A 72089-nucleotide genomic window follows, 5' to 3' on the forward strand; every position below is an offset into this window, starting at 1 on the left:
TGGCACATACCCACGCGGGGGATTGGCCAAGAAGTTTTATGCCTAATGAGGATGTGACCTATATTATTTTAGATCCCAAAATTTAGAAAAGAAAATACCCAACAGAATTTTTTAAATATGTATAATATGAAAGTAGATTCAGGAAGAAAAATGAGGTATGTGTGAATGTTTAGCTGGCTAGCAGGAAAACCTGCCTGTCGCCACAACATAAGAATGGAGGGCAGACACAACATCCCTGTGGCAGACTCCTAGGGCGGAAGCGCCTAGTGACAGGACCTCGTAACTAGATAGCGGAAGGTTAAGGCGTCTAAAGGTTGACTCCAGATGCGTGCGTCGCATTGGGGAGAAGCTGCGGCAATTAAATAGAAAATGTTCTAAATTTTCCAGTTCGTCGCAGAAAGGACATTGCGGAGATGGAGCCAGACGAGATTTATAAAGATAAAAATTTAGTGGGGGAATTTTGCACCGAAGTTTAGTGATTGCTACCTCGCATATCCTTGTTTCACAAAACATTGGCTTCCATGCATGACGAAGGTGGCTATAATCTCTAGAGGATAGAAGGGCGTCTTGCTTATAAGCCTGGAGTAGCTGTAGACGTTTAAATCTCGCCCCCAATAGAAAACTGAATTTGACGTCAGTGTTTCTCCTAAGCTTTTCTTTCCTCCATGTGGTGGTAGGGCTGGTGCCCAGAGGAAGGACTCAAACTCACTCAAGGGGATCTGCGAGTAAAGGGGCGCTCAAAAGGCAAACTATGCTAACAGATAATGGAATGATATACAAAGAACTAATTTAAGGTAAACGTTTAGGGGAAACAGTGAGAATATAAACAGAAATCAAAATAGATTAACTCCCAGAAAATATGTTATTGCCCGAGAAAGTAGTAAAATAGCTATAAAATCGAAAAGGGGCCAGGTGCTTCATTTCACCCGACACATCTCCCAGAAGTCTGGTGGCGATCCCGTTCCAAATTGGCCCATCTATTGCTGCGGTCTGTACTTCAGCCTATATACTTTACAGGCTCAATTACAACGCCTGAACCAGGCGGAATGGACCCGGCGTGATGCAATTAACAGAGCAGCCATGTGTACCATTACCTGCCACCCTAGGATAACACCGATCCCTTCTCTTCAGGCTGAAGCTCAGGTTAACACCTTTCTTGACCATTCTTGAACAAACTGACCTTTGTTGCTGTTCATACCCACATCCCCAGACTGCGTCATTACCATGCAACCCTGGATATTCCATCAAGTGACAGACTTCACAATCGATCCAACAGAAATACTGGCAAGCTTTTCGCGGTCGCACAAGTCACGGCCGCTCGATGGAAACTATGCACAAGTACTGCCCGATGAGTCCAAACCCGTGGTGGTACAGGCATTTGTGGACGCTGTGGCGATGGACGGAGTGTTCACTGCAGTACTGCAATGTCCCGCCGGCCAATACGCCTGTCGAAGTTGCGGCTATCAAACAAGCCTTGCCCTGCAATTTAAGCTGGCTGAGCTTACAGACAGCTTTCTTAAATCCCTTGGATGTACTACTTTTCAACTATATAGAGGCCCCACGGCTGCCATACGTCATTTACGTCGCGTAAATGGCAAGACCTGGCGCAAGGGACATCCACGAGATACTTTGTAAACAAGCTAAGAAAGGGAGATCGTATTTGCATGTTTTTGCGGCCCCTGCATTACGCATCTGTGTAATATTTGGAACATGTTGTGAACATGAAATATAGCGATTTAGCGCTTGAAATCACGACCTTCGGAAGCCTGCTTGGGGTCTCTATAAACGAAGCGGCATTGCTTCTTCTTTTCTTTTTCCCGCCACTCGAATCACTGAAGACGGCACAATTATGCCCAAATTTAGATTGGGTAGAAATAGGCCACACCTTCTTTAATTGTCATTTTTTTATTCTTCGACACTTCGCTGCTTAGCAGAAGTCGCTTTGACAGTGGCCAATCCCCATTGTGGGTCCGCTGTACTTTTTGATGGCATCAGTGATACTGTCATCAGCTAGCAACCTTGCAGTCGCTGATAGAACACTGAACAGACCCGTTTCTTTGTGCTCCATTTCAGCGCAAAAGCACCGTCGCACTGCTCCGCAGACTGGCGCTCCTGCCAGACGCTCAGCTACGTCTCTCGCCTTACCCTGGAGCCTTTCGAAGAGCCCTCTCGCTTCGGTAAGGAGCTCTGATACTGGGGTCTTCTTCGGCGGGCCCAACGCTCGCCTTCGCCTTGGCGCTTCCACAGAGGTTCTTTGCCGGAGGAAGCAAGCCTTACAGCTCCTTCTTGAATGAATGCGCCCATGACAAACCGCTGCGCCACCCGCAGCCCTCGGGCACTTGAACACGAAGACTGCTACCAGCAACGTGCCGCGCGTTTCCGGAAGTGGGCTGAGCTGACGCTTACGAACACCGTGTGCGGCGCTGCGTGCAGTCGCCCAATGCATCGCTCACGAACCCAGAATGTTTCCCCGTGTCACCTGCATCTGCTTCTGCGAGCGCTCCTCAATTCAACTCGCCCGTACTGTGGCGCTCTTCAGTGAGCCGCAGCTTCTATTTGGACCATTTTCCATAAGAACGCGTACATGTTTAATGTGCCATCGTGAAGGAGAACGGATTGTCACTAAACCGCGTTTTCTGTAGGGTTCATTCGACCTCAAAATGGAAATTGAAAGCACTTACATTGTGGCCCGAATTAAGTAACGATTGTTCTTCATACAAGTTTATTCTCAGGCTTACAGTGTAATTCCGCATATATCCTGGCTTCCGCCTAGTTGTACACTTGAGCCTAAAATAAAAAAAACCATGCACTCAAGACAGAAGGTAAGGGAAGGAATGAGGATGGCGTACAGTGAAAGCGGGAGGGTGGGCCGTCTCATGCCGGGTAGCCTAATAGCCCCTGCCTCACTGCCTGCACTCTTTACATGAGCTTTTTATCGATACATGCGAAAAGGCGTACGGTGTGATTTCGTAGCTGGGTACTACATAGAAGGAATGTCACATAGGGGAATGGGGGTCGGGTTAAGGGCACGGTGTAAGAATATTTAGGTGTTGACATTCGCCGGCCGCCGCGGCGGAGAACGCGGCCAGATCGTGTTCGCCCTTAGTACATGCGCAGACCGCAGCGGCGCGGGGGCGCTGCGAATGAGGGGCCGGCTATCGCTTGTGGAGTAGCGGGCGCAGCTGCGATGGATGCGCGGCGTGCTTGACTTTCCGTATCATTCACGCTGCGCTTCGGTGTTTTCTGCTGCCAGAGTGAGGAGTAGACATTACGATTCAGCTTCCACGTTGTGTTCCTCACCGATCACAGCGGCACCAGCCGCAGTGAGCGTTGTGGAACTCACGCGGTACAGCAAGGCGACTCAGTGCGCGGATATCGCGGCCCATGTGCTTTTTCGATGGCAAATCTCTGCGAACGGCACTTGTAATGCATTGTGTTTTATCCAGCAAGAAAGACGACTTGTAGTTAAAAATGTGTGTTACACATAACGGCTATTTTGGCTTTCGGGGAACAAAAATAATTCTTTTAACCTTATGCTGAATGTATAGATAGGTAATCAGACAGAGCAATGCTATTAACACAGTGAATCGTTATATTAAAATTTAAAAACAAGGATAACAAGTATGTTGGTTTGTTCAGAAGTGTGGTCTTATACTCATCAGTATTTTTGTGCAGATATTACGTCGACGAAACAAATAACACAGACATTACTAAAGCAGAAAAACAAAAATTGTTTCGCAGCAAAATCTATTTTTTTATTTTTTTACCTGTGGCGTTTAGCAACCCCCGTAAATAATTTCTGGATACGCCACTGTGGGAAATAATAGACACCGCAATGCAAGGCTTCAAATTAAAACCAAATTGGATTATTCAAATCGTACAGAACACGGGCAACAGTTGCATTCTTTCGCTGATGCCGCAGTCAGTGTCACACTTATGTTGTTCGGTTGAGCTGCCTGATCAGTAAAATCTCACAATATCAAAACTCTGGAGGTCACAAGGTCCCCGGACGAAATAATTGAGGCTTCCGCAAATTTTTACAAGAAAAAACCGTGCATAGATAAGGACAATGAAAGGAAACAGAAACATGAGCTCTTATATTTTCCTTTATTCGCCCTTGTCTACCTGCAGTTTTTTGTCAAAATGTGCGAAAGAACCAGTTAGCCCAAGTTCCAAAGTTATTAGAAATAATTGACGCTACCGATGCCGGTATCTTCCATGTGTTTTCAAAGAAGCATTTACACATGCACACCATACGCCGTATGCCATGGCAGCGATGCGGTTAAGTTTATACTGCCATCGCGGGCCCAGTTTTTACTCGCTGCACATTTTGGTTTAACATAATACGTTTATAAAGCTGTATAATTTGCCCTGACCCTACTAAGTTCAGTGGAGAATTTTGTGGTCCACGAAGTCGCCTTACCACGAGGACTGCAATTATTCCAAAGTGACATCCGCCAATCCCAGTTTAGAGTCGCGTCAGTATTTTATATCTGGGCGTGCACGCCTGTGTTTCCGTGAGATAGACAACCGCTCAGCACCGTCGGTATCGTCATGAAAGCCGAGCTTGATAGAGAAACGCCTGGGGAATTTTCACTGACCATTTTCGCGTCGAGTAGGCAGCACTGCAGTGCCTTAGCCATTAAAATGTCGCATATGTATTGTCTTGGTTTAGCTTCGTTCCGGGCCCTCGCGCATACAACGGCGGAGGCGTCCCGCTACACAGCAAAACAGCGCGGGTTGTGTGCCTAGCTATGGAGGTAGGATTTCTGATACAGGCGAAATACGAAAGCGTCACTGACGCCTCTGGACACGTAAAGAACCACAGTTGGACGAATTTTACCATATTCTCTACACGGCGGGCATTACCACCTCACACCTTGGGCGATTTACACTGCTCAAGCAACCTTTTATGCTACGCGTAGGCTCTTCGGCCCAAAAGGGCGATCGTGTGCGTTTAGCACAACCTTTTGTTTTAAAATGCGGTAAAGTAACCACGCTCTCGGGAGTCGTGAGAAAAAAAAATATTCGCAATAGAAGCGTTTCGACAACGAGCTCGAAAGTGTCTCACGACCGCGTTCTCGCTGCTGTTCCGCGCACTGCTGCAGTTTCTGTGAGTAAAAATGAACGTAGCCCAAGATTATTTGGTGTCGACATCATTTTCAATCTGTTTGGGTTTATCTGCAATTAAAAATTGCCCCCACCTCCCCGAAGGGAATCGTGAGGAAGTGCGAATGCATTTCTTGCGCCGAGAGTACACGGCGTAGTAATTCTGCCATCGCCTTGAGAGGCGCAGTACCGGCGAGGGGGAGCTGTCAGGCGAGGGGAGAGGCGCGCGCCGAGGGTGAGTGCAAACCTAATGGGGGGAGAGGCGCGCCAGCTGCAGAGCATGTGACGTCACGGCGCGAGGAGAGGGGGAGCAGACGCAAAGGCGCCAGCGCGCGGTCACGTGGGAGTGTGACGTCACGGCGCGAGGAGCGGTGCGGGAGCCGGCGCGGGCGTGCGCAGCCACGGCGCGGGAGGCGGAGCGCGCGCGGGTCACGTGGGGTGTGACGTCGCTGCGCCGTTGCTACAGACGCTCCTCTCCGCTCCTCGCGCCGTTGCTAGGGGAGAGGAGGAGGAGCAATGCGGACGGCGGATTCAGGGTCGCTTATAAAGTGCATCGCACTTAAAAAAACTTCACGTACACGCTGCTCCACCGAACGATCCCACAGCACCTGCATTACGGCTGCCGTAGCTCGGCGAGAAGACAGGCCCTCGTGGCAGGGCGCACTCTGGCGGCGTTCCGGAGAAGCGCATGGAGCGGCGAACAAGATCTGGCCGCGGCGCCGCGCGCAGTGTTAACACCTAAATATTCTTACACCGTGGGTTAAGGGCAATTTCGGTGCACAGCCCTTGCGTCTCGACGTGATTAGCCAGTATACGTAACACTAATTAATTCTTGAGTAATAGCGGATTAAGTATGTCCGAACGCATGATGCGGTGACTGGACTGACGTTCCAAGTATATGATCCCGGGTCAGAGCGCTGGAACTTACTTTTACCTCCATAGACATGAGTAGTAGCGGCCAAAGGATGCGGCCGCACCGTGTGTGGTCTGCCCAATATCTTATGGTATCCGTGTTCCCAGGCTTCGATGAAAAACATTGACAGCCAATGGAGCGTCGGCGGTCAGCGGTAATAAAAATTTTTAGTAGCCACCCCGGCCCCCAGAAAGCTTATATCCAGAGAGTATTGAAAATCGCTAAACCACTGATGAGAGTGTGAAAGTATGAGATGAGAGAGCTTTTACTGCTTAAAATGTGATGGTCGTAAAAATCACTTTGTGATCGCACTGTCGCAGGCAGGCAGGCAGGCAGGAAGGCAGGCAGGCAAATAACTTTTATTTTTGGTCCTGAGGAACTACGTTGGGGTTGTAGTTGCGGGCCGCTCCCACGTAGGGACAGGAAGGCTGTGGCCCTCCGCCCTTTCGCAGGCCCTCTGGACGGCCAGGAGTTGGACAGAGAGGTCGCCGCTTTTGAGGGCTTCCTCCCGATTCTCTTGGCACCTAAACACAACGTCGCGTATTGCAGGGCATTGCCAGAGCATGTGATCTAATGAGCAATACGCCTCTCTGCAGTCCAGACAGTGCGGGTCAATGTTGGGCGCAAAATGACTAAACCTACCCCGCGAAGGGAAGGACCCCGTCTAGAGCATCCTCAAGACCGACGACTCAGACCGAGTAAGCGTTGGACGAGGGGGTGGGTAGATCCCCCGAGAGAAAAGATAGTGAGTTACGACCTCGTGAAATGTTAGAAGGGTATCTCTGAACCTCTCGGCATCCCCCCCCCCCCCCCCCCCTGCGCGAATCCGCCGGGATCACCGCGGTCAGATAATCCTTGCGCACGGCTGGAAACGTCGGGATGGACGTTGATTCCCATATGGGCCGGGAACCATTTGATTGTGTGATGTCCAGCGGCCCCCTCACGACAAATGATTGCTGCAGCCTCCCGCGAGATCGATCCCGAGACAAAAGCTCGAACCGCAGCCCACGAGTCCGTAAGGATATTCGGACGCAATACGTCCTTCAATGGCAAGGGGACGGCGTCCTGCTTGGCCACCGCCACGGAGACCTTCCTGACCGAGGCAGAGTTGAGAATCCCGCCCCAGTGGTCTACGGCGACCACCACAAAGGAATCCCAGTGGTTGTACTGAGCCGCGTCTACAAAAATCGCGAGCTCAGGACTACCCGCGACAAAGTTCAATAGAGATGGAGACCGAGCCATGCGGCGCCCTACATTGTATTGTGGATGTACATTTCTTGGAAAGGGGTCTACCTTAAATGCATCCCTTACGGACGGTAAAATCGACACTTTACGTTCATTTACCGTCATATTGGGCCACAGCCAATTGATTCCAGGATGCGCCTGCCGCCCCGTGGTGACTACGAGAGGCGCACCACCTGGGCCGTCTGTTGAGCGTTTATTACCTCCGAGAGGGTGTTGTGAATGCCCAGTTGCATGAGCTTTTCCGTGCTGGTGCTGACAGGCAAACCTAGCACACGCTTAATGCTCCTACGCATGAGTGTGTTGATTTTGTCCTCCTCAGATTTTGACCACTCGAGCGCCGAGGCGACATAATTGATGTGGCTCATGAGAAACGCATGGTAGAGCCGAGAGAGATTGCTCTCGCTCAACCCTACTGTCGCACAGTTACCGGTTACGACGACCCCGATTACATGCTTGCCCAAAACCAAATGCAACTCAATCTACAGCGTGCCGTGTCGTTTGTTGATTGCAATGGGTCGTCTTAATCGACAAAAATGTTCTCCCCGATAAAGGCCAAGGGGCAGTTGGCGCGCTTGTTGGCCTGGTTTGCCGATATCAACAACAAAGCCGCCTACGACAACCACTGGTGCGTCACCCAGACCTATACGGAGTGCTCTTGCATGAAGATTTCAACGTACGTTATGAAGCGTTATGTGGGTCACATTGTGTGAGTTACGTCACCCGCACAAAGAAGAAGGTTCGTAGCAAAGCGTTCGCCAATATCCGTCTAGTGGCATCCAGCACAGCGAGTAGTGGGACTAGCATGAAACTAAAAAATCTTGGGTGTAAGCGTGGGTCAATACGCCATTGCATGTATGCCGTCTGGCTCCTAATTTTGTTAAGCATACGTAGCTCTAACGCTGATCCTACTGTCATGCTAAGCACAGTCGAAATAATGTACGTTAAATCCATTGCTGGCACCTGGTAACGTGGTTAAACGTTAAGTACGCTAACCTCTGAAAAATCACGGCAAAGCGTCGGCAACCACATCTGGGCGGGTGTGGACTGCTGTTTGGTAGTGCAGCACTAGCTAGACGAGTTCTTGCGGCCAGATGGGTGGAGCGAGCAAATTGCACTGTAAAATCCTCACCGGCTGCAAACGCGGGTATGAGAAGGTCCAACGACCCCACTGGTGGCGATGCGTCATAAGGTAAAATTGAAACAATCTCATCGAAGGGGTCAGCCGAACAGCTAGGGGGGAGGGGGGGGGGGCAGCGGGACGGAGAGGCAGGGGCATGTGGCAACAGCTTCACTGCTGGCAGCGCAACGGAAGGTTGAGAGCGGTTTGATGTTATCCAGGCGAAGACCACCCACTGGAGTTTGAAGAACGCGTTTGGTACACTACAATAAAGCTTCATCGAGCTTCATCAACTGGTGGGGCCAAATCGCAAATGACCGTGTAATGACAGCACAGTACACGTGTGCTTTCACACATCCGCACACATAAGCAAACTCCTGCAAACTTTCTTTTTTACCGCCGAAGTATGGAATCGCAGACACTCAAGTGCGACAGAAAATATTCACCTTGTTTATGTTGTGCGTTTGCAGTGTCCTGCGCTACGGCATGCCGTTGTTTTTTATTGCATTCTGAAGGTGCGGAATACTCTCTTGGGGGATTAGTGAAGGTGTGAGGTGGATATTCTGCTTGAATACCGTTCACATTATGTGGCATTCAAGAATAAATTATTTAAAAAAAACCTGACGTTCATAAGCAGCAACAACAAAAAAATTCTCTCCTTATCATCGACACATTTAGGGTGGTTTCAAAGCTCTGTGCTTGTCGTCTCGTCCTCTGATTAGCCACGCGTTATTCTTCTCGTTCTTTTTCTCACCATCATTATCATCATCCACTTGTACGTGCTGGCATCGCACGTGACATGCCTCAGTTCTTTCAGGCTTGGTTCGTTTCCTGGAACGCCACATCATTGAAGAGTTGTTCCGGAGTGCACCGCGCTGTCGTCTGCGACCACCGCCAACCATCCACAAAACGGCAGCGGAACTTGCCAGGCACTATCAGGAGGCAGCGAGGAGGCACCGAATGAGTGAAGTAAGCGGGCGGGTGGCGCTTGCTGCCTAGTGCGCCCCCCCCCCCCCCCTTTTCCCCCGGGCCTCCCCACCGGAGCAGCTACGTGGACCCGCGGGGCCCTTCTGGCCTGGCCCATAAATAAGGTCGCTGTCTTCCACAAGCGTCCCACCGACGCCTGCCGACGGAGGGAACAGCGGCGCAGAGCGCAGCCGTGGGGGCAGTTCCTCGACCGTACCAGGCTTCCCCTCCGGAAGTCGGCCCAGGAGGTGACGCAGACGACCACGGCGAGGGTGGACCACTTCAGCCACAACTACACACTCATATTCATCGCCATCCTCGCCTGCAGCGTGCTTCAGCGTCCCCGCTCCTGTTTGGTGCCACCGCTAAGGCCGGAGTCGGTGCTGCCTTTAAGGTCGACGTGGACAGCGACAGCGTCGCTCCGTGGGACAGTGACTTGGCCTTCACCATTGACGGGCTGCGGTTGTTGAACGGTGGGTGTGGCGCTGCCCATCCTGTGCTCAACGGACATCTGCACCGCACTTGTGTGGCCCTTCGGGGCCGGTTTTGCTGTGGACATGGTCCACGCTGCCGAGACACCCGGAACGGGACGCATTAGTGCTGGCTCTTGACGAACGGACGATACATTTGAACTGGATTGCGTCGGGAACTTTTCCGTGGAGCGTATTCTCGCAATCGTTTTCGACAAAAATATCCTTTGATGATATTTATTGTGTCCATCCCTTAATTTGGTTCCCTTATAAAGCCTCCATATCAATTTTGTTCCTATCAATAGCGTCAAATATTGTTACGTAGCCCTCTGGAGCTACGCTCTGCACTGAAGGAGCTGAGTCATGCACCAAACGGCCTTGGTGCTAAGCCTAACCGCGTAGGGTAATCTCTCGCAACAATATATATTTAAGGTAGAGTCTATTATCACGGCAACCGCGAGAATTACGGTCAGAAATTTCTCAGGGCAGTCACCTCTGATTGGCTACGCACGCCACCTGGAGATTCTACGGGACAAATATTCCTTGAAAACTCATTCCTACAGCTGCTGCTCTGGCGCTGAGGTATTTCACTTGCTATTAAACGAAAAGACTAAGCATCGAGTCCTCCAGGAGAAGTTTTTTGTAGCGTGAGCTACGCTGGCCGAGGTTGAGCAGTTTCGCGTCGCTCCTGGAGAGCCGTGCTGCGCATGCGCGGGGAGCAGTGACGTATCACGGCGCACAGTTGGCGCGCCGGGGCCGCCGCCGCCGCCGCGGCTGGATTGGATTGAATTGAATTGGATTGGATTGGAAATCGTTTTAGCAGCAGTATGCATGATAACCAGCTAATCCTACACAACCAGGAAACCTAAGAATAACGAGCTGTACCTTAGCTCACGCTACGTATTTCCTCGCAAAGCCGAGCTATGAGCCGCTGCTAATTTTTTACCCTTCGGTATTTTCCTAGTTTCCGCTCACTGTGATGTTTTTGTTGCTTTTTTATTTTTGTTAGTACTATATCAACCCATCGACGCACAAGGCTTCAGTAATCGGTTGGATTAGGATTAATATAGGTTGTGTTCTGTTTCCTCGGGCTGGGTTATGTTAGGTTCGTTGCAGTTAAACTGGATTTGGGTAAGTTATGTTACTTTTGATAGGGTAGAATACTTTGTGTAGAGTAGGTTAGGTTACGTTACGTTGCCTTCGGTAGTTTATATTTGGAGGTGATATTTCTCAGCCACATTCTGGCCGGCCAGCTTCTATGGTGACTACCTAGAGAATTTGCATGACGTAATTGTCACGGCTGCCGTGAGATTAGACGCAGTCTATATTTAGAGGTGTTAAAATTAAAAAAAGAAACAATGTTTGTCATAGCCCACCCCCAGGGTTGCCAGGTGGGGAGGTTTGTCGCCAAACCGGCGACTTTCCGAAACTCGTGGCGATTCAATTTTTGGATGGTGACTTGGCTACTTTCTGGCTCCTTCGAGGATTGGTGATTTCACATACTTTTGGGCCCTTCCGATGACCACTTAACACAAAAGGTGCCGTATATGACATTTTCGTGCATGCCCTGCAGACGTCGAGACAAACAGAAGAGAACAAACTTTTAGGCAAATGGCGGCGGTCTGGCAAAGTCTAGACGAATCAGTCGCTCAAACACACTATGGTACAGTGCTACTTACAGGTACAAATCTAAATTTCCCTTGAAATTTTTACTATCGGGCACCCGATATCGTAAGAATAGCGTCATAGCACTTTTAAGCAGCGCCGCGTGGGTTCAAATGTGATGCTTCAGTACTTTACGAGAGCTTGAGATTTCATGCATAGTGGTGGAATAAGTTTGACAATGCATAACAGGCGGCACCGGGATTCGAACGACATTCCTCTTGACATTCCCGTGCCTGTTATCATGATGATGATAACAGGCACGGGAATTTATAGAGGCAGCGAAAATGGTAAAATGTGGTCTGTAGCGAACGCTCTTTTTAGATCATAATTCTTTGAATGCTTTACTTAAACTTTCGTATGTTAGTGTTTTTTTTTCTAGGCAGTAGTCAACCGATGTCGCTTTTTCACACGACAGCAAAGCAATAAAATTTGCCATACCCTGCATTTTACCAGCGAAGCTGTTCAGCAAATCGTAATTTTTTGTGTCCGCAGTTAAAAATACCAACACATTGCCGAGCGTACTCAGGTGAGCGCGAGCCTCGCGGCGACCGCACGGTAGTAACAAAACCAAAAAAAAAATGTCTAGCGCGCGTGTGTGCGTGCCTCGCGACAACCGCCCAGCATCACCTCCGGACGTTTGTGACGCCAAGAATACCCACTTAGGGAGATTGGCCAAGATTGCGGCGTGCGCCAGGCAGTTTACCAGAGCAGGCTGGAGCACACGGAAGGGTAAGTAATAAAGGCAAACGATGTGGTCAGTGCGCGCAAAATACAAGAAAAAAGAACGAGACCTCATAAAATGCTGCTTTCAGCTTCAGAAAATGGCACGTCAGAGCCTCATCCCATTGTTTCGGCAACCACCCCGAAATGATGGGTTGCCATTTCAGCGCTTGTTTTATCTGGCGGATTTAGCTTTCATATCGCATAAATTTTCAGGCAAAATCTGGCGATTTGAATCCGAATGTACGCCCGGCTCGTAATACTTTCGACAGACAGGTTAAGAAACGTTCGGCCAACACATATCTTCGTTGAAAAAGTGCAATATCGCCGGTGCAAGTCAGACTATCGGGGATCTAAACAGTCACTTCACTTCACTTCACTATCCGCCAGTGTTGTGGCTCTGCCCTTGCCTAGGCTTTGCCTGGCGGGCGCTTTTTTTCATGCTATGTCTAAAGGAGCGAGGGAGAGAAAGCGAGACAGACAGACGGGGAGAGAGAAAGAGAGCTTTTGTGAGATGCGCGCGAAATGTTCATCTTTATATGCGTGTTTTTACACGGCGAAACATTACTCAACAATGCTAATTGAAAGCTCTTAATCTACTATGCACAAAATGGCCGACGCGCAGCATACATAATTGCCTACAGATTAAACCTTTAATGAATGGTCGCAATCCCGCCACTTTTCGCGAAGGATCTCCAATAAACGAAGTAACTAATCGAGTTGAAGAGGATACTGAGGAAATTTTGCGCTGTGTGGCATTATAAAGGGTCAGCGGAGTGCGAGGCGACCATCTAACCGCTTTGCCACGACAATCTAGCCGATAATGCTGACTGACTAAATGCGGACATAGCGAACACGTTGTGGTTTCCCATTCAGAAACGCAGGAAAAAATCACAGCATAGTAATTACACAAGCAGTCATAAGGTTATTGGCAAACCACGTGACCGCTACCGGCGTCCATGTGGCGCTAAGAAGGGCGATCGGCCAAGTCTCTGAGCCACGGTAACCGGATGGGAAAGAAGATGCCGGAAAGGGAATAGGTTGATGATGATAATGGGAGGACACATGCGCACCAGTGGTCACGTGCCCAATTAGTGACCATGAGCGCGGTGCCTTCCATGCGACGCTCACGCGGGAATCTCGGGCAATGGCAAAGCCGACGTACTTGCGCAACAAGCCGCAAAAGACTCATCAGCTGGGCAAAGTTGCATCACCCGGGCTCACCCCACCTCGTCTGAGCATGGAAACCTCCGGTCACAGTGCCATCATCTGCATCTGAACCTTGAGATGACAGCGGAGGGAAGGAAGGAAGGAATAGTACAGGAAAGGCAGGGAGGCTAACCAAAAAAGGACGGCGGTACATATTAAAGGAGAAAATGAGAGAAAGAAAAGTAGAAAAACACAAGGCGTGACCAGGCAACTAGAAAGGCGGTACAAACAACGTCACACAACACGGAGGGACCTTCATCTACTTCGAGTTCGGAATTCTATGCCCGCCGCAAGCTGGAAAGGAAGTCGCCTATACGAGCTCCTCTATGTTGGAAGCGTCCAGCCATTCCTCAGCATTGGCCCAGGAAATGTCACACTATGATTCACAGGATTAGAACTGGGCCGGCAAGAACACCACACCTTTGCGTTACAAGATACGGCAGTCTAGATGACCCCGAGTGTTCACGGTGCTCAGCCAATAACGACACTGCACACATCCTGTGGAGCTGCCCTCGCTTTGCCGACTGTAGACATGCAACAAGCCTTGAAAAACAGAGGATTGGCAAGCCCAGCCAGCCTCAAATTCGCTTTATTCAAGTCGTCTCAATCAGAGCGAAGAACGGCGCCTGCTCACCGCTCTACGGAACTTCCTGGAGACACCCTGCCGCCACCATTTATTTCCTTTAGTGTCGTACTCCATTTGATGTGTCAATTTTTTTCCTTATTTTCCATTGCCTTATCCCTCTCCTCTAGACACCGAAATTCGCTAAAGCGTAACATGGCGTCTTTGTATCTCTTGTACACAAAATAAATGCGTGTTACCACCATCCACGCGACGCTTGTTTTACAATTATTAAGCGCATTTTATTTCGCATGCTCGAATATTCAACGCTGCAAATAACAGGGCAAAACTTGGCTACTCCGCACAAGATGTACATTTCCCGACTTTACCGTTCGGCACGCCTTTTAAATTTGCGCTCTCGCTTAACACTAAAGCTGTGCAAGGAAGGTTAACACGTGCAGGCCTTGCTCGAAACACGTGTATGCTGACGTAGCAGTATGTTAGGGGAAGTGGAACGCTATTTGCGTAAAATTTATTTGATCGAAAAACCTTCCCGTCAATATAATGGCGTGGATAAGGAACCAGAGTTATTACTTGTTGGCGATGCTTGCTGCAAGGTAGGTGGTGGGGATACAAACCACTGGCATCTCTCGCAAGAGACAATCAGTTAAAGAACAGCCCGTTCAAAAATCCGCATTTTTAAATAGAAATATATGCCTCATTTTTATTCCGCTGCTTTGCAGTCATTTTTTGTAGCATTTTCTGATCAAGTAATTCTGGATGAGAACTCACATGGTTTAAGCCCAGATGGTCTGATTGATCTTACTTTGTGGCTATTTTGTGGCCCACGGCTTTGTGGGATGAGAAAATGCCACCCACTTTTCTTTATCTTTTTTTCTCCTTATTATCGGCTCAAAGGAACGTTTTCCCATCCTTTTCCTCCTGCTCCCAGTTCTGGCTACATATACACACGCTAGGCAAATATAGTGGCATATGAACATATTTCGTTCGATTTGTTGTAAGGCTTTACGATTTATTGTAGTATTTTACTACTAACTTACTATTCAGTTTGTTTGACTATTCATTTCGTAACGTTATACCATTCATCACTATTCATAGCCCCAAAGTTGCAATTTCCACTCCTGTAGTGAAAGGTGATGGCATTAATTTTTTCATGGCTTCGCTAAAATCTTGTGCTTCGATATACGTGCCAACAATTTGTTTACGGACGGCTAGAATCGCCATCAGCTAACGCGCTAAAAGCTGTATTAACGCTTACAGCGTTTTTCGATCTGACTCACAACTCTTTCGCTCTCCTCATCCCATCGAGGCAACGCTCATGCGGTTAATTAATCTGAACTTGAGTGCTGATATTAGCTTTGAGTAGGCGTTTATTCCCTTCCATTAGGTGCGCGACCCGACCAAACTGCTATGAAGCAGATGGGACACGATGAAGGCAGTGTAGAATTCCCGGATTAAAGAGCTGCTATCGTCCCAACGGTGCAAGCCGCAAGAGACGGAACGGCACGAGACGAGTGCGTGTTTGATTGCGAACGTTTTATTGCTCAGGTGTGGACGTCGTGGAAATCGGCGGATGTTGCGTTCTTGAGGGGCGACTTATGGCGACGGGAGTGGGGCCACGTGGAGGATGTGGATGCAGTCTGTCACGGTCGAATGCTGGAGGGGCTTCAAGATGTGTGATGTCCGTTCGAATGGTTTCTGCGGAAACAAAATTGGCGGTGAGCTGCGTCTTTGTACCGAACAAGATAGTTTCAGATCACTCTTACGCGTCAAATTTGGCACACAGCAGCATGAACATTGGTAGTGTTTTAACCGTTCATTTGTCGCCACCCCTTCACGAAACTAGCGAGTTATCTACAAGACTGGGAGATTAAAGTCCTGTAAGTTACGCTGCAAAGCAATGATCCCTGAAAACACCCAGACGTACGAACAGAGGGTGCCACTACAATCTTCTGGATCGCCGTAGTATATTTTTTATTTGATAACTGATGTTTATTGAAACTACTAAAATCTGGAATCAGAACTCTGCTGAATTTTAGTGACACTATGCTATCTGATTTCAAATTAAGTAGCCAGGCTTTTGAACGGGCAAGACAAGAAAGGCTTCCATTTGCAACTACCGCCGTTGGGGTGTTTTCATGGCCCGGCCAGTTTTAACACGGTGGACTCGGGAAGCAAGGCACATGGTGCTGCAACCATGTGCTCAACATACAGCGTGGTGCCGTCGACTGCCTCGTTACTCCCATGCATGCAATAAACAACTGGAAAAACAAATCATCATGTCGGAAAGGGGTGAGAGAGAGAGAAAGAGATAGAGAGAGAGATAATTGCGCATCGAGGCTCAAATAAAATTTCAGATTTCTTTTGAACCTGTTCCGTATTTAGGATTTCTCTTTTGTTTTCGTGGTAGTTGATGCGCACAGTAGGTTACGCGAACCTCACGGGAAGATATATGGGATAGCGTAGGTAAGAAGTTATGGCGTGGGTATAGGCTGCGGCCGACATACTCGGATTTACGACTCCCTTATTCCAGAATTTTCGCTGTTCTTGCTAAGTGCACCCTGGGTTGAAATTAATCCTCATGGCCAGAGAGCAGATTAGGTGTGTTAAACTGCAAGTTTTAACAATTTTTTTAGAACTGGAGTACAGGTCATTAACCAAAGATTTCTGATGAATACGGGTAGTATAGGCACGGTTTAACAACCAATGAGGACGACCAAGATGCGAAAACTTGGGGGCTGTTATATGGCCTTGAGCTCTCGAATTCGTGCTTGCCACGTTAAAAAAACGCTGTTTCGAATGTTTATCTCGTCTACCCACCGACCAAGCCCAGGTTTTCTAGGTTGTCGAATCCTCAAATAACAGGCGATTTCAGCACGCATGCTAACTAATCGCCGCAATTCAACCAGATTTTTTTTTCGCCTGGTAGTCCAGGTATACAGCCCAATAGCATCGCAAAGCATTTACTAGCATGATGCGTAGCGTGCCATAGAAGGTTAAGCTATAGAAGGCTGCCAGTGAGCGCACTCACACTTCTTGAGGACTGGGAGGTAGTGGTAGCCTCCGAGGCCGTAGCCGTAGCTGTAGCCGTACGGGGACACTCCGTAGCCGTAGTAGGTGGGCACGTGGGTCACGGTCGGGAGGGTGTACGCGGAGACCACCTTGGTGGCGGTGGGGACGGTGTACGTGGTGGCCACCTTAGACACCCCGGTCACGGCCACCGGGTGGTGGACGGTGGACGCCACGTACTTGACGGGTGCACCGTGGTACACCACGGGCGCCCTGTACAGGCCGTACGGCGCAGCACCGTACGTGGTGTACGGGGCGTAGCCGTAGTTGTAGCCGAAGCCCACGTAGGGACTCACGTAGCCACCGTAGGCGGCGCAGGCCAGGGCCAAGAGGATGCAAGCACGGAGCTGTAGGAGAGAAATGGAGCTTACTGTGGCTTCGTCTTCTACGATTCGAGAACACAAGAAAGCGTACAGGCTGGCCACGAATCACGGTGGCCGACGGGTAAAATCGTCAAGTTGGAACTCCTGCTTATCTACGTATATATGTGTTGCGCTCTTGCGATTCATTCTCTTGTAATTCACCTCAAGTTATGACGAGCAAGACTTATATGTGATGTATAGGCGCGCGTCGAACTTGGCCGCGGGGCCGACGGTTCGCGGCCTCCGACTGCGACGCGTCTCGCATCCTAAGCAGCCGATGTACACGAATCAAGAGATGGCTCGAGCAGTGCAAGGTACCGACAAGAAAGCCCGTTCCGATTGGGAGTGTTAGCTGCAACCTCCGTGCAAGGCAATCGTCGTCTACGTCGCGAGTAAAGTTGGGACTGCCGCATTGAGCGCCTTTGTCTACTTTGTAGCTCACAAATGTTTTTGATATAAGGTCAAAATCGATATTTTTGCCCGCCAAATTCAATAAACATTCCTGGCGTTCAAGTCAGGGGTTACGGTTATACTCATTTGAAGCTCGTAACTCATTAAAAGTGCGGAGTATAGTTGCGGATTGTGAATTATTAGCTTTTTTTATATAGCAGAGCTCGAAAGCGCTGAATTCGCACTCGGCGCAACGCTGCGAGCAGTTCAGAATCAAGGTAATGCTTCAGCTTACAGCATCGACATAGTCGACTGAGAAGCCATACTAAGACTCACAGTAATGACAAGGGAGCCAAACTGCTTATACTGCGATGACACCCGCTCGATAAAGCTTGGAATATGCCGGGCAAAGCACCCTATGCACGCCTAATGTGGCGGATGTTTGCTATATACTCACTCCAGACATGGTCGGAGGGTCGTTCAGCTGATCTTGGATCGGAAGGAACTGCGGATGGTTGACTGGGAGACCCCTTATATACGCCTCGGCAGAGACGGTGAAGGGGTCCCCACAGAGCAGGTCGGGCCAACACCTTCTCTAGTCCGTCTGGCTTTGACAGCCTGTTTCGTGCATGCGCAAAGGCTGATCCGCGGCTTGAAATAACCGGGTCACGTACCCACGGAATGCCGGTTCCGTCGGGGGTCGGTAAATACATTAGTAAACAGCAGGGCTAGGGGAAGATGTAGCGATAAACTGCGCACAGCGGGCCGAAAAGTTGATGACCTTGCGATGGCACACATATAAAAGGCTTTTCCATTTTTAGGTCCGTATCCGATACTTTCACTTTCTGTTTAATAACCTGCTTTTAGTTCTGAGTTTTGTGTGGCGGGTCTGGCTCCTTTGATGAGAACTGGGTTCGCATTAATATTCAACGTTCTCGGACATTGTGAGGTCTTATCGAAAACCTAGCAGGAGCACTTGACATATTTGAAGTCGTTTACTGGTCACTGACCATAGTCCCAATATACAAATTTTAAAATATATAGGAGAGATAGGTCGACACGTGGAGGAGGCGACGCTGCCATTTTTAGCGCCCACGTAACCGTTACCCCTTTACAACAAATAGAAGACCACGAAAGTTTATGTCTGAAAATAAACATCTTTGGAAATTCCTTTATTTTAGTTGCCGTTTACCGCCCTCCTTCTGATGGCAATTTCCTGAGCAAACTGAACAACTTTTCTGTCAAATACTCTGACAGCCGTCTTATAATTGCTGGGGATTTTAATCTACCGAACATTAATTGGTCCAAATTAAGTTCCTCATCTTCAATTTATCAGATTATCTTTGATATGATGTTAGCGTGTGATCTGAACCAAGCAGTGAGCGTGCCAACACGCACACAGGAGCAGACAGCATCGATTCTTGACCTTGTGTTCCATAGCAAATGCCTTTCTGATGTACATGTATCTGTTGATGATGGTCTGTCTGACCACAAGCTGGTTCTTTTTACATGTCGTGTAGTCAATCAACCTGAACAAATGCCTGTAAAACAAAGAGTGTTTAAAAAATTTTGTAAAGCAAAATCTCGATTACCTTGATTTAGCCTTTGATCGCTTTACCGCTGTTGATGTTAACTGCCTTTGGAATACTTTCCGGTCACTCTGTTGCTATTGCCTCGAAACTTTCATCCCGAACAAACCTAAAAAGCAACCCTCCAAAAATCCCTGGATAACAAGAGAAATTATTCATATAGCATGGAAAATTAAGCGCATGAGAAAACGAAAGTCACAAGGTCTCTTTTTCCAAAAATTAAAAGGAACCCTTTCTGAAAAATACTGTCTAGCAAGCACACTTTATATTCAGTAAAATTACCGCAATTCCTTAAGAGCGATCCCGCCAAGTTTTGGCGCCACATAAAGACTAATAAACAAAAAAAAATGCAAACTGCATTTTGCTCGGCAATCAAATTTTTCGAGATGAGAAAGAAATAGCGACAGAATTCAACCGGTACTTTCACTCCGTCTTTTTAAACCCATGCGTGTTCGATAATGCCAGTGGAAGCTGCGCAGAAATCGATCCTGACTTCATAACATTCGATGGTATATTTTCTATGCTTCTGAACATTAAAACAAAATCTTCTTGCGGTCCGGACAACATACCAAATGTATTTTTACGCCGCTACGCAGAATCTCTTTCCCGCTTTCTTGTTCTCATATTTCGCTTATCCTTATCAGAAGGCATTGTACCCGCAGACTGGCGTATCGCTCGAGTAATCCCAGTACTTAAAAAAGGAAATAATCTCCTCATAACCAATTACAGACCGATATCCCTTACAAGCACGTGTTGTAAACTGCTGGAACACATCATCTCAAATTACATGATCAATTTTTTAGACGCGCAAAATGTTCTATCGCCATTCCAACATGGTTTCCGGAAAGGTCACTCTACAACTACGCAATTAATTTCTTGTGTCCATTGATTCTCCTCGGTTCTAGATAAATCAGGGCAAACCGATGTAATTTTCCTTGACTTCAGCAAGGCATTTGATTCGATACCGCACTCCAAACTAATTCACAAACTTAATTTGATTGGTTTTCCCTGTACTATTGTTAAATAGGTTGCATCGTATTTAAGTTCACTTACGCAGTTTATTGAAATAAACGGTGTTTATTCTAACCCTCTCTGTGTTAACTCCGGTGTTCCCCAGGAAAGTGTCCTTGGACCTCTACTTTTTCTTATTTTTATTAATGATATTACAACATGTGCTAAACAAGGTGTCGAAATCCGTTTATTTGCTGATGATTGTATTTTATTCCGTTCAATTAACTCTTTAAATGACCAGATAATGCTTGCCCAATCTGTCGAAGCCATAACTGCGTGGTGTGACCGCTGGGGAATGAATATAAACCCTGATAAAACTATGTTCATGCGCATCACTAACAGGAAAATGCCATTTATTTTCCCGTACAATATAAAAAGAACCCCCATTTTACTAACAGAAAGTTACAAATATCTTGGCGTAACAATCACTAGCAAACTAACTTGGTCTTCCCACATTGAAAAGATTTGTTCATCCGCACGTAGGAAATTAGGCATGCTAAGGCATAAACTCAAAAGTTCTCCCCCCAGTACTAAACTGCTCGCATACAATACAATAATCAGGTCTGGTTTGGAATATGCATGTGAGGTGTGGGATCCGCATGCTAAAAAAGATATTAACAATCTAGAGAAAATCCAAAGATTAGCCTTCCCCAACTGAACTAATGAATGATAACAAAATTCAAACCTTAGAATATCGCCGGAAAACAGCAAGACTAAAACTTCTTTTCTATCTATCCAGCAAAAAAATGTGTAGACCTATCAAACATTCTTGCTCCTTTATCTTCGCGTCCAACAAGACGCTATCATTCCCAAAACTTCACTCCTATCTTTGCTCGAACTAACAATTTCAAATACTCTTTCTTCCCTCGCACAATAACAGCATGGAACGAACTACCACATCACATTTTTGAATCTGGAAACGTGTTACGGTGTATTGAAAGTTTTTGTGAAGTGTGACTTAGATCTTGTACAATAATACGTTGCATATGTGCCTGTTAGTTTGTGCCTCCTCTGTATTGTTTCCTTTTTTTTTGGTCATGTTTCTTGTATTGTACCACCACTTCTTCCTGGGCCATTCTTGGCCTGCAGTATTTTCTAAATAAATAAATAAATAAATGAACAAATGACGTTTCCGGAGCGCTACGGCTCCCCTGTTCACACTCTTGGGAAAGAGTGCGAGCATTAGGTAAGCCTTAATTTGAATGCTTACTTACAACATACCTCGGCACATATTTCTGGCACTTTGGGGTCACTACACGCCAAACGTTGCGGCTTATAAAGCGTACTGCTAAACCTGTTGGATTCGGAATGCGCTATGTACTGTGTGGAATACACTAGACTACGTATGTGCTCGCTGGATCCGTATGCGAAGAATCTCACCGATAAGCTTAAAAAAACAGAATAGGGCAGTAAGATTTGTTTTCCGTAATTAATCTTGTAAACTTCGTATGACAGAGAGCAAAAATATATAAGCTGAAACGGGAATTCCTGAAAGAGCGTAGACGAAACCTCTGGTTGAAATCTTTTCATAATGTCTACCAGTCTAACACTGGAATTTAGAAATAAAATAAATCAAATCAAGTTTTATTTTTCAGCATTGCTGCAGTTTGAACAGTGTTGACGGTCACTCTGACAAAAATCTGTGGAGACAGCTTGATGGGGCCCAAGCGCCGATGCACCTGCGGTAACTTTAGGGGACAAAAATATTCATACAGAAAAAATATCACCATATACTGAACAGTATTTCACCATGAATAATTAATCACGTAAAGAATTAACTAAGGAAAAAAGTGAAAGCCGTTTCACTCAATGCGAAAGCTGTCGAAGTGCATGGGTGGTGGCGCCATTATCCGCTCACTGCAACCACCCATCACGCTTTTCGCCGCCCTGTGTCACTCTTTTCTTAATAAATATGCAATTCAAATTTCCCGCCTTCGCAGTGCTCGTGCGCCCCCTGCCTGAATCTGCGCCAGCGGGAGTTCTGTTCTTTTTGTGCTTGCCTTAATTTCGTAATCTGGAGCTGTTTTGCGTCATTTCGAACACGTAATTTTTTTCTTGCGTAGTTGGAGCCTTTCTGCGTCATTTCAAAAGCCCCATTTTTTTCATACGCGACCGCTTTTTTCGCTTGCTACTGCAAAAACCAATCCAACGAGCGTTTCTAACTACACTCAAACCCGATTGTAGCGAACTGCAATATGCGCCACGATTAGTTCGATTTATCCAATAGTTCGATATAGCCGAACCCGCCTATAACGAGTTTATTTTTACGAGATTGCAATACGCGGGAATCCCCTTGCCATCTCTGCATGAACAAACGAACAAAATAAAGTATGTCATTACCGTACACAAAACAATGGATTTATTGTAAATAATAAAGCTACTTTCCGCCTTAACGCCGTAACTGCCTACTTCCAAAAAAAGCGGTGATTTTTGTTTTCCCTGTCGTTTTGGCAGCGGTAACAAGCCCGGTATTCTTTACACGAGCATTGTTTGCACCAGTTCGAGTCCATGTCCTTCAATATCCCAAAAATATTTGGGGACGACCCTCGACTGCCGAAGGTTAAGCGTCGGACGGCTTTCACTCGCGACATCCTCTGCCTCCTCCGTGCTTTTCATCAGAATTACGACCGTGCTGCTAGCGGTTCCCGCGTCCGAGGGGCTTACAGTGACGGCAGCATCGTCGTTCACACTCAGCAAAATCTTCGAAAGCCACTCCTTTCGGCACAACATCGGGAAGGTTGGCGAGCTGCCGTCTTGGTCCGGACTCACTGACTGGGCGGGTTACGTCGCCAGTTCGGCGCGCCGAAAACAGTTACGGAAAGTGTCGGGGTCATGTCACTCTATACGAGGCGAAATGTCTCAGTCGCGGCCTTTGCTCAGTGGTCGCGGCCAATCAACATCTCAATCGCCGCTCCGAGACCATGCATTTAGGCGGCCATTCTAGGCACGCCGAGTTCGATATATCAGATGTGAAATTAGTTATAAGGAATATGTTTCCCGTGTATTTCCGTAACTGATTTATTTTTGTTCGATATATAGCATAATTCGCTCTATCCGGGTTCGTTATAGTCGGGTTTGACTGTAATTGAACGCGGGTGCTGCCGGTTATATACACAGATTTTGCCAGAAATGTGCCTGCAGTTTTCTTTGCGCTAAACAACGGGGAGATGTATGACAAGCGCCAGCGGTTCCCGAGGTTCGAAAGCTTATGTTTATTTAAACCACGTGGTTTTCGAAGCCTCAGCGTGACTCCCTGACGACGGTACAGAAGGCTCTACTTGGGTCCGCTATCTCGCTGCCCCGCCTGATTCGGGCAGCCGCTTGACATCGACTGCTAGCGCGATACGACGACAAGGCGAGCGCCTAAACTAATTTGCTCATAAAAAGCGAAGTATATCCAAGCTTCATCCTACGCATCCCAAAGAAAGGCACAATCTTGGGGAATCTTCCTTTGAAGGTGACGCTTTGCGCAGCTCATTTTTTTTTTTTTTGCTATATCGATACGAGACGGTAATTTTCTTCCGCTGAGTGCTCTATCCATTGATCCTAATGATGAGTTTAACAGCGGAGCTGTTGTTGCTGGCCGCGATGTGTGCGGTGTGCGGCGTCATCAAAAAACCCAGGAAATCGTTACTTCTGCCGTTTACCACCGTTTTTGCTGTTGATGATTTGGCACATATACACACATGCGTGATTGGCCAGGGATCGGGCGTGAAGAGGGCTAATGCGCCCGCTTAAAGTAACGCAAAATTTTAAACCCAGCGATTTATATGCAGAAAGAGCGCACAGATACAAAATCGAATTACTTGAGAATTGAAAGTAGAGTTTGGACTAGAAAAATGAGCTTTTTGTGCCGGAAAAGTTGCATGCAAGAATCAAAGCTAACAGCGCAGGCGCTTCGCCTCGGATACGTATGCATGAATGGCTGCTGCCACCCCTCGGTGACAATATCCCAGAAATGTGGCCCGAAGCGATAGTAGTACGGGCATAAAAATAGGCAGACCAATTCGTCGCAATGGCGTGGCAAGGTGAGGTTACCTCATCATAGAAGAACCGCGGCAATGCAAGACGAAGTGCTCTAAAGTCTCATGTTCACCGCAAAGAGCACATCGGGAGGCGGAGGATAGACCAGCCCAGTGCATATAAAAGTTGAGTTGGGGGACTCGACGTCTCAAGGTAGTTAATGTGACCTCGCATTGACGAGTTTCACAAAAAAAAAAACAGAAATTTTAATTCTGTTTTAAATGGACATAATCTTCAAAATTACTTACCACCCCTTCCTGCCTTCTTGGTAGGCGTAGATAGGTACGAAACCTTGCTCCTGCTGCAATAAAGGGAATAGGGCATAGGTAAACCGGAGGGCCATCCAACGCCGATCGCGCCTTGGAGTCAGCCTGTTCATTAAACAGTAACCCTTTGTGATCGTAAATCTAGATGAGGCAGATGTGACGCAAAAGGAAAGTCACAACGAAGTCGAATGCACGAATAAAAGCTGGATTTTTGGATTGTGACAAAGCAGAACAAACCGATAGGGAGTCGGTAATTATAGCTGCATTAAAGTTCTGCGGAGGTATTTCTTTTCAGGCCGGAATTATCGCTAGGAATTCGGCTAGAAATATCGGTGTGAAATCAGGTAAACGCAGCGAGACTGACCAGTTAAGGTGTGGACTAAAAATTCCCACACCTGCTCGCTCTTCACGTTGCGATGCATCTGTTGCCACTATTACATAATCATTCAAGCTTGCCAAATGGTCGTTCAGTTGTCCTGTAAAAAATCGCGACCTAAACATTTTAGCAATAATGGGGAATGATATACAAATATATTTTAAACTATGCAACGTGTCAATATCATGTGAACTTCACGTCCAGCTTGGGGTAAAGAAACTTTCTCGCTGGACAGACGAAGATGGTTTAAAACTGAATCCCGCGAAAGGTACCTGTATTGTATCCTCAAAGAGAAGTGAAAAAAGGCCCTATCCTAAAATAAATCTCAATGGTGACTGAATTCCTGTAAATAAGGAACACAAGTTCTTGGGTGTGGAGTTGGACGAAAAACTCACGTTCATCTCTCATATTAAACAACTCAAACAAAATTGTCTGAAAACAAGGAATATTCTGAAAGACATACGGTCATACCAAGTCATACCAATCATACGGTGCAGACAAACAAGTCCTGCTCCGCCTTTAAACCGCTTTGGTAGGGTCTCGTTTCGAGTAGGCAAGTGTTGTTTATGAGTCAGCCGCAAAAAGAGCGCTAAGAATGCTCGACCCAGTGCTGCACTCGGGGCTTCGCCTTTCGTGTGGTGCTGTCCGTACAAGCCCAGTCCAAAGCCTGTACGTGAACTTCGACAAGCGGTGCCTATAGCACCAGCGACTTATGTTGATTCGTGATATGCTTCTAAAATCTCATCAACCGATAACCATCCTCTTAAACCTATTTTTATGGATACAACCACATAACAGCTTTTTTTTTAGTAGGAATATGCACTCCTAACAACAGGAATGACCATAAACACATGTGGACCACCTGGGACGTTGTGCCATACACCTCACCTTGTGTGTGTAAGTCGAATTACCCTAAGGGGACAGTGGAGTGATTTGTAAACATGGTGGGATTACTTGCACAAAGTGTAGTCTGGAACCCCGAGGACAGGTTCCTACCCCTATGGGTGCGTTTACGGGGCTTTATGTATTAAAAAAATTCATTTGAAAGTGCTGTACTAATCTCTGCTTCCTTCTGCCGATTTTCTATGACGTTTCGAAGGACGCTTGCTCTTGTAGGCTTAGCTTGAATGCGCCTACTGCGCGGCTCGCTGACCCTCCGACGGTCAGTAGGCCGGTCGCCGCCAGGTCGTCGCAATTCATTGGCGGAGTTATAACTAAGCCACAACAAGATTTGCCATCAGTACAGCGTGGCTTTATTTTGTTAGTTTGTAAAAAGTCGAAGTTCATGTATCTCTACACTAACGCGCATGCAATACGTATATTGGCTTACGATGCTTAGCTTAGTTCGCTTCACTGGAGCTGTAGGCTGCATTTGCCGGTAAACTGGTACGCTAGTAGAAAATCTAAGGCTAATAAAAAGTGGGAGAAGATTCAGCAAATCTAATGTAGGCAATAATAAAAAAATCAACAAATACTTTTTTCCCAAAGCATAAAAATAAGGTACGGGAAACACTTTTCGCGCAGGATGAACTAGCGCAGAGGTCAGCAGCACAACCGCACCTTTGCGAACTCTTTCTTCCCGCCTAAAGAGCGCAGTCACTACTGATAAGATATCTGTGGCAATTTGTGGACGCAAAAAGATTTTCTTTAAGCTGCCTACATCAAAACTCTTAGTGAAAACATGCTTGCTCGAAAAAGGAACGTCTTTTTCTTGGTCGGACAATTGTCGCTCATATCAACTGGACACCATTAATTATTGCTTTTGTTTGTGCCGGGATGCGTTGTTTTTGCTGGAAGTTTTGGAACGTACTGCTAAGAGGGACATGGACATTACCCTTTAAACAACGCGATTCCTGCCTTTTCGAGATACTACAGGAGTGCTCTATGATATATTTTTGATGGGATTGTACAGCTTGTAGAAGTGCCGCATGACTGACCGTAATTCGGACCCCCCGCCGAACGAAGCCCGTTTTTGGGAACAGGCTGCGTTGGTGCAAAACATCTGTGCGACGGAAAGTGATCCACCAGAGTGGCTGCACCTGTCCGACGCGCGTGTATGCTTGCAGAAGTTTTTACGGGCGCCTTATTTCAGCTGCTGTGGTGTTGTTTTTCTTGAATAACTGCTAACTTTTGTATTGTATAATAACTGCCTGTCTTTCATGCAGTCAACAAAAAAAAATGTGGCATGGACGAGTGGTCTGAACCACTAGATGCAGCGCATCGTAGCAGCAGGTTAGAATCGGAGGTTGAATTTTTTTGGCAGTTGATTTCTTTTTATATAAGTGATGTTTTCTCTAATGCAATCACCATTTTCCGCTGCAATCATCACTGGATTATGAGCGAGTTTGGAGACTGCGTGCAGACAGACAACTACGCGCTGGCGAGTTCCCGTTGGCGTGGCGTTGACGTATCGCCGACAGCTTGCATGCACAGTGCCGAGTCAACCGACTGTCCGCCTCGTGCGAACGTTCCTCTTACGACCAAGAGACGAGCCAGGCAAGCTCCGAAGTCGAGGGAGAATCGCCTCGCAGTTGAGCGTCTCCGATGGCGTACGCCTCAGCTGGTGAACGTTACGATTCTAAGCGGGGCTGGCAGCATTATCTGAATTATCATGGAGCCGACAATGGCATCCAACCAGCGATAACGTTGGGCGCCAAGCATGTTGTTGTGGGGTACCAAAACCGAAACTGTTTGAACAACTCTGCAAAAATAGGCGACAACTACATTCCGATACATGTGCTTGTTGTCAACCGCATTAAACGTTTTTTTTTTAAAAATAACATTAAACAGAATCGTCTGTAAATGAAGTTAAAATCTTGGGCATCGCCCATTCCCATAGGAATACGTGTCAGTGCTGTAGTGGTTACTCCCGACGCTAATGCCACACGATTATGTTTTTCTTCTTTTATAAATTACACGCTCCTTTATCGACCGTATGGACGATGAGTCTATGGAATGCAAATACAAACATAAGTTTCAAGAATTCACTTCAAGGGCCCTTTAAAGGAACACTGAAGTGATTTGAAAACGTTGTGAGATTACATGTGCAGATTAAAGTCTGGAATCCTAAGGCCAGGTTTCGACTACTCTAAGTGCGTTTACGTGAACTTATTGAGTAGAAAAACGAATTCTAACGTGATGTTATTTCTGAACACTCCTTTCCATTTAAGCACTCCTTTCCAGTGACGTTTTTTATGAGGCGACCTTGTCTTGCAATACTATTGGACGATATGTAACGGTCTACATTTCATGCATACACCATTGCGTTTTTGTCAATGGTTTTGTTTTATTTACGAAAAACCTCTAGTGCTATTGGCATCAAGTGAAATTGTAACAATGGAGACTTGTGGTTTATTTTTCAGCAGTTCGTGCTAGTTTCGGTTTCGGTACCGCCGTGCAATTCGTCCACGGTTTTTGACGTATGCTGTGATTGCGCATTAGTCATACTTCAGAAATCATCATTACCCGCTAGTCCATGTTGTTGACTGCTGAATGGGGACGGATAAACTTCCTTGCACCTCTTCAGGCTAACAAGTATCGTTTCATGCAGTAAGGAAGGCGGATCCGAGGTGGACGTACGGCTGAACTCCGGTGCTCCCGTTCATCGGAGATGGTGAATCGCGGGGCCTCTCTCCCGCACCCTACGGATCTCATCTACATGTCTTTTCTCCGTATTATTAACCGCGGCGTCGGCGAGTCGGCCAATTAAACAGAGCCGGCCAATAAAAAAAACAGGCCTCTGCTCCCAGATTTGAACTCACACAGAATATGCCGTAGAACTAACAATTGGGCTAGTTGGTAGCTGTTCATCTTGAAGGTGGAAGCTCTCACACAACAATAACAGAGACGACATGGCGCTAACTCGCAACTATTTGTTGATTGAAAAGAAACACAAATATATACCTTCAACATCTCACGGGGCGCGTTCATCTCGCCCAAGATAAAACAATGAAAGTGGCTTGAGACTAAATGCATACCGGTGTACACGCGACAATCAAAGGGGGCATCAAAACACCAGAACCATAACATATCAAGAAACCACTACGGTCGCAATGAGTGGCGCAGATTGATTGATTGATTGATTGATTGATTGATTGATTGATTGATTGATTGATTGATTGATTGATTGATTGATTGATAGGCTTTAATGAGAAAGAGGCAAGAAGCCCTGGCGGGGAAAAGGGAATGAGCTGGGTTATCGAAAGGTGATAGTATTCAGTTCTTGTGTAGTGCCCTTGAGTAAAAAAAACACATTGAAGGGCAGTACAGTGAATCGGCAGAAACTGGGCAACAAGTTGCAGATCTTCCAGAGGGTGCACTGAAGAAGGGACCGGCGTTCACGTGGACTATTGAGTTTGTTAGAGAAAAAAAAACACACTGAAGGGCACTACTGTGAATGTGCAAAAACTGGACAAAAGTTCTTCCAAAGGGCACATTAAAGAAGGGATCGTCGTTCACGTATCAGACAACCTTATAGAGACCACTGTGTAGGGAAAAACGCACAATTCCTTCAAGTAGGGTGGTGTCACTCCGAACTCTTAGTAAGTGTTCTTGCACATCCTTTGGGAGGGCATGGGAGGCGAGGAGTTGTTCTCGACCTCCAACAAAGTGAGGGCATATCCATATTAAGTGGCACAGATAAAAATATTCTTTGTCTGCTATAAAAATTGACGGGGCACTAACACATCTATCTCCGGAACTTTTAATGTGGAATGCTTCTGTCAGCTCTCGTGTGGTTTTATCTCGATGCCGTGACAAAACTATGGTATCGCAAAAGATGGATGAACACCCATGCGTGGTGCAGTGTTCCCATAGTTAGGAGCCCTGCTTTGATTTTTCACTGTTTTTATCTTCTTGCAGACGTGTGCTTAAACATCCCACAGTTTGTCCTACAAAACACAAAACACAACCCAAAATAACACAAAAATTTTGAAACGTAAAATTTAAAAAGGATAGCATGATTAAGACACACTTCTCAGGGCATATATATATATATATATATATATATATATATATATATATATATATATATAGTAGCCGCCCCCTACATAACCTTCCGGTTGTTAATTTATCTTTGTGTTTAGGCAGTGGCATTGAAATTGCCTTATCGTGATGTATAAGGACAAAAAGAAAGAGGAATCAGAGAAAAGACAGAGGTTTTGGCAGTAGAAGATAGCTATGCCCAACGTTAGGACACTAAACGTTTTATTGTGTCTAAGTTGGTCGCCCGTAGAGAGTGCATGATCTCCTTAGTCGCCTTGTGGGCTGATGACAGAGTAGGCCAGTGACGTGAAATCTCCTCCTGAGAACATGCCCACCCACAGTCCAGGTTTTACAGCGCTGACGACAACTTCTTTCTTGGGCGCTGGGAACTCACATAAAACGCGACGTGTCGTCTCCGGCGTGCCGCAAGCTTCACACTCCTAACTCCCTGTCATACCCACGCCAAGAATGCTTATTGGGAATGCGGACATTCCTAGTAAGCGTTCTTGATATAGGAATGAAAGCAAGAGAAAAGTGGGAAACTTGCGGCTGCCACGCTAACTACAATTGTTTGTTAGGAATGCTGACATTTCTAGTAAGCATTTCTGGATGCCACCCCCACCAGAGATGGCAAAGAAGGGTTGCGTCAGACCATGGGAAGATTAGTGGAAAGGAATGTGGGTGTTGTTTCCCCCATCAGTATGTGGACCACCGTAGCTGTGTCCGTCCAAGATAATAGAGCGTGTGGGGTGGTCGCTCTTTGATGTACAAAACGGGCGGCAGCGTCCGCACAAGTGGGAACGAGGCGCTGCTTGGTTGTACACAGGGAGGAAAGTCAGCATTCAAGAAGGCCAAGTAAAAGAAAATGGGGCTATGCAGTCATTTAGAACCCCCTGGGTATTTTTAAACGACGCCGGCAAAGTGAAAAATATTCTCGTCACCCGGTACGACTTCGCCTGTTCCCCTTCTGATCTAGATCGGCGGTTGTCCACCATGGGGGTGCCGGACACACGTTTCGAGCTTGCAAAAGTGATGGGACGATTTATGTTGATGCGTGTCATAATGACAAACAATTTGAATTTACACCTAAAGACGTCCACCTACTTATTCATGCCCCCTTTTTGTGACGGACTTTTATGATGATGCGTGACACACTGTCAAACAATTTGCTTTTGTAGCTCTGAATGATTAATTGTAGGGTTTAATGCGCCGACGCTACGCAGGCGATGAGGCGCGCTGTAGTGGAGGGCTCCGGATTAATTTTGACCACATGGGGATCCTTATTGTGCGCGGAACCTCGAACACACGGGTGTTCATGCTTTTCGCCTCCACCGGAAAAGCGGCCGCCGCGGCCGGGAATCGAGCCCACGTCCTTGTGCTCAGCAGTACAACCGCGGTGGATGCTATTGCAAGCTCTAAGTTACCCAAAGTCCTGTCCACTGCCTTTTCTGTGTTTAGTTTTCCCCCGTAGCTTAAGGCTGTGCAAAAATCGACGTTCAAACTTGTGCTACGCGGAGAAGCACTAAGCCCACTGATTAATGCGGACTTCTGGGGAAGTTGGTACTGCATGATCGACGAGCGAAGCGCCAAAGTTACACAAAAGACGAAGGAGGACAACAAAGAGAAGCGCTTGTCTCGGTTGTCCTCCTTTGTCCATTGTGCAATTTCGGCGCTTCACTCGTCGATTAAACCTACATGCCATGCTGCGAAGCCGCCTCTATGCATTGCCAACAAGACTTGGCAAAACGGAGAAAAAAAAGGGGCGGAGGCGGGAGTGCATAGTTTTGGGTAGGGCTTCGCGGACCCCTGAAAATGTCCTCGCACACACTTATTTGACAACAACTGATTTAGATTAATTGTTTGAAGTTTACGTTTTAATTAGCGTCATTTTTCTTGTGACAAACCAGCCCTTGGAATTAACCCAACTCAGTATGTTGTTGATGGCCCCTTGAATGTGCGACGAAGTCAAGTCAGCAAGTAGTTTCCCGGAGCTGTTGTGGTGTTGGCAATGCGTGTTTGTCTCGCGTCACAGAGGCCCCGGTACAAATCATACCCTCGCCCAAACTTACCTAATTTTGTTTTTTCAACTGAATTAGGTTATGTTCATACTACCGACGCAAAAGACATATAGTGATCTATGGACGCAAAAAAACGGCGTGTCACGGAGTTATATGTTGGCTGAGACGTGAAATGACGTCATTATTTATTACGACAGTTGCGGCAACAGTTTGAACCAAGCCTCACTGCACTGTTTTACAGGGCAAGCTCCCCTGAGAAGTTTGGCGCTAATGTCGTCATCTTTCTTTTTTAAAAAAATTAATTTTTAAGCCGTCGGTCATTTTCTCTGCTGTCTATGTGCCATGGATGCCGGATTTTCGACCGGACATGTCAACTAATCCTTTAGCATAATTTATTACAATAAAACACTGAGAACACCATGTTTTTTTCGACCTCGGCATCTATCTCCCTGGCCTACGTAGGGAGGGGGGAAGGGTGCTGTTGGATTGCGACCCCTTCCGTCCCTGCTTACCGTCACCCAAGACGTTCGTGTTCAAGGCGTACGGAGAATGGGTAAGGCCACTGATCATGCTCATCATTACTTAAAGGCTACCGACAATTCTCGTTCTGTGGCGAGCAATCCACTAAATTCGCGCCCCTTCTCGTCTGTTGTCACCGCGACGACTACCCATTATGTTATGAACTTGAAGGCAAACAAACGGGAGCAAAACAATTGTAAGGTTATAGAGCACAGTCAATGCACCTCGAAGTTTTTGTTGCCAATTTGCAATTGGTGGTTTTCCGCTTCAAGTTAATTATCTCAACACACTTAAGTCGCTCGCGATGGTTGTTTCCCAGACAGTCGCGTGTATGATTGACAGATGCAGGGGAGAGCCAAAACGGCAATTGAGGCAACTTACGAGCTTCCACGGTCGATACGTAAGCGCAAACAGGAAACGGACAAGGATGGAAAACACGCCCACTTGTCTGTTGTCTGCTGTGCATTGGTACCGGATGAGACAGACACGCTAAAACATCGAATAAAAAAATTCATAGCTGTAACTTGAGCGCACAAAAAACGAGGACTGAACGAAGAGACGAAGACCAGCGCAGTCTTTGTGCGCTCAAGTTACAGCTAAGAATTGTCACCAATTAGCCCGCCTTTCGGTGTTATTGAAGAAAAAAAAACTGATTGAGGCGGAGGTGCAGTGCATAAAATGAGGAAGAGGATGCGACGAGTACGTGCTTGTCTGCGAAAGTTTTATTGCTTAAATCTTAACAGTGTGGCGATCCATGGCGGTTTCGTTTTTGAGTGAGGAACAATGGCAACGGGTGTAATGCCGCGTGGAGATGTTATGCAGTCGGTCTCGGTCGGGTGCTGGAGAGGCTTCAAGGCGCGTGGGGGCCGTTCGGATGATTTCTGCAGGAATGAAGCCAAACTGGTGGTTAGCAGTGTTTCTGTACTCGCGAGAAAATGGCATGGTTTCAGACACTTCAACAAAGTTAATTTAGCGTTTGTCGCCCGGAGATGGGTGTTCTTCCGACAAGCGATGATCGACTTCTCAGGATGCGAGCTACACTGTCGGGGCTAACAGACGACACAAAACCATGTTTTTTTTAAAACGCCAGGAAGTTGACCAACTCCATTCACCAGATTTTCAAGATGGCAACGTGGACAATAACATCTGGAGGGGCTGCCAATGTACGTCTAAACGGTATATTCAGGCTTTCACGCAATACAGTGAAACATTTTGCGTCGATTTGCGATTAAGGCCACTCATTACTTTTGTAAGCCCTCTGTTTTGTTTTACATTCAGTTTCCCAGTTTTAACTTAGTCTCACTGTTTTCCCATTGAAAAAATAGCACAACACGAAGAATATTTTTCTGGAAAAAAAGAACACCCGACTAGTCTTGCGCGATCACGTCCAACTAAGTTTTTTTGTTGCACGTTTTAAATGTGTCACGCAGGTTTGATGCGACTGTCTAATCGTACAGGTGTGAAAACTTATCCAATGCATTGTGCGAGCAAGTGACTGTGTTGATGGCGATAGCTAAACGGCAAACAGGGAGTTACATTTTAGAATGTGTCATCCACAAGCTCAGCTTTGGCACCATTTCAGCGCTGAGGCAAACTACGAATATGCGAGACTAAAGGGATGCTTTGAACGTCGGAAGCCGAAATTCCGCAGTTTATCATGTGAAAAATCTCCCTCTTATTTTTCTATCACGAACCAAGAGAAAACTAATCATACGGCAAATTCACGCATTGCCACTGATGTCGACAAGAACCCGCTAAATGTACATCAGCGCATGCATCGCATCTCAATAGAGTTATAATGGAAGAATGAACGCAAGCATCTAGAAGCACATTACGGTCGTGTGATGAAGCGCTAAAACTTAGACGGCTACCAGTGGGCACACTCACACTTCTTGAGGACTGGGACGTAGTGGTAGCCTCCGAGGCCGTAGCCGTAGCTGTAGCCGTACGGGGACACTCCGTAGCCGTAGTGGGTGGGCACGTGGGCCACGGTCGGGTGGGTGTACGTGGGGACCACCTTTGTGGCGGGGACGGTGTACGTGGTGGCCACCTTGGACAGTGGCGTCTCGACAGTGGACACGCCGGTCACGGACACCGGGTGGTGAACCCCGGACGCCACGTACTTGACGGGAGCGCCATGGTACACCACGGGCGCCCTGTACAGGCCGTAGGGCGCAGCACCGTACGTGGTGTACGGGGCGTAGCCGTAGTCGTAGCCGAAGCCAACGTAGGGGCTCACGTAGCCACCGTAGGCGGCGCAGGCCAGGGCCAGAAGGATGCAAGCACGGAGCTGCAAGAAAGACGTGCGCTCGCTTTGGTCTCACCTTCGATGACTGCGGTATAGAACGCGTAAAGAGTAGAGCGCTAGGGCACTAACAGTGCTGGTGACGATTCACTGCAGGTTTCTTGAAATTATGCGAAGAAACAAGTACACATCAGTAACGTATTTCGTTTGTATTTTAGTGTACTGTCCCGAACTTTGCGGGGAAAGGCAGTCGAAACGAACCTGTAGGGCGCATGCGCGCGCCGAACTCTGCTGCTGCAATGACAGTTCACGGCACCTTATATGTCGACACATTTCATCTATTAAGCAGAAAGCGTGCACTCATGACGCGATGGTGGAAGTAGAACACGAGAACGATGGGAAAGCGCACATCTCCGGGGGTTTGAGCTGCATTTAGAGCGCAATATCGTCGCCATACGAAGTTTGGTATATGCTGCACTCGGCGTCCGCGTCTATCATTTAGCTTATAAACTTTATGGCGACGTCAAAACATCCAGTTCGCACAAGAAATTCTATAAAGGTTCCTTGAGTTGGCACTCTGGGTGTCTTTATACGTCTTGAAAGCTTTCAAATCACTTAAAGGAGCCATGAAGACAAATAACAAGTTGTGTTTATTAGAAAGACTGCTTAGTCCCGATAACAATGATACCAATATCATCGCAATCTTCCAACAAATAACGGAGATATTGAAGAAAACGTGTGAAGCAGTCGCGACCCCCTAGCCAATTTCCCGCAACTTTTCTATGACGTCACGGAACTTTGTTTGGGCGACTGGCGGCCGCCTAACTGACCTGTCACGACGACACATGTCTGGACGTCTGTGATGGGGCCTCTAGTTCCATTTGACCACATCACTTGAATGCTAACGTGCCGTTAACGCACTGAAAATCATGTTTTATTGTCGGCCCGTATGACGTCGTTCTTGCTCATAACACGTCACTGTGGCGCGCAATTCGAAAGTTTGTAAATACTTCTTGCTTTTTTTCGTTAAAAAAACATCTTTTGTGGCTGTAATGGAGCTGAGTGAGATACTGAATCCTAGTTCTTTCAAATTAAACGAAGTTGTATTTTCTCTTCATGGCTCCTTTAAAGCGTAAAAAAGTCTCCCAAATGGTGCTTATAGGTATTGATGGTTTCTCAATGGCTCAAAAACGTTCCTATTCCACAGTACATGACGCTGTGCGCACTTTAGAATCAAAGCAAGCGTTTAATGTCGTAACTTGTCGAAACAACGGCAACGAGGACGCAGTAAGAAGAAGAAGACGAAGTAGACTACGACCGCAAGAGACTCGAGGGAAATCGCACTGATACGAAGCCAAAAGGGCCGGAGACACCCATCGTATACTCACTCCAGACATGGTGGGAAGTTCGTACAGCTGAGTGTCGATCGAAACTGTGGACCGTCGGATTCTGAGACTGTTTTTATACACGACGGTGGCGGGCCCAGCAGGGCGCGTCGGACATTTGAGAGCCTGTTCCGCGCATGCATACCGAGAACGGGGTTCATATTAACCGGGTCACGTACCCCGCAAAGTGCTTTTTCGGCCAGGGTAGGTAAACGCCTCAGTAAGGGGGAAGGGGGAGACGGTTGACCGAGATAAGAGATAGCCGACAGTGGACCGGAAGGGTTACGACCTTGGGACTGCATATAAATCACCTTTCTATTTATAGGCCTGCAGTGCCCACTTACTCTCAACTTACTCGCTGTCTTCTTAGCACCGACATTTAGGCGTTATGAGAGTCCCGGCGGAGCTTAAGACTGCGTCGACACGAAAATTGCGTGCTTCTTTTAAGGTACTAGAACTGTTCTGGTTCGAAGACATTTTGCACACAACACACGTCTGTTATGAATGCTAACTTAGCAACACAACTTTTCAAACATCTGTAGGGCTGCTGTATAATTATTAATAAAAATTTTCTCGCTATCACTTAACTCCTGATGGCTACGATGCTTCGGGAATTTTGCAGAACCACGTCAAAACGCGACATAGAGCAAAAAACGAAGGGTTTACTGTAATTGATTACTGCGCAAAAGAACTTTTCCTACGACGAAGTATCTTCAGAGGAGTTAGCGACACCTAAGGTAGCGTAATAACTTTTCATTACTAGAGTGTTTACCCAACACGTCATAGCCCACACTGAGCATTGCAAAGCATAAGCAATCGCTCAAGCATTACTTGCTCCACTTGTAGACGCAGCGCAAAAGTAGACACAGGACAAGAGGACGGAGGAACACGTGCGCTTCGGCCCTCACATCTTCACGCTCTTCGAAATAAACCTTGCTGGACGCGAGCGCTCGTCTTCGTACCTTCCCCGTCCTGTAACCATTCTTGCGCATTGTCCACCAGTATGGATCACCAACAAGCCCAACTTATTCTCAGCTCAATTGACAAAAACCAATTGGAAAAAAACCCCATATCCGCGCGCACAAACTTCCCATTGGCTGCGCACCCGGATATGTTCCTGCCGAACGTCCCCATTGGCTAGGATGCGTTGTGTGTGGCTGCGAACGGAAACACGATGGCCTGACGTTGGGTCCAACGCTGCACTTTGAGATCTAAAATCGTCGTACGGTAGCTACTGATTTGGCAGAGAGAAAGATGCCGATTGATTGATTGATTGATTGATTGATTGATTGATTGATTGATTGATTGATTGATTGATTGATTGATTGATTGATTGATTGATTGATTGATTGATTGATTGATTGATTGATTGATTGTATGGTTTATTGCGCCGACGCAACGCAGGCGATGAGGTGCGCCGTAGCGTCGGAGGGCTGCGGATTAATTTTGACCACCTGGACATTTTTATAGTGGGCCGAAATCTCGTACACACGGGTATTCTAGCTTTTCGCCCCAAAGAAAAGCGGCCGCCGCGGCCGGCAATCGAACCTGTGTCCTTGTGCCCAACAGCACAGCGCCTTAGCCACTTAGCTACCGCGAAGAATAGAAAGATAAGAGATAGAGATGTAGTCGGTCTGCATTGGCTCCAAGGTGGCCCCCGTGTTAAGTAGCCTTTTCCTGGAAAAGGTGGACAGGACGCTTGATGTTGAATTGAACGGTATTGTGCACAAAGTGTACAGGTACGTTGACGACTATTTGATTTTGGTTTCGTCCTCCACGTTTGATCAGACGCGTAAGGCTGTGCTCGAGGCGTTTTCTAAAAACGGGCTCGGGCTGTCCTTCAGGTGTGAAGTGCCACAAGAAAGCCAGCTGCAGTTCGTCGATTTGTGGTTATATTTCAAGCACAATCACGTATGTTGGATGTACTCCTCAAGAACCACTAAGCCGCTCCTGGATTATCGCTCAGGGCACTCCGGGCTGGTAAAGAATTGTATAGCTTGGGCCTGTTTGCGTTCAGCACTTGAAAAGTCATGCGTTCACTGCATTGGCGGCAGTTTTGATTCGCAGGTTAAGAGGCTAAAAGAAACGGGGTTTCCTGACAGTGCTATTTCCGCAACGTGCGAAAAAATCAAACAGGCCGTTAAACTATAGCGGATCAGAATGTTCCGTCTAGGTCAGAGGAAAGGAAGAAAGTAGCAAAAATCCCTTATGTGCATTGGCTGTCGCATGGCATAAAAAGGTTCTGTTCCCGATACGGCGTGAACGTCGTGTTTTCCGCCGAAAGATTGGCCAGATTTGCTCGGCGGTTGAAAATAAGATTAAGAAACCGAAGCAGGACAACGACACAGGCTGCAAGATGAAACATGGGGTGCAGTATGTACCTTGCGCACACTCGGTTGTCTATCGTCTTCCGCTGACTTGCGGGAAGGCCTACATCAGGCAGACCGGTCGGTGCCTCAACATCCGACTACGTGAGCACAACAGCTCTTTGAAGGGAACACCTTACACGCACTTAGCAGTGCATTGTAAGGAGTGCAAAAAGGATGGGTGTAGGCCTTTCTTTGATAAGACGACAGTCATGTACAGACACAAGGGAAGAACCCAAAGAGAGATGATTGAAGCGTACCATATCAGCCGGGAGGGCTCCGTGTGCGTTAGTCAGCCTTCACTGAGACTGCAAAATGCGGAACTGGAATTTCTGGAACCGCACGTGAAGTGACCATGTTGCATAACACGTTCTGTTTTTACAATATTTTTCTTTGTATATTTTTTGTTTCTATGTACTCGTGCGAGAATATTGATGAGGTTGCGCTTTTTCACGTCATAAATGTCTGTTCTTTCCAAATAAAAATCAGTTGCTAGTATTGCTAGTTGCTAGTAGTTGCTCTGTTCTTTTCTACGCGTAGCCGTTTTTCGCGCTTTTTCCCAAGATGTATCACCAACTCGCCCTACTTTCAATTGTGTTAAATTTCATCTTATCGCGAGTGGGTTTGCGGTTCCATAGTTGGAATAGTCATGCCGTATCGGACAATATGAGACAAGAGGCGCTGCCCAGACACGAGCTAGAGGGTAGCGTGTGACAACCTAGCCGATATCCGCAAATAATGCGGCTTACAATACAGGAACGCTGATTTTGCTGGGCGTCGCCCCCCCCCCCCCCCCCCCCCCCCCCACTCTCGGTAAGCACTGTTAACGCGCCATTAAAAAAAAGACGGGTGCGTTCGAATTGTACTGCGAAAATACATGTTTGCGCATTATTTTTGTACGCAGATAGAATCCAGCAATGAGTGGTCAGTAGTGCGGGTATTGTGTCGCAAAACGTTTTTCTCGCTCCATTTAGTTGGTGTGAACAGGTACGTGACAATTAATCGAACGCCGTTTCATCGAACACCGTTTCCTCAAAATGACATCGCCCGTTTGATCGAACGCTGTTGGTAAGCTCCGATCGCGATTAGTTCTGCTGCTAGAAAAGTTCACGTTTTCTTGACATAACGAGATGCATGAGGCATGAAGGCTTTATAATTTAGGGTCGCGTAAGAAAACCGCGCACTTCTCAAGCTCGAGTCTTTGTCACTGCCCCTTCCCGTAACGATTATAGGCAGAAGGTGCTTCGGGTAATTTGCCTTTTGTGAGGTGATTACTGAAGTTAGTTATTTCCTTTCTTTCGGTTTCCCGGAACTGTGTTTATACAAGGTAATTGGTCGCACAAATCGACAGAAGGCACACATTTTGAGTACGCACTAAAAATTTATCGACCGACGGGAAGAGATCAAAACGTTTCTTTTGCAAGGAGGATATGAGCTGTATATGCAACTGTAATATACAATGACATAAAAATATACGAAAACGCAGTAACTGTTTATTGATGAGCATTTGCCCTCAAACAAATCTTTTACTGGAATGTTTCTCCGGTGGTTCGCGATGCGCTCGAGGGACTCTTCTTGGCAAGTACAGCCTTCCTCTGCGTAGGCGGCTGCTGGCTACACAAAAGTGCTTTCAGACGGTCGTCCGTAGCTTTTTGTTCCTGATGCAGGCGGCTGAGAAACCACCCAAACCGGGATGTCAGATCTCAACAACTTTTGAAAATCTTCAGTGCCAATTTTCTACCGATATATTTTCTCATGGTAACTCTTGCTCTGCTAAGTGCTGAACGGACCAGAAGGCAGGCGGAAACCGGGGTGGCGCGCGGATCGCCATCCACCGGGCAGCTTGGGAAGCTGGCGTGGCTTTCCCACGATGTAATTTTTTTCGAACCAGCATATCATCTGCGAGACGGCTGACGGAAACTCCTTCAGCTTGTCAAACGCCTGCCAGCCAGCAAGATTTTAACAATACGCTCAATAACTGTAGTTTATTGCCGTTCAGTAAAATTCTATGGTGTGGCCGGGAGGTCAAACCGCAGAATCGTCAGAAGTAAACTGAAAAATTTGCATAGCTTGCTGAGGCTCATACACTTATGTAGATGCCAGTATCTAGCGAACTCGTGAAAGCTTAGCTATACATGCCGAAGCGCTTGGTCCCACGCTTCAACAAAATAAATCAGCGGTTTCTTACACATAAAATGGTAATACCAAAACAATCAGCATGAATCTAGAAGCACGCAAAAAAATAATTTATTGCTGTCTATGCGCTCTAAAGGTTCTTCTCGATTATGTACTACCAAATCCGATGAAATGTCCTCGATGAAACGCCCTACTACCAAACGGTGTTCGATGAAAGGGCTTCAATGAAGTGGCGTTCGGTGTAACAGCATTCGATGACTTGTCTGCCGCCTGGTGTGAACATGATTTCTCGGAAGTGTACGGAGGGTAATGGTCGGACGAACCCTTTCTTTCAGAGTTTGCGTTAACTGGCCCAGAAGGCAGGCCTTAAAGCATGCTTGTGCGTGCTTTCTTTTAATTTATAGGTTCTCAATTATTGTGTCTCTGAACTCAAACGAATTTTTTGAACGCCTAAAGAACATCCTGTCTCGAGGCGAGCCTAACTTTCAAGTTGTTTGCTGACCTCGCTGAAGCATGCGCGAAAAAAAAAATCTCTGTAGGGACTAGAACTTTCGAAGTTCTTTCGTAATCAATTATTGTGTACTATATGTGTGCTAAATCCGTGCTAAATGTGTATGTAGCACGGTTTTTTTTCTATTGTGCAATATTGTATGCCTAAATATAAAGATGTCATACTTTTGCTCAGTGCAGTAGTGTGTAGATAAAATGTATGTGCAATATGAGTGTAGTGTGTTTTCATGCCTTCGAATCAAAGACGTCCTCATAGTAATTTTGAATAAAAGAAAAGCAAAAAGAATGTATGTGTATCGCTGCAATGACTACCGCGGCAAATACAATTCAGCACCAGAAAAAAAAAAAACACTATTACCTGCATGTTTTCTTGGTTCAATTAACCAACACGTTACAGCACACACATACCAAACGATGGGCGGCGGCCATTCCGAAGATCGGCCGCCGCTCGCCCAACTTTCGCGCCTGATGCCATTCCCGAGCGGCCCGGGCGCGCGGCAGCCCCGTCCGGCTGTCGTGGAAAAATGACGCCAGCAGCGCCCGCGATGTCACCAACCTCCTTTCTCCCCTCGCCACTCGTTGCTATGACGATTAATGCAACGTTTTTCAGACGCCACGTGCCACTAGGGCAGGATTTGGCTCTGCTGGCGCCAATTACGCAGTACCATGGTGGATGATACAGAGGTCGTCCCGTGCTTTGGCTGCCGCAGCAAGTCACTGTAGAAAGACCGCGGTATAATTATCGCCGCAACGTGGTTTATTCGCGTAGTTTTAATCGTATCTATTTCGCGTTGCTGGGTATTGCGAAAAATGAAAACAGCTTGGTGTTGATCACTTTGGCACAATAGCGGCGCCACGGGACCGTTCAAGACGTGTCTCCACCATGTACGGCAATCACGGATATCGGCAATGCCGTTTTTTCGTCTTGGCTTTTTAGTATTATTCTTTTCGCTTGGCTTTGGCAGTTTCACGCTCGCCTTTTACCCTCTCAATTAGCTCGACCACGTTCGCCTTATCTCGCGCGCGCAAGGCGTGAGGCAGGCAGGCTATAAATAGCGCCGGGCGGCACGGGGGTTGCGTAGCGCGCGGCGCTTGGCTGGCGGGCTAAAGCCCGTTCTACATGGGGCGAATTTCGCCTGCGGATTCGCAGTTGCGGCGCCGCCCTTGCGGCAAAACAATTTATTTTCCTATTTTCACTGCTGCGACATATTGCCAAATGCTAAGCGGCGTCCACAAGAGAAGTTCGACTCCTCCAAACATTTAGAAATTCGCCACAGCAACGAGAATAGATCGTTTTGGTTCACGAGCGGCGCCGCAGCTGCGAATTCGCAAGCAAAATTCGCCCCATGTAGAACGGGCTTTACTGGGCGCCATGGAGGGCGGGGGGCACAACATGGGCGTTGCATTTTTTAAATTCGCGATTTCAGGTAAAGGCTCGCAAATCATGCGAGAACGCGCTAAATATAGTATTTTAAATAAGTTCTTAGCCAACCTGTCACGTGAGACCGTCTACTAGGCCGGAATTTACCCGCACCCCGGTCATACGACGCTTTCTCGTGGTCCCTTGAAAGTCGTATTATCGGTGTTCCGCTGTAGTTAAAACAAACTTCGATCTTATAAAAGATGCCACAGTGCGAAATAAAACACGGACACAGCACCCGGTTCGGCTTACTTTTTTCCCATGAGCGCGGAAACAGGGCCCCATGCTTCCTATCTAGGATGGAGCTTTCCATGACCTCGTTCTGTCCTCGTGAGCATTTTTCTCATCATTTAGTTCTGAACAGACATGAAAGTCGGGTTGTTAACTCAAAAAAAAGGAGTCTGCATACTTTATAGTTGAGTCATGGCCCGGAGTCCTTCATGAGAGTTTTAACAAATTCCATGACCAAAGCAGAGTTCCCGCGTGGCGAAGCAAAGGGGAGTGAACTGATCGATTCTGCCTTAGTGAAAAGAGGTAGGGGCCAGTCCACTGTGGACGGACCTTAAACATACTGCTTATGGGCTGGGGTCGGACGAGATCGTGATAAAGGCGCAAATGGTCCAATAGAGGCCTCAACTTCCCTCCCTGGACTTGCAGTGTCGGCAACAAAGGCGATATTTGCAAATTCTAATACAGAAACGACGCACTCGTAATGCATTTCGTTCGTAGTGTATAAAAGTATCGGTCTACAAGTGAAAACAGCACAGCACTCGTTCGAACATGAGAATTCAGACTTTAAGTCGAAGCGATCACATGACATCACAATCACGTGACAATGTATTTCAGTATTTGCAAGGTTCTTAACTCGTTACATCCCAAGAAGGTATATACGTACACTAGAAATACTACATTATACATTTTATATCAATATTTCCCTCCCCTGTTTTTTCAACATGGTGTTACGTATCTGGCGGACGGGCCACCGACGGCCCCAGGGAGCCCGCACACGCAGTGCCAGGAAGACAATAACCGTTTATCGATGAGCTTTTTGTACGCTGGATATCCAATCAGTGGCAAAAATAAAACAGGAGGATATAGAGGCAAGCGGGTAATCTTATCTAAAGCCCCAACGTATCTGAAAAGCACCGGGAACGTTACAATTCGGCCAAACCTACCCACTACGGAATGCGTTGATGAGGATGACGCTTCTTGAACTGGAGGTGGGAAGGGGTAGTCAGCATTGGAGGAACACAACGTCACGTTTGCATTGTCCTTGCGCTTTGCATGGATGAAGACGCTGAGCTGCATGGTGTCACGTGCGGACACGTTGATGCAGACAGTCGCAGAAGAGACAAAGATAGCCCTGTGCTTTTTGAGGCTCGAAGGACAAGCCCGCCGACCGTGGCAGCGACGCCCGGGGGCAGGCGAAGTACAGAACGGTCTCTTCTCGCCGAGTTGAGCTTGGCTGCAGGTAGTGGTAGGCAGACGCCTGGCGCAGGGTTCGCGCGTCAGCCGGGACGACACCCAGCTTAAAATCACAACAGGAGTACCGCAAGGACATAAGAATTTCTGTCGTACGACAAAAAACTTTGTGGTTACAACAGAAGCCCTGTTGTTACGACAAGCCATCTATTGCGAGACGCATTTCTATCGGAACAACAGTCAATTTTCTCAACGACAAACATTCCTGTAGTCACACCAGAACTGCCATTTACGCTACTCTTCACAATGGACAATAACACTCAAACCATGGGCAACTTCTGATGGAACATCAGGACCACGACAAGACAGGAATTAGGCACAAAGGAACACCAGAATCAGGATAGGAATACGACACGCGACAGAACATCAGAATCCCGGCACGACAAGAATACGACAGAACGATAGTAGGACACGCGAAAATACGACAAACTAAGGAATTTTTCTTGTCATTTTCGACTGGGCAGGATCTGAAAAGGCTTATTGAACTGGCGACAGGATTGCAGTAACTACGTCAGTAGCAACCTGGAGTCCAAGTTTAAGATGGCCGGACAGTCGAATTCACTGGGTACAAATCACATGAAAACTTAACGCGAGAATAGAAAAAAAGCAGCTTGAGCTGAGTTTTCAGTTTCTTTCTCTTGCAGCTTTCTGTTGAGTTCCTGGATGGTGAACTTCATGGCTGAATTTTCTCTTTTCATGGCTGCGTTTTCTTCCCGCAGCTCCTTGATTAGCTTATATATTTCAGGCACCAATAAAGTTTGTCCAATCCAGTCCAACTGCGCCGAGTTGCATGCGCACAAACAAAAAGCAACGCTAGAGAGTGCGGCCAAGGCATTCAGCATATGGTGTTTGCCTTCATCGTGCTGCACCGCGAAATAAAATTGTCGGAGTGATAGACTCCACCTCATCAAGCGTCCGTTTTTGCTTGACCTTTGGTTCAATCGCACTAAAAGAATGATCAGTTACAAAAACAAACGAAGACCCTTTCAGGTAACACGAGTGCTTTTAAAGGAAACACACCAAGCAAGCACATTCTTTTTCCGTAGTACTGTAGGCCTGCTCACGTGACGTTAGCTTTCTACTCGCGTAGACAAGTGTGCTCCTCGGCTTTTTCGTTCACTTGACTTAAAACAACGCCCATCCGCGGTCACTGGAGTCGCGCTGAACTTGGACAGGGAGAGAGTATTTTAGTGCCGTGAGAACCAGTTCACTGACAAGAACCTTTTAGAAGTCATTCTCATCAGAAGGAACCTCCATGTGCAAAGGGTTCAAAGGGTTCGTGAGCCTGACCCTGCTCGACTAGACGACACCGCCACAAAATAAACGGAGATCACTGGTTCATTTCGGGGCAATAACCCACAAAATGTTGTTGCGTTTACTTGGCGTCGTCACCAAGTAATTGATGTCGGAGAGCTTCGGTTTAAGCGTATCCGGACCATCCCATGCTACTTTTATAGTTGTAGTACAGCATGTTGTTGGGCTAGTTGGTACTGTATTTCAAGAGAAGAAAACACTGCACATCAAGGATAAGACCACTGCAAAGGGACAGGATGAGCACAGACTCACAACTTCACCTTCGGCGACTTCAGTTTATTTACCTTCCACGACTTCACAATCGGCACTTTGTCGCCTTCCTTGAAAGTTCGTGTGCGTGCAGATATGTCGTAGTACCCTTTCACTCGTTGCTGCGCTTCCGCCATGTTTGTCTGCGCCCATTCCTGCGATTCACGTAGGCGCTTCAACAAGGTCAGCACGTACCCGACAACCGTTTTGTCTACAAAATTGTCCTCCCACTTTTATTTTAACAAAGTAAGCGGGAGCCGAAGCGCTCGACCGTAGACAAGTTCCGCCGGCGTGAACCCAGTCGCTACGCGTGAGTGACGGAGCGCAAAGACTATTGCTGTGGTAGCGCGCGTCCCAGTCGATGCCCTTCTCGAAGCAAAGCGCGCACGCAGAATGCACTGTTTTCGACTGAATTACTTTGCGGTTGGTAGACGAAGCTCTGGTGAATGAGTATGACGTATTTCTGCAAGAACGTTGTTGTAAGCGTGTTTGTGAAGACAGAACCTTAGTGAATTCGTTTCGCTAGGAAATCAAATTCTTGCAAAGACGCCGAGTAACGCATTTTCAGCTGCTGTGAAGTTTCATTCCGGTAACATTACTGCCTCTGGGAACTCCGTGACAGAGTAACTGAGTGTTAGCAAGTACTTGTTTCCCGCCCCGGGTACCGGTAGAGGGACTACGATGTCTACTACTATCTGCGAAACGGTTCGGCCATCAAATTGGGGAAAACAGCACACGGAGGAGTACGAAAAAAAGGAAAGAGACAGTACAGGTGCTGACTAACAGCTGGGCGTACCTCATTGCGCTCTGCAATATATATACAAGGACACAGGTAACATAAAAACCCTACGCAAAAGAAAAAGAAAGGGAAAAGAGAACATGGAAATAGTGAAGGATGTACACGACGCCAAGGGCAACGTTCCTATACTGCAATCACTGGCATGCGCCATCAATCTACTCGAGTTCCATCTGAAGAAGTGCAACGGAGGGCTGACTAACGCATATATGACCGCTTGTCACTTGTCTTTGTATATATTGTTGAACGCTATATAGTGCGCTCAGTTGTTCGTCACTGCCTGTACTGTTTTTTTTTTTCTTTTGTCCCCATTTCTGCGCTACTTTCCGCAATAGATATAACCAGCTAGCCCAAACTTAAGCTTTATTCGCCAATCAAAGGTACTTGGGCCACTGGCCGTCCCGTCCTTTGGCAAACGTTGCAAAAGCGCACCCAGTTTTCCGATTCCCTGAAGCGCATCGGCCACTAGTAGACATTCAAGTCTGCTGTAGGTTTTGTTTATTTCTAAATGACTAGCCCAGCTATCGCTGTGAACCAAGCCCAGAATCGGAACACGATACTCCCAAAAGCTGTTCAAAAGATCGGCCTCTCGTGTTTTTGAATGTTCTCTACAAAAGGCCGTCTTTGACAATGGTCCTTTGACAATGGTCCGCTGGTCCTTTTTTTCTGTCTTAATATTTACCGGCACGTTTGCAGTGATTCGTCGTTCCCCTGTTTCTTTTTTAGAGCGCATTTGTCTACCTTTTCCAGAAGTTTGAAATCTTCAATGGCCGGACGAATCGTTTCGCCTCCGGGCAAGGAAGTGACGGGAGTACTGCTTTAAGTGAGCAGAGTTGCTGCAACAGTTTCGCGCATTGTGACAGGTTGCGACGGATCACTTTGATCTGGAATTCCGGTGGCACGAGTAGCGCTGGCAATATGGACTCTTGTGTTCGACCTTGTGACCATCATTACGGGGTTCGCGTTAAGTTCCATTCATGCCTTTTGCAAATCCCTCATAGATCTGTTAAAAAAATGTAGGGAATTTTTCGAGGGCGCTTGCCTGACACAGCATTCATGTTCAAATTTTCCGAATGCCTGCCTTTTCGACTCTGGCTACCGCCAAGCGCTTTGTGTCGGGTCAACAAGTGCCTGACGCGCCCAAACACGCGATTTTATGAAGTTCTCTGGGTCAACACACGACGGGTGGTCAACATCAACTGTTGCCTCTGGATTAACTGATGCCGTTCACCTACATGTCGTATGTGTAAGGCAACAGGAGTAAATAGCTTCGTTCGGTTAGCAAATTAACTGAAACATACGCCTGTCTGCAACCCGCTGTGATGTGGCCTGGTTGTTGGCATTTGTAACAGACTAACGGTCATTTTCCTTCAAACTTGGATCCTTTCGGTTCACTCTCGTTGACCGTATGCCCTTGGGCGGGAATGTTCTCTGTTTTACAATGGTTGGCTTCTTTTGCTCCGGCTCCTTTAATTGTGCAACTTCCTGCATGATCCCAATGGTTTCTTTCGCAGTTCTCCCGAATTTTACATTCTACGGGACCAATATTCGTAGCCAAACTAGCTGCCATGTGCAACACCTTCGCTCATCCTGAATCCACCACCGCATTTGTACCGAAAGAGATGCATAAAGTTGCTCTAGAGCAACCAGTTCAATCACACGTTGCTTGCCCTTATATGCAGAGTGCGAGGTATTCTTCAAACAAGCTCATGAATTTGCAGGCATATTCCGAGAATGACTCTTCTCGACTACGCCTCGTGTTGCAAAACGTCATCCATAAGGCTTCCGCAGACAAGCTGTACATTTTACCCAGCTGAAGCTTCACTTTATCGTAATCATGCGCATCTTCATCAGTCGTTCCCACAACTACGCTGGCTGCTTCGCTTGGAAGCAATGTCTAGAGCAGTTGCGACCAGGCCTCTTTTTAGTACACAATCTCTCGACGTTGACCGGAAAGTGATGTCACTTCCAGCCTTTAAAGGTTCCATTCATCCCCGCTTGTCAAAACTCATTGCGTTCAAGGTTATGCAGCTGCATTTCTTTTACCTTCTGTTCTACCTCTCGTTCTTCTAGCGGTTGTCTCCCTTCCATAATTCGAAACTTCATTTTTTCCTCCGCATTTGGATATTGCTTCAATAATTTCAGGCTCCGCATTCACAACTGTACTGCCATACTCAACTCTTCGGCGAGCAAAGCTAGGTTTAAGTTCGTTAACGACGCGAGGATCTTGACTGCAGGTAGCATAACTGCCACTCTTATACGTATCTAGCAAAATAAAAAAACATCGAATATTAACTAAGTATCACCTATCATACCAATGAAGTCAAAGAACCGCGCTTTCCTCAAACCGGACGCCAAGGCCTGTACCGACGTGCGCTCCATACAACCACCACCGCTGCCACCAGCTGTTACGTATTCGGCATTGTATGACCGACGGCACCAGGAAAGACGACGCACGAAGTGCCAGGAAGACAGATTTATTCCTTGTACGCTGCGTAGCCACTCAAAGTGGCAAAAATAAAACCAGAAAACAGGAGGTCGAGACAAGTTGGGCAATCTTATCTGGAGGCCCCAACTTAGTGTAAAAAGCACCGCGTCCCTGAAGACAACAGACACCGCAGTTGCCGAAGAAGCGGCCGTGACCCTCGCTCTCGCACAGCTGAGCGTGGACAACGTGGTCACCGACTCAACGACAGCCTACGGAAGCTTCCGCAGGGGGTAATCTCCTTCGCCACCCGAGCCATCCTATCCAAGTGCAAGCCTCTGGGAAGAGCCATAGAGCTCGTGTAGGTCCTGGCTCACTCAGGCAACACCATCGCCGACCACCATGCCTGAGAAATGTCAATCCGGGACGAGCACGAGCCGGTAGAGCTACCGCACCCGGTTACCAGCTTTCGGGACATTACCCGGATATACCGAGAGGTAAGGTGCAGACTGCCAGAATCGCGGCCCAAACTGACCAGGCAATAACAGACGGTCCTGCGTCGAGCGCTGGCGGGATCGCTTGCGCATTCGGGACTGATGAACCACATGTACCCTGCGGAATACGATACGCTCTGCCCGTTTTGCAAAAAACAAAATGGCACCCTGCCGCACATCTTGGCAGAGTCCACATAATTCAAGAACCCCCTCCTTCCCTACCCCCCAACACCCCAAATCCCCAACCCCTTGAGCGATGGCGGCGGGACCAAGTTCGACTCGCAGTACTGGGTCCCAGCGGAAACCAGACGCCGCTCCACCCCCCGGCGAGCTGCGTCGGCGTACCTCTCCAGGGGGAAAGAGGCGAACCTCTTTCGAGCCTCTGGGAAGGTGATGTTCTCAGTAACCTTGATGTTGATGATCTTTTTCTCTGTTTGAAATTTTTCACATTTGCGGGAGTACGCTGTATGCGGCCCCCCACAGTTCACACAAGTGAGGGTGTCGCTGGGGTGATCGTACGCCGCGCATTTTGCACAGGTCGTTCGGCCACGGCAAGAGTTTGTACCGTGCCCGAACCGCTGGCACTTCAAGCAGCGGCGCGGGTTCGGAACGTAAGGACGTATGGAGGATCGAATGAAGCCTGCATTTATATATTGTGGAAGTGCCGAGTGGTCAAAGGTCAGGATAATCTGTTTTGTGGGGAATATCTTGTCGTCCCTGCGCATCGTGATGCGCCGCACGGCTGTGACGCCCTGATCCTTTAAACCTTCGAGAAGGTCGGCATCTGTTTCCGTCAGGAGATCTGTCTCAGAAATCATACCCTGAGACCTGTTTAGGCTCCTGTGGGGTGTGACCATGATGTCCAGATCATGGATGCGGGTTTGTACAAGAAGAGTGCGGGCTTGTTGTTCGGCATTGAGTTCAGAAGGATTTCTCCGGCCCTGAGCTTTTTAGCTTGATATTTGTCACCTATTACGCTTTGCAGAAATTAGAAATCAAGAATACGGACATGGAAGTGACAGGTCTTGCTGAGTGAGCTGACTCAATCACAAGAAAACGAGCATAGTTATTCCCAGTTGTTGACAAGACTGTTCTTGAAAAAGGTAGGAACGAAATTTCGGTGTGGCCCCTTTTCGGGGGCCGATCACGTTGGGGGGGGGGGGGGTTGGAAAATGCCGTATGATTCAGTTTCAGTTTCAGTTTCAGTTTATTTTCCACAAGTGGATGGTTCCTCGGGTAAAAGCCACTTTTGCAGCTTGACAAAGCCCGAGGAACCGGTACACCAGACAACGGTATGCAATCGGTTTGCATGTGACACGGAAACAAGACAAAATACATTCCATGATAAAAAGAAAAAGAAAAAAAATCGCCGCGTGTTTCGTGTTTGCGAAAAATGACAATAAAGAATAGTGCAATTTCTTCGTTTTTTTTTGGTATTGCATATAAACCTACATTTGCACACATAAGTACATATATTTGTGGACATTTTTATAGTATATTCATATATACTTATACATAATCCATGAAATCACACACATCATATATGTACATACGGCAACAAGAAAGAGAAAAATAAGGAATATATAAACAGCAAATAATGTGAGAGTACGTACAAGATGAAAAGAAAAATAAAAACCCAGATAATATTTCTATCATAACGGAACTGTGCGCGAGATAAGAATGCGCTTTGGACGCGTAAGATAAGGATAGTAATTAATTAACATTATAACCACCTTTTGTTCATACTCCTGAAAAAAAATGAAACATGTTAATCGCAACAAGCAATCATTCCTGTAACAGCACGAAATGATTTCGCAGCTCCATGCGAGTCATTCCGCTCCATGCGAGTCATGATACTGAAGAAGTGCAGCTTGCTGGGCCAGTTGGTACATTTTGAAGGTCGAAAAACCAGCGAAAAAGACGGAAGACGTAGAAGAGACGAGACAACACACACGCTGGACTAGCAACTGAAAATTTAATTGAAAAACAGAAACAACCAGAGAACGACCAAGCCTACGCATGCGCAACAAGTACGCACGTTCTGATAAAACGCTATCGATACACTTTTTTCCGCTCAGCTTTGTAGGAACGCGATCTCTTTATCGCTGAGGGAGATGGAAGAAACACTCACGCAATTTCCTTCTTCCTGTTGGCTGATGTAGAGCGATTCAATTATTTCCCTCTCTGTTTTAGTCCTGCCTCTTCCCAGAATCGTCACTCTTTCAAACAAATGTGAGGCTTTGTTCCTACAAAGCCTCACGTTCCTACAAAGATCGCGTTCCTACAAAGCTGAGCGGAAAAAAGTGTATCGATAGCGTTTTATCAGAACGTGCGTACTTGTTGCGCATGCGTAGGCTTGGTCGTTCTCTGGTTGTTTCTGTTTTTCAATTAAATTTTCAGTTGCTAGTCCAGCGTGTGTGTTGTCTCGTCTCTTCTACGTCTTCCGTCTTTTTCGCTGGTTTTTTCACCTTCGAGTCATGATACATTGGAAATCAAGGAGACGGTGGTACTTTCTTCGTCAGCCTTACCCTGATAGCTGAAGAGGTCCCGGAGCTCCCTGCCTGGTAGACAGGCAGGGAGCCCAACCACCGGAGCTTGACCTGGGCTCCGACGGCCACCGTTTGTGGTTTCTACCCTTCACCATACAACACACCGCCACGGCTGGATCCAGCTTATGTTTGGGGGCTCGGGGTCCGCGGTGTCGCCAACACCGTCACCAAGATTACTCACACGTTCAGCCGCAGGGAGACACATACTCCAAGAGCTATCTATTGGACACCACACCAACTATACACACCTACACCCTATACCAGCACACATCCACACAAGGCTAACTACCAAACCTCTGCCACGCAACATGCACCCTGAACATCACATAGCCAGGAGAAAGAAACGGGCAGAGGCACTCCATAAATTACACCGGAATAACCCACACACCATCTATGTGGACGCAGCAAAGTACAGACACCACGACGCATATGCGGTTGCTACAACAGACTTCTCCAAAAAACTACTAAACTCGGCGACCATACGAGCCACCCGCCCAGAAACGGCGGAAGAGGCGGCCATAGCCCTAGCCATCATACAAAATCCAACCCCTCAGACAATCATTTACGATTCAAAGTCTGCAATCCAAAATTTTGCCACAGCAGATTATCACGAGTTGCACTCAAAATTCTGGAAAAATTTCGATCGAAATCCCCAGACGAGAAAATATGCCTGACTTGGGCACCCGTGCACTCCGGCCTCGAGGGGAATGAGACGGCCCACGAACTCGCCCGAGGGCTCACGATCCGGGCAGGGCCTAACCTCTATCCCTATCACGGGGCGCGGTCTGCGAGGGGTCGCCTGGTCACATTTCATGACATCACAACACACTACCGCCTCTCCAGCCGGATCTATACAACCGGTGGACCAGCAATTGGATAACCACAAAGAGCACATTTGGCGTTTACTACAAACAAATACCTTCCCCAACCCAGCTCGTCTGACACACATACACCCAACTCTCTATCCAACCGCGGCCTGTTGCCTGTGCGGAGATCACGCCACCCTTTCTCACATCATATGGGCATGCCCACAAAATACATACCCACTTATCACCTCTGAGGAGCACTGGGAGGCCGCGCTCCTCAGCTCCGATCTGGACCTTCAGGTCCAGTTAATCGATAGGGCTGTGGCAGTCGCCGGTGAGTGGTGGATGCCACCGGCTACAAGCGCCACCTGAATGGCATGGATCAAATAAAGTTTTATCTCTCTCTCTCTCTCAAGGTGCCCCGTGCGGGCACCTTGAGTCACCGACTCAACGCAAATAATGGGAACAGAAAACATAATTCAATGGAACTGCAGAGGCCTCTTTAAAAATCTTGATCATGTGTATGATATGCTGCATGCCAATCAGCAAAGTCTTCTGTGTCTCCAAGAGACGCACCTCAATTCCAAACAGACAGATTTCTTAAGTAGGTGCATGCTATTCAGAAAGGACAGGGTTGGCTGCACACACTCTTCTGGGGGTGTGGCCATATTCGCCCGGAAATCCTTAGCATGCCACCCTGTCACTTTGAACACTGTCCTTGAGGCTGTAGCAATTCTCACAATAATATTCAATAGATTGATAACGGTGTGTTTCATATACCTTCCTCCTGATCATGCACTTTCGAGCTCTGACTTCGAGGCGCTGGTCGATCCGAACCATACATCCTAACAGGCGACCTTGATGCGCACAACTCCCTTTGGGGCTCCTCCAGAACGGATGCCCGAGGTCGCCTGATAGAGAAATTCCTTACATCTTCAGGGGCATGCCTTTTCAACAAAAAACAGCCTACATACCATAACTTAGGACACAATACATACTCACATCTTGACTTGGCCATTGGTTCTGCAATTTTTTTTCCATGTCTTGAGTGGGGCGTGGGCACTGACCCGTATGAGAGTTACCACTTCTCTACTTCACTAACGTATATAGGTAGAGGCCCAAGCACTCCATCTTCCCATAACAGGTTTAATGAATCAAAAGCAAAAACTGTGGCACATTCACAGAAACGTCTAAACTACACCACACATCCATAAAACACCTACACGTGGAGGAAGCCACGCAACTCATCTAGGCGCACATCCTCGACGCCTGCCAAAAGTCCATTCCCCAGGCCTCCAGTGCGTCCCGCAACCCAAGGAGGCCGTGGTGGAACGAGGACTGTAGGCGGGCGCGAGAGGCCCGGAACAAGGCGTAGGCGTGGGGTGTCCTTCGCTGGTACCCCACGTCGGGTAACCTCATTTCTTTTAAACGGGCAAAGGCTTTTGGGAAGCGGGTGCGTCGCGAGGCGAAAAGGGAGAGTTGGCGCGCCTTCCTCACTTCCATCAATTCATACACAGACACACGCAAGATATGGACACGTATACGCAAACTCAAGGACAACAGACACAAAGCCTGCCCCTGGTCAGTACAACAAGGGACACACTGAAAGACCAGGCTAACACACTTGCACAACACTTCGAACACGTGTCCAGTTCAGCACACCACACAAACACTTTCATGAAACACAAAACATCTGCAGAGAAAGGCCTTACATGACAAAGACAAATGAAAAACTTCTTACAACTCGGAATTCACTCTCTATGAGTTGAGGGCTGCCCTGAGCACGTGCAATCCTTCAGCTCCAGGCGCAGATAAGATTACATACACCATGCTACAGCACCTACACCCAGACACTGTTGAAACACTCCTACACCTATACAATAAAATATGGCTTTCGGGGCACATTCCAAAATCTTGGAGGGACGCCATAGTTGTAGCATTCTTGAAAGAAGGGACGGACTCTTTTTCTCCCGCTAGCTATCGACCCATTGCCCTGACCAGCTGCCTGTGCAAGCTTCTTGAGAAGATGATAAACCGGAGACTCGTGTACTTTTTGGAGTACAACGGCCTTCTCGAGAGTTGCCAGGCAGGCTTCAAGGCAGGGAGATCCAAAAACGATCAACTTGTGGCACTAGAGTCATACATCAAGGAGGCCTTCATTCACAAACAGTTCTGTTTAACTGTGTTTTTCGACGTCGAAAAGGCCTATGACACCGCTTGGCGTAATGGATCCTTAGTGACCTCAGGTGATTTGGTATTTCTGGTAATATGTTTAACACCCTTGCTAGTTATTTGTCGGAGAGAACCTTTCGCATCAGAGTTGGTTCTGCACTGTCAAAGGTACATGTGCAAGAAAATGGCGTCCCGCAAGGTGGAGTGTTGAGCTGCACGCTCTTCATAGTTAAGATGAACTCTCTTGGAAAGGCATTGCCACGTACAATCTCTTATTCCATGTATGTAGACGACGTCCAGATATCCTTTAAATCATGTAATATATCCATCGGCGAACGTCAAGTCCAGTTCAGCGTCAAGAAGCTTGCCGACTGGGCAGACAAGAATGGTTTCAAAATTAATCCTGGAAAGAGCTCTTGTGTTGTATTCTCCAGGAAGCTTTGCGTCCACCCGGACCCAGACATCAGTCTTGCGAATGTGCCGATTTCTGTGAACAAGGAGAACACGTTTTTAGGCATTTTATTCGACGAAAAACTTACACTCATTCCTCATATCAAACCGCTGAAATGCAAATGCTTAAAAACAATGAATATTCTTAAGGTCCTCTCACATCAATCTTATGGGGCCGACAAACAACTCCTGCTGCGCCTATACACAGCCTTGGTGGGGTCTCGGCTCGACTACGGCAGTGTCGTGTATGCGTCGGCGAGAAAGACCGCACTGAAGATGCTCGACCCAGTGCTGCATCTTGGCTTTCGCCTCTTATGCGGCACTTTCCGCACTATCCCTGTCGAAAGTCTTTATGTCGAGTGCGACAAATGGTGTCTAGGGCATCAGCGGGAGTATGTTGACCTGCTGTGTGCATCTAAGGTTGTGTCTCTTACCAACCATCCTTTTAATCCCATCATGAACAATACATAACACTTGCAACTCTTTTTAAACAGGCCATCTATTTCCTTACCTTTCTCTCTCAGAGTTAGGGAGGAGGCTTCTGCACTCACCGTCCCTCTTTCAGACACGCACAAGACACCCGTCCATAACTGAATTCCACCATGGCATCTAAATCCTATACCATGCGACCTATCATTCACATTAGTAGAAAAAAATAGGGCACCCAGGAGTGCAATTCTGCAGCACTTCCTGTTCCTGCAGGACAAGTACAGGTGCGCAGAATTCTATAGCGACGCGTCCAAAACTGGTTCTACTGTCTCTTGTGCAGCGCACGGACCAAATTTTACCGTTACTAAAACAATGAATTTTCATAGCAGTATTTACTCGGCAGAAGCGTATGGCATTTTACTCGTTTCAAATCACACCCTCGAGCATAAAATTCCAAAGTCCATCTTCTACACAGATTCTCTAAGCGTTGTACAGGCACTGTCATCAGGAAAGTCATCTAAAAACTATGTGATCAGTGCTCTTCTCAAGGTAATAATGACTGATATGCCTCGAATCTTCAAATAACTATATGCTGGGTACCAGATCACTGTGGGATCCCTAGCAATGAGACCGCCGACCAAATGGCTGGTGTTGCTGCTCTCATGACCACAGTTGACATAACAACAGTACCTTACACCGACCTAAAGACACACATCACACGACAGCTTCGTAACACATGGCAATTACAATAGAGTCAACAAACAGGCAACAAACTACACGTAATAAAACCACAACTGGGACGCTACATAACTGACTCACACAACCGATACGCTGAAGTCGCCCTGGCTATAGGCTGCGGATAGGTCACACACATGTAACGCACTCCCACTTTCTTCTCACTTGATCTTCGCGACCCACGTGTAGCAGGTGTGAAAAGGGCCTATTCGTAGTCCACATACTAATCACGTGGAAGGCACCTGACACAACACGACACAAACATTTCCCTGAATTATAGACGACACATCCCACTGCACCCATCATACTTTTTAGCCGGCGAACCAATGTTTTCAAGTCAACGTGTTTTTAAGTTTTTAACTGAGGTAAACTTTCTGCAGCTCTTGTCATATCACGCGTAATCATCCTGGCCCTATACACCAGCCATCTCCATTGTCTTTTGTTTTGCGTCACTTTTACTTTTAGTCACATGTTTTAGTATTTACGGTTTCATCAAAATTCAGTAACTTCTTCTTTGGCGTTCTTTGCCCATAGTCGGCCTTGCGCCAAAAAAAACCCAACCATCATCATCATCACACAGCAGGCACGTCACAAAAATGAGGAGCTTTGCGCCGGACCTCACTGTCTTGCATGCGTAATCATGCGAACGGCAGTTAAACTTCGCAGCTCGATATCTCGGAGCATGGATGCGCTAGAATTCTGCCAAATGAACTGCGTGTTAACACAATTACGTCTAACTTTTCAATACAAACACCTCTGCTTACTGCAGCCACTAAAAAGTTAATTATTCAATTTTAGTTAATTAAGCCACCGACATCAATAGGTACCACCTCATTGTGTGTCCCCCTCGGCGCATAACCTCTCTTGTAGCGGTGGTCTTCAAGTACATCAAAGCGTTTAATTTTAAAAATACCTGTCGACTTAACTTTGATCACCCTGTGTAGTCATAACCGATCGAAACTGCTGAACCACTCGTACATGTCATTCATGTTCCCATCATTTAGCCCATAGAAAACTGCAGGCACATTTGAGGCAAAATATTTGTAATTAACCGGCAGCCCCCGCGTCCATTTAGTTAAGAACGCTCGTTGGGTTGGAAGACAAGAGACAAAAAACGGAAGACAAAAAACGACGCGTTCGAAACTGCGCAGTAAGGCTCCGGCACGTGCGCGATGAAAGCAAGCACAACAAGAACAACTTCCGGTCGTGATGTTCCAGGCAGAGGGGGTGCTAGCACTGCGAAGTCGGGAAATTTGAATTACATTCTACAAAACCTCTGCGCAATTCATCGGGAGGAATGAGGCAAGGAGTGGAAAAGCGTTAGGGGTGGTAGAAATTAGCGGATAACGGCACCGCAGACCCTCTGGAGGATTAATCACTGCTCTGCACTTCCGACCACTTTCACGTTGAGTGTAAGTCATTTTTGAAGACCCAGAAATTTTGGTCTGTCTGTCTGTCTGTCTGTCTGTCTGTCTGTCTGTCTGTCTGTCTGTCTGTGACTCGATGAGAAGAGAATTTATTATGAAACCACATATCAGCACGCAGCGACTAGTGGTAACAGCGCTGCCCGAAAAACACACACGATTCAGCCTCCCGGCCAAAGCAAAGTAGATATTGCGCAATAGTCCTATTTACTCACAGCCATACGTAAACGTCTAAGCCGGGGTTATAAGTTCATACTTGTCACTTGTCAACTTTGCTGAACAAGAGCAAGACATTATGCAAATATAAGACAGGAAATTAGTACACAAGGGATATTTACAGTGTTCCTTTATTAAAAAATTTATGATGCTTGGTTTTTCGATAGCAAATGATATTCTACATCTACTGCAGAAAACCGCCGCCTGCTGTTGCCCGCGCCACTTCCAGGCGGCATATGAAAAATCACGCGACAGCAGCAACGAAAGATAATGATGATGTCCTCAAAGGTTCTGGCACGCACCCAAAAGTGGGAATTGGCCAGGTCTAAATCGGTTGTTCCACTAGCTAGGTTCCGCGTTCTGCTTGGAACGCACGTGGAGCACGGCCACGCGGTTCTATAAACCTTGAAGTCGGCCGCCTCGGTTCACGCGCGTCACCGCCGTGCTGCAGCACTGGAATCGAGGAACCCGGCCTGTAGCAGTTTAACGCGGTAAATTCAAATCGCCTTGAGAAAACCCGTGGTGTGTTTACCTTGGGATGAGCGCGACGGTACAGGAAGAGCATTAGAGGTGAGCGGGAAAGCAAAAGGGGGCATTTCCTTGGCAAATGTCTACAAAGACTGTCGTCTTTTGACGACGTTTGCAACAAAAGGAACCGACACGCGGCCAAATTTTTTCCTGCGTTCTCTATTTTTTTCTTCAGAAATAGTTTGCCTTGGTGGGTTAGATGGCTCATGGCTTCGCGAAGTCGGCGGTGACAAAAAGCTCCAGCGAACACCTTAGAGCAGTAGCGAAGAAAGAGATAACGCTGCACGCGTCATGGACGAACAGGAGCAATAGACACCTGGTAGACGCATGCTGCCAGTGGGACCATCACCGACGAGTGGAATAGTCGGTGTAAATGACCCCGCACCGCTTTACTGTTCACATAAACGTAAAATAATAACATTTAACGTAATAGCACTATTTTTACTTCAAGTTGGTAATGTTTTCTTTTCCCGCTCTGATTTCTCTTGCACATATCTAAATCGGCCGGAGTGCGCCTAAACAGGCAGGCAACCATGGGGCGAAAGCAGTAGGCGGAGCGACGCTATAGTGCCTAGATTATACTAGAATATATAGAATATTCTAGGCACTATAGCGACGCCGACGACGCATCGCACACACTCATCGGTGCACGTGTCTCAAACTCCCGCGTTCGGCTAGTCGTGGCATCCATATTTTTGACCAGTCGTGCATCGCATCGGATGGCTTCGTCGTGTATGTGTCTCGCGCTGAAGATTGGTCTGGGAACCGACATGGTGGACGAAGCGCAGCAGCTCGCGTTCGACTCTGAGGGCGACGCATGGTTCGACGTCTTAGCGACGATGGGTGAACAAAATAAACGCGAATCATCTATTCATTTCACACTTGACCCGAAACTTCTCCCATCTCGTATTTTTCACTTGATATCTCTATAGTTTGGGTGGGCGTTCTTTCGGAACTTTACGGTATGCTCCCATGCATCGAGCTATTAGTGAAACAAATGGCGAAAAAACAACCAGGAGAAACAACTACAACGTGACGGAGCGCTCCGTCCCGTTGTATTAGGGGCGAATCCCCTTAGGGGCTGGGGCTGTTGACTCCTCCTGTCGTCGTCGTAATCGTCGTCTCATGCAGTCATAATACTAAAACACCTGGACGCCCGTTTACGCCTCGCGCTGGAGCGCTGCGTAACCCGTTCTAAAAAAAACACCGGGACAATCGTTTACGCCTCGCGCTGAAGAGCTTCGTGCTTCAAAGATAAGAGACTTGTACAGCAAACCTGTATACCTCTACCCCCAAGGGTTTCATCTCCGTCGGCAAAAACCCCAAGGCGCCAAGAATACACTCATACGCTGAATGCTTCGCCTCTGCCCAGGTTCCACGCCGGTGGAGATGGCACGGGATGTTCCTCCTGGTTGTCTGTTCTTTTTTTTTTCAATATTCGTTTCACCAGGAGCCCGAACCAACTCACCCAGCCTTCTTTGTTAGTAGAGCTATTAAGTAACCAAGCGAGAGGCACCACACAGTGGCCTGATTATGAGCTGGCAATTGCTTTGAAGGTGCAATTCGCAAAAGTCGAAAAAGGATGCATCGGGTGCGTGCTTGATTGCGAACGTTTTATTGCTCAGGTCTTGACGCTGTGGGAATCGGTGGCGGCTGATCTCTTGAGGGGCGAATCAGAGGGACGGATGCGGTGCCGAGTGGAGATGTGGATGTGGTTTGTTGCGTTCGAATGCTGACGATGCTTCACGATGCCTGGTGCCTTTCCTCCGAAGGTTTCTGCAGGAATTGAATAAAACCGGTGGTGAGCCATGTTTCCACGCAAAGAACAGCAGCTTAAAATCGCTACTGCAAAGTATAAACAGGCGCTGCAGTCGCTTCACGGCTGTTCTTTTAACGCCCCACGACTAAATTTCCCCTCCAGCGGTTAATTTATACAACCAGATCGGCGGACACAAAATGTGCAAGGCATGCGCCAAAAAATGCGACCCACATCACTCCGCTTCTGTGTGATTGCACCATGCAAACCCGCACTGAGATATTTCACACACGTAGCTTCACTTTCAGGAACCAAACAGAACCGTCTTATGAATTGAGTATACGTTCAGGACAAATTGATTTGGGTTGCTCCGCAACAGTGCGTCTCATCGCCCAGATACATTTTGGCTGCAGTAAAGAGTAGTTTCAGAACTTATGAATTTACAATTCGAAGGAAAATTCTACGCTTCCATCTCAAAACGAGGTTTTGAGGTGCAAATGAGTCATTTTAAAACCGATCAAGACATGAATCAATTGGAGGTCCTCTAAATATAACCGGAAAATATTGGATTCGCCTTCTAGGAAGAAAAAAAAGTTGTCCAATTTTGCTCCGGTGTATTAACAGCGAACGCAAGCAGAACTTTGTTTGCTAAAGTGGTGAATTTAGTGGACAGTTATATTGACGCTAGCCAGCTATATATCGTCAGTATTTCGATGAAGACAATCACTATTTACGAGCTCAAAGCGGATTTTGTACAAGGCTAATTGTGGATCTGCACACTCACACTTCTTGAGGACTGGGAGGTAGTGGTAGCCTCCGAGGCCGTAGCCGTAGCTGTAGCCGTACGGGGACACTCCGTAGCCGTAGTAGGTGGGCAGGTGGGTCACGGTCGGGTGGGTGTACGCGGAGACCACCTTGGTGGCGGTGGGGACGGTGTACGTGGTGGCCACCTTAGACACCCCGGTCACGGCCACTGGGTGGTGCACGGTGGACGCCACGTACTTGACGGGTGCACCGTGGTACACCACGGGCGCCCTGTACAGGCCGTAGGGCGCGGCACCGTACGTGGTGTACGGGGCGTAGCCGTAGTTGTAGCCGAAGCCCACGTAGGGGCTCACGTAGCCACCGTAGGCGGCGCAGGCCAGGGCCAGGAGGATGCAAGCACGGAGCTGCAGGAACAAAGGGTACTCGCTATATGGTCTCGTTTTCAACGGCACGGAGACAGCGGCAATAGGTTACTAATAGTGCCGATGGCGATTCATTGCTGTCGAACTGAAACTAGAAGCCTAAGCATATTGGTGAATTTTCGGATGGTGTTTCTTATCTGCTGTTTTTCTTTCCCTTCCGTACACTTAGAGCGCGGACGAACGACGCCACGGGGCAGCGGAATATCGTGGCACTCTGCAGCGACCAGCACCGCATCCCAAACATATATTACGTATACGACGAGACAGGGTAACTACAAGGAAGTATCGACAGAACCGTTCCTTTTCCCGGAGGTTTAGCTGCAGCCAGCGTTCAATGTCGTCTTTATACGTCAGTTGCGGAGTTTGGAACGCTGGAATTACTGTGATGGTCCATCTCACGGATTTCAATCATCAGAAAAATAATTCCAGCCAAGCTAATTAAAAGCACATTTAGTTCATCTCTTGGATTGTCTTCACGCTAATCGAGAGCTTTAAAGTACGCAGGAAGTTTCGCGTAGACTCCGAAACACGTCTGCACGTTATGCGCGCTTTGACTTTCCTGTAGAAGAAACGTTTCATCAATTCGCATCGGCCTCAAGCTAAATCACTCTAAATAATCGCACAGAGAGCGCCATTAAAAGAAGATGGTTGGTGAAAGCGGCTCGGAGGAAATTTGCACTGTTACGGCTGAAAACAGGCCGCGAACGGTTGGACTAGCGACCTTTCGTTGGATACTCACTCCAGACATGGTCGGAAGGGTGTTCAGTTGATCGGGGATCGGAACTGTGGACTGCCTGCTCATCAGGACCCTTTATATACGCGACGAAGAGGGCGGGGGCGCTGCCACTGACGGCCATATCCGTACGGCACTGCTCAGCCTGTTGCGTGCATACATGAGAGAGCGTGAGTCGCATTGAAAGGGTCACGTACTACACGAAGTGCATTGTCGGCCAAGGGTCAGTAGGTACATCAGTAAACAGGAGAAGCGGAGGAGATGCAGCGATAAACAGAAGCACGCCAGATGGGCTACGACCCCGCGGTACCAGTCTTGCATCTTTCGGCGTGCGTTTTGCCACTTTCTATTTCTCCCGTTTCGGCCAGCGCGTGCTTTTAGTTCTCTGTGGGTGACACCGGGCAGAGCTGCTCCGTTCGATCGGATCCGGTTCGTAATCTTGTGGGGAGTTTATAGTTACTTTTTATTCGATCGCCATTTATAGAGGGCAGCCGACCGACCGAGAGGATTCAGTTTCACGACCGCCCTCCACTCCGACCTTTCCGGACAGGTCGGATAACCTGTCCCCCTCCCTTGACCGCACCGGCTTCGGCCGCCGCGGCCGACAAACTCTTCCCTCCCAACACACATCCGTCTTTATCTCCCCGTGGCCACCGCCCTCGCCTCACGCCGGGTTTCGTGCCGCACCGGTGGCCTGGTCACCGCCGGCATTCAAGGCCACTTTTTTTCAGAAGTCGCCGTTCCCAGACAATTTGAGAAAAAAAGTTGACCAGACTCATCTCCACGCGCCCACCACCCTTTCCGGGCCAATGTCCGCACGGGTGGGGAGGCTGGCTTGGCTTGCTTGGCAATGCGGCATCACGTTTCTAGTGTGCCAGAATCTTAAGAGTGCGCGGTGCGTCACATCACTCCAACACGTGCATGAGCAGCTGTTTCTGGTTCTGAGGTGTGCAGGTTCCCCAAAACCAACAGAGGAAGGCTTCGTGAAATTGCAATAATTTCTATTGTATGCGGGTGCCAGCATAAATAGAATATGTGCGGCCCAATTTTATTCTAGAATGACTTCTTTGAAAAGTAACTTAGAGGTTGCGGGCTAGGCACACGGCAGAGAAATCGCCTCAAGATCTCCAACCCGTGTGGATAAAGAAAGGGAATAAAGTTCCAACACCGTGCTCCGTTTACTTTTTTGGGCGCCCGTACATCTTTAAAAAAAGGCCATGAAGACCAAATACAACTTTGTTCAACTTGAAAGAACTCGCAACTGGTCACACTGCATGCTCAATTCCAGCCACAAAAGACTTTTCTTTAACTTTGCGATTTCGCACTGCAGTGGCGGAATATTAACAAGAGTGACGCAATAGAGGCCAGCACCGAAAAACAGTTAACCGGTCATTTGAATTCAAGTGATACAATCAAAGTGAGCTAGAGGCCGCACTAGAATCGCGAAGTGAAGTTTCTTGGCGGTGGATTTCTTGGCAGGCCGTCAGTTGCACCCATAGAATTTCATACTAATATATACCAGAGGGAAATCTGGCGCAGCAGTCGTGGGCCGTCGTGGGCGCCGCCATTTCAGCTAGCGACGTTCCTCGCCTACTTGGCTTCGCTAGCCACATGGCTTCTTTATTGTCTTGAAGCAAAAATTAACAAAAATGGGAACATCGCTTTCTTGTTCATCTTGTACGAAGCATATAAGTAATCCCTGAGAAATAAATCTTTCTGAACCTTCAAATTATAACTACAAAATTCCGTTAACATAATTCTACAGTAATATTCTTGCTTTTTCGCAGCCACAGGCGACTTCTCAGCCTTTTCAAGAGCCATGCCAAGGACAAGTGGAACGCGCCTGCTCGCTACGTGACGGAACGCTCGCTGAAGCGTGGTTTGCCTCGACAGTGTGGCCAGATTTCCCTCTAGCATATATTTGTATGAAACTCTATTGTTACGCCTACATCCTGAGACCTCTTGGAGAAATTGCCGGAAGTGGCCGGGAGTCGTTACTGCTTCACCTGGCTGTTCTTTTAATATCTTCGCCATTTGTTTGAAGTTTGAGATAAAATTTGTGTTATTGTTATCGGGACAAAGTATTTTTAATTAAACAAACTTGCATTTTGTCAGCACTGCTACTTAAAAAACAATGCAGCAGAACGGGCAATCGGGCTAGTTGGTAACTGTACATCTTGTTCGTGGAAGCGCTCACACAACAGGGATGAACGTAAAAACACGAGACGGCGCTAACTTGCAAGTATTTGTTCATTGAAAAGAAACACAAACATTTACTTGCAACGTCTCGCGTCGGGCGTTCATCTCGCCCAAGATGAAACCATTAAATTTACTTTTAACAGGGAATAAACACATACCGGAGTACACGAGACAATCGAAGGGTAAGCGCATTAAAAGAGCGAAACCACAATATACCAAGAAACCGGTATGTTCGCTATGAGTAGCACAGATAAAAGTATTATTTGTCTATTATAGCAACCTTACTGGTGGCTTTCAGTGGCTTCCTGAAGGGGCAGCTTTGCTGCCGAGTTCTTGAAAATGTGGAGAAGCAAGCTGCCATGCCAGAAATAGTTGAGGCAGTAATGAGCGAGTTGTGAATTTTTTTAAATTTCAGTTCTCAACTATTCTCAGCTATTTCAGCTATTCTCAAATCGTCCATCTGTATCTTTTCCCTACTCAGTAAGGGTGAGAAGGGAAGCTCCAGGTCTTTCCGGTGGGTTTTTAGATGTATGCACATCATCATCATCATTTTCTGACGTTATGCCACCATGGCAACTGCAGCCTGTTTGTTGTGATGTTTCTTTAATGAAAATGAGTAAAAGCAGGGTTCCGGGTGCTGCGATTCTGCAGCACTTCTTGTCTCTGCAGGATAAATATAAATGTGCCGAATTTTACAGTGATGCCTCGAAAAGTTCAACTATGGTGTCTTGCGCCGCTCATCGTCCAAACTTCAATTCTTCCAGAACCAAGAGCGTACACACCACTATCTTCTCAGCAGAAGCCTATGGCATTTTGATCACCGTTCAGCACATTCTTAAAAAACAAATTGCTAATTCCGTCATCTTTACAGACTCTTTCAGCGTTGTACATGCATTGTCATCACACAGACCCAGCAAAAACCACATCGTCAATCTAATTTAGTGCCATTATTGTCTGTGTATGCTAATAATTTTGAACTAATCCTGTCCTGGGTTCCAGGCCATGCTGTAATCGCGAGGAATGAGACCGCGGATCGAATGGCGGCTGCTGCTGCACTTACAAACACAGTGGACGTAACAAGAATACCCTACACTGACCTCAAGCCACATATAAGACAACACCTTCGCAAAACATGGCAAGCCAACTGGGATACACAGACAACAATTTACACATAATAAAACCACACATAGGACGATACACTACAGACTCACACAATAGATAAATCGAAGTTTCCCTAGCTAGATTACGGATAGGCCACACACACGCGACACACTCCCATCTGCTCACTGGATCTCCAAGACCCTTGTGTAGCAGGTGTGAGGAGGGCCTATCCGTAATTCACATTCTCATTACATGCAAAGCACTTCACAGAACAAGACGCAAACATTTCCCACAACTATACAGACAACACATCCCACTACACGCAGCACTCGTTTTAGCGGATGATCCCACGATTCCTCTACAACGCACTTTTAAGTTTCTTAGTGAAATCAAATTTTTAGGCCTCATTTCCTATCACGCGTAGTCTTTGCACCTAATTTCATGCCATGCACTATCACACCCTGGCCTTTTACACCAGCCATCCTCATTGTCTTTCACTGATTTTACTGATTTAATTTTTGCTTTTTGTTGCGCAATTTTAGAGCTTACATCTTCATCCGTCATACATAACCATTGTTCTGGCGCTCTTTGCACTAGTTGGCCTTGCGCCATAAACATCCAACCACCACCATCATCATCAGTTACCGTATAATTAAATACAATGAAGGCTCGTTAATTCAGATTTCATTAATCAAATTTATGCACAGTTCCATCTGTTATTTGCTCCAGCCAGCTCTACAGAAGTCTATGCACAGAAAAGCCCGTTAATTAGAACGTAACCACGTTCCGCCACGGATACTTCGAACAACGCACCACTGCGCTGATGGCTTGGTGCCTGGTACAGGGCCAGAGACACACGTGCAGCTTACACCCAAGGCTGTGGCGCCTCCGGAACGGAGAGCCGAACTAAAAGCGTTTAAAATCAACCAATCTATAAACTCCCATTGGGGGACCTTTTGGAACCCGTACTTTTTGCGGAACACGTCGCTGTGTATGCGAGAGAAGTGTTGTGTGGGGTGCGCCGACATTTCCTAGGTCAGAAGCGCAGAACATGTTGCTCTCAGTGGCAGTGAAGAGGTAGAGGACGAAATACCAATGCGGTCCTCCGCTGCAGAAATCAAGTTTTGCAGATGAAGAGGTGGAATTTCGTTACATTCGCAGTTAGAGCAAAGAGTGCTGGCTATCACCTTCAACGGCTAAAGGCGCACTGCAATCACGGGTCTTTTTCAAGCATTAAATTGCCGGTATGCCCCACTACTTCTCAAACGTACAGTAATGCGGTTATTTTTCACATTCATTAGCTCTTAGTTTCATCAATAATCCCAACTGAGGTGGCTGACCCATGGAGTTCGAATTAATGAGCTTTTACTGTAGGATCATAACAGCTATAAGTAAAAACACGTTCGTTCTGTTTTATATGTAGCATTCATTTAAACCTAACATGCTAGCAAATGTTTTTTTTTAATTTCGAGTTTTTGTCGCGCGACATATGAGAGGCGGTTTAAAGATGGGATGAGGGAATAAAGTAGGAAGGAAAGAGAAAGAGAAGAAAATAGGGAGAGAGGGGCTGCCAGTAGCACAGATGGTCACGAAACCGACAGGTTTTCAAGTCGACAGGTATGCATGCAGTCCAGTGGCGTGCAGAAAGTCCATCAGTGACCTGCAGTATTTATCGTCCTGCACACAGCGGTTGTAGTCATTCGGCTTATCCCACCGGAGACCAACCTTTCTGAGCGCATCGTCTCGAGCTGTCCTTGTTCCCGCGCACGTCCACAAAAGATGCTTGGCGTCAGCTTCAACCGCCGGAGACGGACACTTGGGACACGTTGCAAATGTTGCAATCCCAAAAATTGGAATAAAAATGGTCTGAGAGCAATGATACTTGAAGCCACATTTTCTATGTGAAATTATAGCAGTAGAAGCTAATTTCTTCGATTATTAGGAGTGACATGGAGGCGCATTATCATATTAAATTATAATGACTTTTAGTTGATGACAAAGCCACTTGTCTTAAATGTGTTGAATAACCATATATACTTTTCTCTTTAACGTAAGTACCTCAATGTCCTGTTATTGTGTAGTCTCTGTGTAAAGCTATATGTTGATAAATAGTGATGCCTGACATATGTTGAGTTCTCGTAATCATTCACGTATTTTGTTTTTATGTCTGTTACAGGCGTTCCAGTCGAGCTGCCGCCACCGAAGCGGGTTGGCCTCGGGCAGAAGGCCGTGCAGGAGAAGTAGTAGCACTATGAATCTTTAATGAGCCGTAAAGTAGGAGTAGATCCCTAGTCCCGCAATTCTCAGGCTCCGGAGAACTAGTCCTTGTGCATAGTGGAGCTCGTAGGAACGAACGCTGCTCGTCTATGCGTGGGCACGTTGCTTACATGCAAGTCGAAAACAGCGGGACCGGCGTATCCTCATGATAGCGCCCGCCAGGAATGCGTTGCGAGATTACCCCTGCGCAGAACTGTGCGCGGCGGCCCGGACAATCGCTCACAGCGGGTGTTCGCGCCTGCTCGGGGGCTCTTCTTTACGCAGATACAGTGCTGATGACTGCACCGGACACTGACCCTGCGGAGCACGAGCTACGGACGTTACCTTGCAACGCTTGAGCCTTCTGCAAGTACCTCCGGGTCTTAGGATGTCGTCTGTGGCCGCGGTCTACCGCCTCACGGCCGTGCCCAGGGAGCCGTTGTGAACGGCACCCGTCTCCACCTACGGTTCCTGACGAGAGAACCGGCGACCGCAGCTGAGGGCATCCAGCGCCGGCCGGGAACGTACCGTCGCCGATACTTCGGGGAGGAAAATCCGGTCTTCAAGATAGTCCCTGGCCCCGGTCTTAAACTCTCAGGCGTCAATTGTTGTGAGCGGCGAATAAACGGCCGTGTTGTTGAAACGCTGCTTCTGCGTATACGCTCCTTGCCGGTAACACCAAGGCCGAACTGCTTCAAGCTGTATTCTAGTCACCGTGCATGTGCGCAGAATTGTTCGGTGCAATAAAGATTTAAGGGAGGGAGGGAGGGAGGAAGGGAGGGAGGGAGGGAGGGAGGGAGGGAGGAAGAGGGAGACATGTGTATGTGAAATGTTCCTTAGTAGCTGGCCTGCTGCCAGTTCTCTATGCAACAGGGCCCCAGTGCACGGGCCTCACTAAGCCGACAATCTCGCTATAGCGATACCATTCTCCTAGTGAGCCCAGTGTACTGGAGGTAGTGTTTTTGTGGGGCTATAGTGTCTCTAGTGAGGTCAGTGTCACTCATGACGCTAGAGTCCCTAGAGAGAACAGTGCCTAGTGATAGCAGTGTTACACTGGTCCGGAAACACGATGTTTGGCACTGTACCGTAGTCCTAAACGTGTTTCCAATGTGATATGGAGGGGTTTTAGGAAAAGAAACCGCTGTCAAGCTGACCCGAGAAACACTTATGTTCTGGCTTCTTAAAAAAAGTGCCAGACAGGCAGCGTATTTGAAAGCGGAAAATCGCGGATTATTTCAAGTCCCTTTGGCGCCCACATGTCCAGTTACGCGTTACCCAAGGGAATTATAAGGGTAGAGGCGTTATTGTTGTGCTGTATACACCGAGCGCTGCACCTGAAGCGATTTAGGCTTATTTCTGGCCACCTCGATCGCAACGCACATCACCGTTAATGACGTCGTGCGGTTGAGACGAGCAGTCTGCACGAAGTATTCATAACGGGCACCACGCAGAAAGCTGCGATGTTATTCAGTCTTCTGTCGACATATTCGCCCATAAATACGCGAAAAACGTCTCGTCACACCGGCCCTAAGTACTGGAGACTTCGTCTCGACTCCCGCAATAAATGTCGTCAAGCGATGGTGAGGTATGGCTTGGCTAGTGCGCTGTCAAAACCCTTCGGTACCACCTTGTTATGGAGAACTGGGAGAAGTCTCACAAAACGAACGCAATTTGCTAGTCAAATAGTCATGTCTGGTAAAATAAAAGCTAAAACATTTGAATCGAGGCACTGAGCCGCTCTAAACATGACGCGCCACACGGCAACCATTACTGACTACTAGAGGCCGGATTTTTCGGCACTAAAAAAAGCACGCTTCAGGCGCCTAAAATAGGCAGGCAGAACACCGTTTTATGCTTCAAATGATGGAAGTATAGGCACCACAAATGTTTAGAAAAATGCCCATAATTTCAAACAAAGACGTGGGCGACCTGTATCTACGACACAAGAACACTAAAATTATCGTTGTTAATGATGGCACAAAGGCGCGAAGGGTTGAACATAACCGTTCGGTTGTCCCACAAAACTGCTAACCTAATGGCTTTGTTCAACAAGCGCAGTGCTCACATTCATGTTCAATGACCACTGTCGCTTGCTCGAGCATCGCATATATTGAATCAGACGGGAACCTGTTCCCATGAAGTACCAGCTATCTCGCATCGGCACATTAATTCGGCAAAAAGAATACTTGAGCTGAGAATCGTGTTAAAAAAGCGTTACTTTATGTCTTCCTGACGGAATGTAATTGCGACGCAACAGAAATATACACAAATATTAATTGAAAGAGAGATGACGATTTATCAAGAAATTAATACGCTCTTACATGAGGACTGTTAAGTATACAGTTCTCGCACTTTTATAATATGCAATGGTATCCTAATTCAACAATCAAGACGTCCAAACACTATCAAATGCACTCCCACAGACTTGAAGAGCGTTTTTCAAAAGGTGTTTAGCAGCCGAAAAAAACTTTTTGATGAAAAAGCGCGTTTCAGAACCAGCAGGCAGTTTCAATTTCAAGGTTTTTAAGGTTATTTTTAGTTAGATGCTTTATATTTACTATCACTTCGTCCTCATAAAAAAGCTTTCCCTTGGCGCTCTTTGCCCTCAGTCGGCCTTGAGTCATAAAGACTCAAATCATCATCATGATCAATTTCAAGGCGTAAGGGAATGCAGCTACGCAGGGATGTTTCACCGTCGGCCCTTAGATATGGGAGTGATCTGCGAATAAATTGCATTGGCGGGAAGCACCAATTACCACCAGGACAGAGAAGAGGACAACAACATAGACGAGACGAGGCGTTGTTGTTCTCTTCTCTGTCCTCCTGTTGATTCGCGCTTCCCGCCAATGCAATGTATTACCAACTCGCCCAAGCTTCCGCTCCTGCGAATAAGGGCATGTGTTTCCCAACAGTTGCGTCGCAAATGAAGTTGGATTTGAGTGTGCCTCTCGAAACAAGGATTCGACTGCTCATGATTGAAGAAATCTGTTTGGAGAACACCAGAAACGCAGCCCAGGAACACACTGTGAAAATTGTGGAAACAATAGCATGCTAACACGATCTCCAGACTTTTTACTCAAAATCGTGCCTCTTGTCCCTGAGAATGAGCGTCCCGTTCTACTCGTGCTAGCGGTTCTTTTGCGGGAGTTGGTTGAACTGGAGAATTGGTTGAACCCTACAAAATTCAATACAGTCAATCGTGCCGCTGAGCACAACGACGCGGGTTAGATTACCGGCCGCGACGGCCGCTTTTCTAATTGAGGCGAAAAGCAGTAACGCCCGTGTGCACGAGGTTTCGGCGCATGTTAGGGATCCCCAGGTGATCCAAATTAATTCGGAGCCCTCCAGTACGGCGCGCCTCATCGCCTGCACTGCGTCGGCGCGTTAAATCATACAATCAATTATTCAATCACTACAGTCAGTGCTGCCCGGTAACGTGCATAAGAATATCAAACTGCCCCGGAAAGCGAAACTTGAGGCTAAATAGTGTTCATATAGCGCCGATATTGAAAATAGGCAGTTATAGTCAAAGTTACTGGATATAGTCACTTATACCCATTTAGGCACAAACGTCAAAACGGGCATTTATGGGCACTACAAATGACATTTTTAACATCGAATTCATTCTCGTATACCAAAATGGCCCGATAGGAGCGCAAGGAACAAAATGGTCATGTGCCCTAAAATCCGGTGTCTAGTGATTACTAATACTACGCGAACCTGCAAGAGCAAAAAAATTACCTCAAAACGAAGTGCCGAAAGTCTGCACGCAATGTTTCCATATTAACTTTGTGTGCACCTTTCGAGGGCATGAACGACGTTTAAATTTAGCGTGAGGAGTAACATCGAACAGAAAACCATTTAGCTAGCCGGTGATGGGTCCAGCGGTATATTTTGCGAATCGCGAAGAACGGCCGCTCTCGATTCATTCTGGGGTTTAACGCGCCAACGCTTCACAGGTGATTTGGCGCGCCGTACTGGAGTGCTCCGGATTAATTTTGACCACCTGGGGATCTTTCGCGTGCCCCGAAATACCGAACGCATGGGCGTTTTCGCTTTTCGTCTCCCTCAGAAAAGCGGACGCTGCGGCCGGGAATTGAACCCGCGTCCTTGGGCTTAGCAG

General features: G+C 47.3%; 3 protein-coding genes across 3 annotated transcripts; all 3 read right to left on the minus strand.

The window, feature by feature from the left end:
- Positions 1 to 9684: 9684 nt before the first annotated feature.
- On the minus strand, positions 9685 to 18451 carry LOC144148620 (uncharacterized). The gene is made up of 3 exons (XM_077680131.1): positions 18276 to 18451; positions 17029 to 17413; positions 9685 to 9917 (listed from the first exon to the last, which is right to left on the minus strand). Exons 1-3 carry the CDS (start codon positions 18282 to 18284, stop codon positions 9685 to 9687), a joined length of 627 nt encoding a protein of 208 aa, XP_077536257.1. The 5' UTR covers positions 18285 to 18451.
- Positions 18452 to 33343: 14892 nt separating this feature from the next.
- Positions 33344 to 45847, minus strand: LOC144148621 (uncharacterized). The gene is made up of 4 exons (XM_077680132.1): positions 45746 to 45847; positions 44066 to 44193; positions 34491 to 34915; positions 33344 to 33484 (listed from the first exon to the last, which is right to left on the minus strand). Coding segments are annotated over exons 1-4 (657 nt in total). The 3' UTR covers positions 33344 to 33482.
- A 14483-nt stretch (positions 45848 to 60330) lies between these two features.
- Positions 60331 to 62532, minus strand: LOC144149561 (uncharacterized). Its single transcript, XM_077681198.1, has 3 exons — positions 62417 to 62532; positions 61275 to 61659; positions 60331 to 60510 (listed from the first exon to the last, which is right to left on the minus strand). Coding segments are annotated over exons 1-3 (450 nt in total). The 5' UTR covers positions 62480 to 62532; the 3' UTR covers positions 60331 to 60508.
- Positions 62533 to 72089: the final 9557 nt, after the last annotated feature.

This window comes from Haemaphysalis longicornis, unplaced genomic scaffold, assembly GCF_048455015.1.
Source record: "Haemaphysalis longicornis isolate Haplotype H1 unplaced genomic scaffold, Haemaphysalis longicornis Haplotype H1 scaffold_8, whole genome shotgun sequence".
NCBI classification, from domain to species: Eukaryota; Metazoa; Arthropoda; class Arachnida; order Ixodida; family Ixodidae; genus Haemaphysalis; species Haemaphysalis longicornis.

Excerpts from the sequence above, each read along its gene's own strand:
- LOC144148620 (XM_077680131.1), bottom strand. Across the intron at positions 9,918-17,028 it reads CCTCCCAGTCCTCAAGAAGT|CGTGGACCATGTCCACAGCA; the intron begins GTGAGTGCGCTC and ends GTGTCTCGGCAG.
- LOC144148621 (XM_077680132.1), bottom strand. The coding sequence starts at position 45,847 with ATGGCGGAAGCGCAGCAACGAGTGAAAGGGTACTACGACATATCTGCA. Across the intron at positions 44,194-45,745 it reads CGATTGTGAAGTCGTGGAAG|CTGGGTGTCGTCCCGGCTGA; the intron begins GTAAATAAACTG and ends TGTGATTTTAAG. Across the intron at positions 34,916-44,065 it reads CCCCGGGCGTCGCTGCCACG|CGAGCGCACGTCTTTCTTGC; the intron begins GTCGGCGGGCTT and ends GTGAGACCAAAG.
- LOC144149561 (XM_077681198.1), bottom strand. The coding sequence starts at position 62,479 with ATGAGCAGGCAGTCCACAGTTCCGATCCCCGATCAACTGAACACCCTT. Across the intron at positions 61,660-62,416 it reads CCCTTCCGACCATGTCTGGA|CTCCGTGCTTGCATCCTCCT; the intron begins GTGAGTATCCAA and ends TTGTTCCTGCAG.